Below are 60,951 nucleotides of genomic sequence, written 5' to 3' on the forward strand. Positions count from 1 at the left end.
GTGGGCAGAAAGACCACCAAAGTCTAAGTCTTAACCAGTCCGCTCTACTGCCTCCTCAGAGAAAGGACATGGCAAACAACCGACGTGCAGAAGCTGAGACAAACCGAGGCTCCGGCTTCCCGGCTCCTAAACTACCCCGCCACGACCCTACCGAAGCTGGGGATTCCCCGCCCCTAGCAACTCAGCCCCTAGTTCCCGTCATCCCCTGGGCTCTCCCCTTCCTCGCCCCAAATCCCCTGCGAGCTGTTCTCCTCTGCCCCGGTCGCTAGGTGATTCCCGAGGGCTGTCGGGAGTCTCGCGAGGGAGGGTGTGCCGTTGCCCTAGAAACGAGTAGGCGTCGCCTCTCGGGGAAGGGCGTGGCTGAGGCTGTTAACTACAGCGGCGTTCCTTGGAGCCGCTAGACTCTGGGTATCTCCGGTAGGACCGCGGCGGGGACGACCGGCCAGGCCAGAGGACTCCGGGCGGGGACGAGGGCCCGGCCGAGGCGGTGGAGAGGGAGAAGACATCGCACACCCGACGCCCCTTGCCCGAAGCGACCGCGCGTTCCAGAAAATGAGCTCCTCCCCATATTGCCGGCTCCAGAAGTGAGGGTGGGAGCAGCCCCTTACCGACTCGACTTGCGGCTTAAAAGTGCTCAGTCCTCCCCACCGAGAAAGTGACGGTGCGTGGCCGCAGGCCTGCCCCGCGCAGCTGGGCTTGGAAGCGTCTGCTTTTGCCTCTTCGGCCGCAGACGCGGAAGCTACCCGGGAAGCGCCCATTAGCCAATGTGTGTGTGCGGCTTTCCTGAAGCCCAGCTTCTCCATGACAGCAGGTCAGCGCGCTGCTGTGCCTCGGAAGGAAGCAGAATCAGGGTTTATGCCAAGTTTTCCAGACTTGGGGTTGTGGTGATCCCCGGGTTGAGACTGAAGTCTCTGAATACTGGAGGAGGTGTCTTCTCTGTTGCCTTAGTAGGTATTCGCTCTCTGTGGAGAGGAGCATAAACCGGTAGACTTGAAATTGGCAAGTTCCTTTGGTCTCTCAAAAAATAATAGAATCTTAGCAAGGAATTTCTGTTTCTCCATTGTCTTAATAACCACTTTGGAGGATGCTTGCCTAGGAGGAGTACTGGTCATGGCCAGTAGAACCTGATCGCTATTGAGATTAAAGTAAGAATAATGGAATAATAGAACAGAGAACATCTACAGAATATTAACTCAAATATAAAGAGAAAAGTGTATTGTGGTAATTTGACCTTTTGGTCCATTGAAAATTAAGCACAAAAAAAAGTAAATTATATTTCTTTTTTAAAATTGTTTATTATGTTAGTCATCCTTTAGTACATCATTAGTTTTTGATGTAGTGTTCCATGACTCCTTGTTTGCATATGATACCCAGTGCTCGGTGCAATATACCTGCCCTCCTTAATACCCATCACCGGGTCAACTCATTCCCCCACCCCCTCCGGTCTAAAACCCTCAGTTTGTTAAATGGAGTCCACAGTCTCTCATGGTTCATCTTCCCTTTGATTTCCCCCCCACCTTCATTTTTTCCTTCATTCACCTAATGTCCTCCATGCTGATACTTATGTTCCACAAATAAGTGAAACCATGATAATTGTCTTTCTGTGTCCCCTCCAGTTCCATCCATGTTGATGCAAATGGTGGGTATTTATCCTTTCTGATGGCTGAGTAATATTCCATTGTATGTATGGACCACATTTTTATCCATTCGTCTGTTGAAGGGCATCTCGGCCCTTTCCACAGTTTGGCTATTGTAAACATTTGCTGCTATGAACACTGGAATGGATGTGGCCCTTCTTTTCACTACAACTGTATCTTTGGGGTAAATACCCAGTAGTGCAATTGCTGGGTGGTAGGGTAGCTCTATTTTTAACTTTTTGAGGAACCTCCACACTGTTTTCCAAAATGGTTGCACCAGCTCGTATTCCCAACAACAGTGTAAGAGGGTTCCCCTTTCTCCACAGCCTCTCGAACATTTGCTGTTTCTTGCCTTGTCAATATTAAGCTGTTCTGAGTGGGGCAAGGTGGTATCTCAATGTGGTTTTGGTTTGAATTTCCATGATGGCTAATGATGTTGAACATTTTTCTTGTGTCTGTTAGCCATTTGTATGTATTCTTTGGAAAAGTGTCTGTTCATGTGTTCTGCCCATTTTTTGACTTGATTATTTGTTTTTTGGGTGTTAAATTTGAGAAGTTCTTTATAGGCCTTGGATACCAGCCTTTATCTATAATGTCATTTGCAATTATCTTCTAGTATTCTGAAGGTTGCCTTTTTGTTTCGTTGACTGTTTCCTTTGCTATATTGTTAGATTTCATTGCATGAGTAAGTAACTATAGATTTTCTGTGATTCATGATCTTTTTAAATGGCTTGGGATCATTCTTAACTTGCTATGCCCTGTGGCAGTGTAAATACAGGATGTAAATGATTTGGCTGTGTAGCCTGGATATTTCTTTTTTCAATTATTTATTTGATTAGTCTTTTATTGTGATTTTGTCTCTTTTTTATGGAAATGGAAAATTTCTTCAAATATTTGAAAATGAATGTTTAATTAGCTGTGTCCTAATTTAGCTTTTAGAGAAGCCTGTTGTCACTGTTAAATACAATTATATAGAGTGGGGGTTACTCATTTAATGTAATAAAAACCTTCAGGTTAAACAGAAAATAAGTTCCTTAGAAATTGTTTTACAGCCTACCTCCATAATAAAAGAAATTTCAAGTCAGACATTGGAAGAAATGTCAGAAGATTCAGAAAAGGAAGACTATTCAGACAGAACGATCAGTGATGATGAATCAGTAAGTTTTTCTCAATTTTATCCCACTTAATTTCAGATAAAACTTGTGTTACAAATTCCCAATAAAATCAGTTGGATGTAAAAATCAATTAGGTGTTTAAATCACTTGTCACTGAGGTTGGAAAATAATTTTAAGGCTAAGACATTACTATGTGTGGTATGCCTTATCTAGAAAGAGATATTGATCTCAAAATATTGATATTTTGTGGGAAATATTTTGGCTAAGGTTCTTCTGAGTTTTACTTACCTGTGTTTTAAATCATTACTAAGGTTTTTATAACTCATGTTCAGTTAGATGTATTAATTCTGTTACATCATAACAGGTATCATAATAGTGGATCCCCTATGTTCTAAACCTACTGTGTATCACCATAATAGGATTAATGTGGCTCTGATGTAAGAAAGGAAAGGACATGGAGGAAGAAAAAGGGCAAAGCAAAATGCAGTATTTCAAAATATATTTTTTTAAGATTTTATTTATTTATTTGACAGAGATCACAAGTAGCCAGGGAGAGAGAGAGGAGGAAGCAGGCTCCCTGCTGAGCAAAGAGCCCGACGCAGGGCTCCATTCCAGGACCCTGGGATCATGGCCTGAGCCGAAGGCAGAGGCTTTAACCCACTGAGCCACCCAGGCGCCCCTCAAAATAGTTTAGTTCTATTACATATTTATGAGAGATTTCCTTCAGATTTTTATAAAATATAAATTATCAGGTATATAACTTAAGGTCCCCAAATAAGCTCCTTCAAATAATGTATCACTCTTTAAGTCCATGGCTTTCTATGCTGCTTTTTTTTTTTCTTTTGGTTAACTTTATTCATAGTTTAAATTATTTTGCCAGGTTTACTGAGAATCTTTAAACTTTATTCCCTCTGTATAGTCATTAATATGACCTTACCCAATGAAAGAAGGGGGATGAAAGATGAAAACTTGAAGATTTCGGGGTATTTGAAGTATTGCACACTTCGAGACCAGTCGCCCATAATAGTCCTTTGATTTTTTTCATTCATTAAGGAATAGAAAGATGTGCTCAATTCTAAGTACTAAAATAGATGTAAAAAATTTCTGGAAACTGTTGGGGTTTTTTTTAAATATCTTAAAACTCTTAAAAATATCTTAAAACTCTCCTGTTTTAGGATGAGGATAACTTCATGAAATTCGTAAGCGAAGATATCCACCAGTGTGCACTTTTAACAGGTTTGAACTTATCCATATATTCTCCTTTCTCTTTAGGGTAAGACCTTGAGTGTTCACTCAAGGTCAGTGAAAAATAAGGAAATGAAGAAACTAGAAAAAATTCAGATTGAATAATACAGAAGTGTATTCTGATATTGGATAAGGAAAGAAAATGTATCCACTTTTATAAGACTCTTTGGAGCTCAAACTTTTGAGGTTTTAGGTAAACCTAATATATTTAATGAAACTAAATAAAAGTGGTCACTACTTTATAAAGGAATACACTTAACATAAGGATTTACACAGGCATTTCTTTAAATAACTAGCTCTTTAAATTTACCGTATGACTCGTTATAATGGGCACAGTGTTTTTGAAGTACAGTTTGTTTAAATGAAGTATGCCTGTTTAAAGAGTTTCCTTAATAAGTGGTTCATTTGCAAATGCACATATATGTGGACTCTTGCTGTATACTTGGTTTTTAAAATTTATACATTTAGAGTTGTATTTAGAGGTTTTTTTTAGTGTGTATCTAAAATATTTCTTCTCAATATTCACATATGTATCCCAAATAATCTGAAATTGGAGATAAGGCTTTAATTTTTCTTTTTTTCTTCTTTTTCTTTCCTTTTTCTCTTTCTGCCTTTGTTTGTGTGCTTGTTTGTTTCTTTCTTTCTTTTTAACCATCATCCTAAAACAAATCTTTTGAGATACCTACTATTCTCAGTTTGGTATGTATCCTTCTAGACCTTTTTCTTTGCATTTGTATGCATATCTATATCCATACTCAGAGAAAATTTTAGTACTAATTTATGAACTTCTTACCATCCATTTTTTTCTTTTTAAAATTTTGCCAGTCTGTTGGAAGAAATGAGGTAACTCACTGTTTTCAACTAGCGTTTCCTTTATTGCTGAAGAAATTGAGAACTATTTTATATGCTTGTCTATAGTCACTCTGTTTTTTTTAAGCTTTTATTTATTTATTTGACGGACAGAGATCACAAGTAGGCAGAGAGGCAGGCAGAGAGAGAGCAGAGAGCCTGATGCGGGGCTTAACCGTAGGACCCTGAGATCATGACCTGAGCCGAAGGCAGAGGCTTTAACCCACTGAGCCACCCAGGCGCCCCTATAGTCACTCTTACAATGAATTGCCTGTTCACAGTAATCCTTTTTTAATGTTGCTTCCATTATTTAGAATTATTTTGATGTTAAATTTATCATTTATTTATGGCTCTTTATTTTTAAATCTGTTAAGCTTCCCTACCCCAAAGTCATCAATAGATCATCTAAGTTTTCTCTAAATACATTGAGTTTTGGTATTTAATTTCCTTATAATTTACATTTATGAATAATAAGAGATATAGATCTAATTTTATTTCCTAACTCATAGCTGCCTTGCCATTTTTGAGTCATACCATAAATTAGACAGAATGTGGTCTGTTCACATATTGAAATAGTAGATGCTTAAAACTGTTGCATAAATGGATCTAAATAACAATTCTGAGGAATAGCAAGGGAAGGTGTTATTATTCCTTATTCACATATAGTAAAATTTATGTTCAGCAAGGCTGCATTAGCCAAGCAAAATTGTAAAGAAACAAAGTGATAGAACTCAGTTTGTCTGACTCCTAGTCCAACTTGCTCTATCTGCTATTATACAAAAATAGCTCAAAACTAAATCTAGGTAAAAAGCCATGTTTGGAGGTAGTAGAACAAGAGGAGTCAGTGAGACCAGTGGAAAACCAAGTATGTGAAAGCTAGGGAGAAAACCAGAAAGTGTAGCATCGTAAAAGACAAGGTATGTGAGCTTAGGGAGGGGAGGTTATCCACAACAATTTGATACCCCACAGCTATCCCATTGAAAGAGATAGGGCCTCTGCACTACCTACTCGGGGAGACCCCATTATATTATATGTGTGTTAATATCTTGGTGTTGTGTCACACAGTGACCCTAGAATGAGAACTGAGAGAAAGTTGTGACTGAGAATGCACAAGCAACCTTTGAGAATAAGAAATGGTGGTGAGGAATTATGGTCATGGGGTGTATTAACCTGTTGGACCGATGGTTGCCTCAGTATGATTAAGTTTAAGAAGACTACAGTAGGTGTGCCTCGGTGGCTCAGTCAGTTATGCGTCTGACTCCAGTTAGGTCATTATCTGGGGGGGTCCTGGGTCTCGGGGTCCTTGGGTCCAGCCCCACATCAGGCTACATGCTCAGTAGTGAGTTTGCTTGTCCAACTCCCTTTCCCTCTGCCCCTTCCCTAGCTTGTGCTCTTTCAGTCTCTATTTCAAATAAATAAAATATTTAAAAAAAAAAAAAAGACTCAACAGTAGACTGTTTGCTAGAAAAGCTACAAGAAATAAAATGGTTTTGGAGTAGCATCTAGAATTTAGCATAAATTAATAATATCTGAGATCAGCAACTACTTTTTAGCTCTTGTGAAGATCAACTGTTACAAAATTTTAGTAGTAATCTTTTTTAAGATTTTATTTATTTATTTATTTATTTGTCAGAGAGAAAGAGAGAGCGCGCGTGCACAAGCAGGCAGAGTGGCAGGCAGAGGCAGAGAGAGAAGCAGGCTTCCTGCCAAGCAAGGAGCCCGATGCGGGACTTGATCCTAGGACCCTGGCAGGATCATGACCCAAGCCAAAGGCAGCAGCTTAACCGACTGAGCCACCCAGGCGTCCCTTCAATAGTAATTTTATTTTTTTAAATGGCTTGACTTATAAAATGATATTCATAAATACTCACAAATTAATGGTATTGGAAGGGGAAAAGGAATATATTTAAAAATTAAAGGAATTGGGGCGCCTGGGTGGCTCAGTGGGTTAAGCCGCTGCCTTCGGCTCAGGTCATGATCTCAGAATCCTGGGATCGAGTCCCGCATCGGGCTCTCTGCTCAGCAGGGAGCCTGCTTCCCTCTCTCTCTCTCTCTCTGCCTGCCTCTCCATCTACTTGTGATTTCTCTCTGTCAAATAAATAAATAAAATCTTTAAAAAAAATAAAAAAAAATTAAAGGAATTGGCATTTTGCTTCTTATCTCTCATGATTGTGTTTGAATCTTTTTTCAGCTGACTCTATTAGTGACCCATTTTTCCCCCGAACTACTCAGATACTATTGGAATATCAACTAGGGAGATGGGTGCCACGTCTTCGGGAACCACGAGATTTATATGGTGTCTCTTCCTCTGGTCCGCTGAGCCCAACACGGTGGCCGTACCACTGTGAGGTCATTGATGAAAAGGTCCAGCATATCGGTATGTTCTTAGCAGTTTTTGGAATCCAAATATTAGCAAATGAACTTTCCAACCTTAATTTTAATGAGGAGACTCATGGTGTCAGAATAGTGCATTCTAAGAGGAATATAACATGAGCTATAAGTGTCATTGAAAATTTTCTAGTGGCCACACTTAAAAAAGGAAAAAGAAACACGTGAAATTGATTTCAAATACATATTTTATTTAACCCAAATTTATCCAAAATATTTTACATTCTTTTTTTTCATATGAAGTCTTTGAAATCTGGTGTGCATTTACACTTGCATTTTAGCTCAGATCAGCCACATTTCAAGTGTTCAGAAGCCACATGTGCTTAAAAGAGGGACTTAAAACATGTGCCAGAATTTTGTAATTCTAAACAATTCGAAATAGCGTGACTGTTCCGGTCACATCCAAAGTCCTGTATAAAGTGAGGTCACGGACAGAGCATGCCAGAGGCTGTGCAGTCTTGCTCCTGTTTTCTCCCTGTCTCTTGCTCCCCACTACCCCCACTGAGTATCTTTCTTCTCTTCTATTCATCTTTATCCTCTTTTGCCTTTCTTCCTCCCTTTTTTCCGCTTCTCTTCCTTTCTTATTTTTTATATCTTTATGTCCCTCTGTCTTTTTTTCTCTCCTTACCTTCTTTCTGCTTCTTTCCTTTAATGTATGTTTTATGGACCCAAAGAGGGCATATTTTAGTGACTATTTTTGTGTTTCGGTATATATGCAGTCCCAAATTTAGTTTTTCATTCAGTGTGTTTCAGCCTTGTCTTCCCAGTCCTCACACCCAAATAACAGAAACATTTCCATTGCCCATCACCTCCTCAGTGCCACTGTTTTTCACTTTGTGTTGATTGTAGCACATACATTATTGCTGGGTGGAGATCTTATTAGACATTCACTAGCGAATAAAATTTAAAAACAGCTATACTTGCTATAATTGTTTCTATTTACTATATTGCGTACTTAAATCAGATGCTACTTGGGCATTCTTATAAACTAAGTTATCTCTTTATATTACCTAGTAAACAGAGAAAGAGGGGAAAGGAGAAGTGCCTCTCTCCCCTCCCCTCTCCCCCTCTCCACATATATATGCTTCAGAAGACTTCAAGTCAAAAGTTCTCAGCTGGTTGTTTATGCCCCTCTGGCCATACGGTCAAGTCAGGCTGTCTGATTCTGCCAAATGAAAGCCAGCAGTAAACAAACTGCCCATGGTGGGTACCAGGGGACTTTCAGACTTTAAATAGCACATTATAAATCTTACTCTCCTTATCTTGGCCAACTGTCAAAGCTAGATATCCAGACTTTCCCAGCTATAAAAAGAACTTTTCCAGTTCAGCTACAAATGAACGCTGTCCTACACAATCATATATCTTGAAAGTCTTTCCATATTAGCTCATATAGACCAGTCTCCTTTTTTCATAAATTAGTTCATTATAAACAATACTTTTTTTAACTGGTCTCTTATCAGTGAGTTTTAGATGTTTCCAGTTTTTGGCTCTGACAAAGAGAACTTCATAAACATTCTTTTATATGTGTCCGTGTGTGTGTGTGTGTGTGTGTGTGTGTGTGTATGACAGTTGTAGAGTAAATTTCTGGAGTTTCTGGTTAAAAGGATACTACCAAATTACTCTTCAAAAGGAACTATAACAATGTACAGTCATAAAAAATTTGTATGAGTGTGGTTGGTGGTCTTCAAGATTACCCTCAGGTTCAATGATTATAGAAGGACTCCTAGAACTCAAAAAAAAAAAAAAAAGCTGTTAAACTCATGGTTTTGGTTTATTACATTGAAATGATACATATTAAAATCATCAAAGGTTAAAAAAAATCAGCAAATGCAAAAGGGACATAGACTAGAGTCTAGCAGAGATCAGGTACAAGTTTCCAGTTCTCCCCTCCAATGGAATCTTCTAGACAGTGTTTAATACTCCCAGCCATGATATGATAACACACATGAAGTTTTGCCAGTCAAGAAAGGTCATCCAAGCTTTGGTGTCTATGATGTCTTTTAGGGGCTAGTCCTATCCCCATGGAGTACCCATATGGCCGACCTTAGTTATTCAGTCTCTAGCCTTTCCTGTTAAGGTGGATAGCATATGGTGTAAGTCCCTTTACCATAAGTCACATTGTTAGCATAAATTATCTGGTATGACCCAAAGCCCCAGGTAGACAGATAAACTCTTATTAAGCAGGATATTCCAAAGTCTGAGAAGTTACCTTCTAGGAGTTTCACAAGGGTGAAACCTTTCTTTGGTGTATACAGAGTTTGGACAACCCAGGCCTGCTGAATTAATCCTTTACTACGCAATGAGAGGGCCTGTGTGCCCACAGACTCACAAACACTGTTTAGTTAAACCTGATTTGCAGCAGTCTGATACTGTTTCATATATGTTGTTTTTCAACATGTATATTCTTTATTTATGAGTGACATTGAACATCTTTACATATATGTATTGACTGTTTTAGTTTTTATATTTATTTTATTATGGTAAAAGCACTTAACATGAGGGCTACCCTCAGCAGATGTTTAAGTGTGCGATGCAGTACTGTCAGCTAGAGGCACAGAGTTGTTACAGAGTTTATTCATCCTGCATTTTTTTATAAGATTTTATTTATTTGACATAGAGACAGCAAGAGAGGGAACACAAGCAGGGGGTGGGGGAGAGGGAGAAGCAGGCTTCCTGCTAAGCAGGGGCCCTGATGCGGGGCTCGATCCCAGGACCCTGGGGTCATGACTTGGACTGACCACCCAGGCACCCCCATCCTGCATTACTGAAGCTTTGAATGTGTTGATTAGTAGCTCCTCATTTTCCCCTCCCACTTGGCTCCTGGCCCCGCGACCACCGTTGCGCTCTCTGATTCTGAGTTTGACTATTTTAGATATTTTATATAAAGTAGAATCGTGTGGTATTTGTCCTTCCATACAGACTAACTTCATTTAGCCACATGTCCTCAGGGTTCATCAATGTTGTTGCATATCGCAGGATTTCCTTTTTTAGGACTGAATAATCTCTCTCTCTCTCTTTCTCTCTCTCCCTGTGCCCTCCCTCTCTATGTCTTCTCTCCCTCCCTGCCTCCCTCTCCCTGTGTGTGTAGCACATTCTCTTTGTATCATTTATCCCTTGATGGACATTCAGATTGTCTCCACATCTTAGCTATTTTGCACAATACTGCAATGAATGTGGGAGTGCCAGTATCTAATATCTCTTCAAGATCCTAATTTCAGTTCTTTCGGGTAAATACCTAGTGGTTGGACTGCTGGATGATGTGGCCACCTGGGAAATGCAAATTAATACCACATCAAAATCCCACTTTACACATACTGGCATAACTGGGGTTGAAATCTGGTAACACATGTTGATGAGAAATTAAACATATACCCCCCAAAAACTTACATGTAAGTGTTAATATAGCAACATTATTCCAAATAGCCAAAAGACTACATTTTACATTTGAACTTAAACTAAGCACTAAGCAATGATGACAGCGTAGAGCATAAGCTACCGATGGATGTAATGTTGGTTCAGAGCTTTGCATTGTCAACTAAAACAGAAGCTATGTATGTCCGAAAATTTAGAATTCCTACCTCAGGATCTACAACCAAGGGGAATGTGGACACATGTGTTCCAAGGAACACGCATAAAACTTTTCACAGAACCATTGTTTGTAATGGCGTCAACCTGAAACGACCTGAATGTCCATTATAAGTAGAAGTGGATAAATAAGTTATAGCATTTTTTATGTAGTAACATATTGCATAGCAATGAAAAATGAACAAATTACAGCAACGCTTCACAAAATGGATTGATTTCACAAATATGTGAAAAAAGAGAAGAATGTGTATTATGGAATTCAACTTATGTAGGTATAAAAACAGGCAAAACAAAGCTATAGTTTCATATCAATATCATATCAATATATTTATGCATATATATGAATATGCAGATTATAAAAGTATAAAGGCAGATGAAGAAGCGATTATGTTATGATAAGGTTAATGGTTATAGTTCAAGGGGAAGGAGGAGCAAGTGATTAGAAGGGGGTATGAGTTGGGCTGGCAGTGTAATCTTGATCTAAGTGATAGATGCTTTGTGATAAAGCACAGAACTGTATTTCTTTGTTCTTCAGTTTTGTACTTCTCATAAGTATAATTCCTCATAAACATTTTGTTTAAACATTTGGTTTATTTCTGGGCATGTGAATTATGGGTAGAAGTATGTTTCAGTAGATTTTTAAAATGAGCACAAGTAATTGGCCAATTCAGAATAGAATCTGGAACTAGACAACACATTTAAGACCAAATTATTTTTGATACAGTCACCAAAGAAATCTGGTGGGATAAGTCTTTTTAATAATTGGTGCTATAACAACCTGGTGTCCATGTAGAAAAAATAAACCTCAGCACACAAAAAAATTAATTCAAGATAGGTCACAGGACTAAGCGTAAAAGTTAACATCATAATATTCCTTGAAGAAAACATAGGGCAGTATCTTCATAATCAGGAAAAGAACAGTTCTAGAGAGGACCCAGAAAGAAAAAAGAAATAATGAAAATAAGTTTGACTTCATCAAAATTTAAAATTTCTCATCAAAAGACATAATTAACAAAATGAAAAGGCAAACTACAGTCTAATATTCCCAGCACTTACCTGACAAAGAACTTGTATGCAAACTACATGAATAATTCCTCAAACCAATAATAAAAAGAAAACTAACTAGAAATGGGCAAAAGAGTTGAACAGACATTACATTGCTCAAAGGAAGACATATAATGGTTAATAAATGAGGAAAAGTGTTAAACATGGGAAATGAAAATAAAAAATCACAGTGAGATACCACTTGATACTAGAATGGCAAAATTTTTAAAAAATTTAAAGGCTGATAACTCCAAATATTAAAATGTGGAACAACTGGAACCCTAACACATTGTTGGCATGAGTATAAAACTGTAAAACCACTTCAAAAAAAGGTACAGCACTATGTTTTCTTTTTAATAAAAGAAAATATACATCTATGTATTTGTCAAAACTCATTGAATGTACAGTTAAGATCTGTACATTGCATTATATGTAATATGTAAATTTAACTAAATTTAAAAAAATAGCCACAGGGGTGCCTGGGTGGCTCAATGGGTTAAGCCTCTGCCTTTGGCTCAGGTCATGATTTCAGGGTCCTGGGATCGAGTCCCACATCGGGGTCTCTGCTCAATGGGGAGCATGTTTTCCCCTCTCTCTCTGCCTGCTGCTCTGCGTACTTGTGATCTGTCAAAGAAATAAATAGAATCTTAAAAAAAAGAAAATAGCCACAATTCTTCATCCATGTATCTTTTGTAATGTCATCTTGCATCTCCTGCTATCAAGAAGTGTCTTTTCGGGGCACCTGGGTGGCTCAGTGGGTTAAGTAAGCCACTGCCTTCAGCTCAGGTCATGATCTTGGGGTCCTGGGATCGAGCCCCACATCGGGCTCTCTGCTCAGTGGGGAGCCTGCTTCCCTCTCTCTCTCTCTCTGCCTGACTCTCTGCCTACTTGTGATCTCTACCTGTCAAATAAATAAATAAATAAAATCTTTAAAAAAAAAAAAAAAAAAAAGAAGTGTCTTTTCCCCAAACCTTGAAATGGGATGGCCTGTGATTTGCTTTAGCAAAACCAAGTTTGGCATAAGCAATAGCATGTCATTATTGACCTAGGTCTCAAAAGTCTATGTACTTCTGCTTTGTCTTAAACCCTGTCCAGCCACCATGGAACCATCCATAGCTAGCTTGGTGGATGGTTGAAAGAGAGAAAGCCTGGATAGGTAGGCCCTGTGTAAAACACTAAATATTAGCCTGGATATACTGATGGATAATTTGAAAACATGCAATAAAAAATTTCCTGTTTTAAGTAGTAGTATTCAAATCAAGTTTTCTCTTTGTTTTTCCAGATTGGACTCCTTCTTTTCCTGAGCCAGTGTATACCCCAACAGGCCTAGAGATGGAACCCCTTTATCCAAACTCCAAGGAAAACACTGTAGTTTATCTAGCTGAAGATGGTGGGTACATAATGAGACATGTTGTTCTAAAATATAATTTGGTGCCTAGATTCATCCCTTAATTATATTTGTTTTGCTGCTTATAATGGAAACTGCAGATTACCAGGAAGTCCCTTTCCCCATCACGATGTTTGGTTACAGACTGACTGAAATCTGGACTCAGTGCTGATTATATTCTTGACGGTGTACGGCAGTTTATGCAAAGTTACTTTATAGAACCTATTGTCCACTACAATGGAGAGTTATATTTAGAAGGAATTACGCTTCACATCAGTTTTCAAAGATAAACCCACTGGAGTGTTCAACAACTATTGTTGCTGTTCTATTTATAGGTCACATTCATGTAATCTGTCAGGTGACCTTCTTTTCATTTCATACCAGTTTGGTAGTTTCTTGAGGTTTCATCATTAAAAGGGAAGATACCCCACACTGCAAGTAACATCTAAGAAAAAAACTTTTCTTTTCTTTCCAGAAAGTTTTCTTTTTTTTTTTTAAAGATCTTATTTTTTTATTTGACAGATAGAGATCACAAGTAGGCAGAGAGGCAGGCAGAGAGAGAGGGGGAAGCAGGCTCCGTGCTGATCAGAGAGCCCGATGCGGGGCTCGATCCCGGAACCCTGAGATCATGGCCTGAGCTGAAAGCAGAGGCTTAACCCACTGAGCCACCCAGGCGCCCCACCGGAAAGTTTTCTTAACAGTCAGGATCAATATTTGTACTTGGAGAACCCTAGGAACGCGAAATCTCATATCCACTTTAGGATAGTATGCTAACAAACATAGATGTCTCAGCCTATAGCCTAACCTTTGTAAGGAAGTATGGGACTCCTGCACAGTTTCACCGTCAGAGTTCTAGATCTTAAGATAACTTCCAGGGAACATATGTATTTTATCTAAAGGGCTGGCAAAACAGAAGAATTTATAAGGATTGTTTCCTATATAGTAAACAATTCTAGAAATCCTATACTTAGTATTTTTTAACAACTAGGGTAAAGACACGCATCTCTGATTTTTTAAATTTAATTTCAAATATTTATGTGGCTAACCTGCCTTAGAACTTCCACACATTTCAATTCTATGTGTGTGTATGTATGTGTGTGTGTGTGCGTGTGTGTGTGTATACATATTTTTTATACATATATATACACATACACACACACACACACACACACACATATTTTTTCAAAGTCTCCTGTTAATCCCAACATCTGGGTTATCTTGGGGTTTGTTGAAAATGTGTGTGTGTGTGTGACTATAGATCACATTTTTCCTGCTTTTCTTCATGCTTCATAACTTTTCCTAATCCTATGCAGGACATTGTGAAAGATATGTAGTAGGAGTCTGTATTATGTTCTTTTAAAAAATTATGCCAAATTTTGTTCTGGTAGGCAGCTAAGTTGCTGGCAGATTATTTTGCTTCTTTCAGGTTTGGTTTTATTTTTTTAATTTACTTTTTTTAATTTTATTCATTTATTTATTTGAGAGAGAGAGAGAACATGGGGAGCAGCGGAGGGGGCAGGCTCCCTCCTGAGCAGGAAGCCTGATTGGGGCTCTGTCCTAGGACCCTGAGATCATGACCTGAGCTGAAAGCAGACGCTTAACCAACTGAGCCACCCACCCTGGTTTTATTTATTTTTTTTTTTAAATAAGGACAGATCTATTTTCATTTTGTCTTAGTCAATTGATCCTAGGTCATTGTCCTTGCCCCTGGATGTGGTACTTACACCTAACATGCAGCCTTTCTGGAGCCATGATTGAATGGCTGAGGTATTCAATGAATTCTTTCCATTCTGAATGGTTTAGAATTACAGTATATTCTAGAATGGTATATCTGATATCTCAGCCCCACAGTAACACTCTCTTACCTTGTTGAGTCTTATCCTGTGCTTCTCCAGCCAAGCCCCCAGCCAAGGACTGGGGAACCACCGTGTAGACTGTTGAGGCCCTTTGTCTATGTAGCTTTCTTCGCCCTGGTGTTCTGCCTTAGACATTTCAGCAGCCCCACACAACTTCCTTGCCTCCTCAGCTCAGTAAGACCGTTCCACGACTATCCATAAGTGCCACCTGCTTAAGATGTAGTCAGACGGTATTCCCAGGAAGAAAGCCAGGGTTAGACATGGCCTTACTTGATGTATTTTTTTTTCCCAAACCCTCTAGTATATATGTTATCCAGATGTGTGAAAATCGCTCATTTTCTTTGGCCCACCTTTATAGCTAGTTACAGTGGAAGGGCTAGTTCAGATCCAATTACTCCATAATAATCAAAAGCAGAATAAATATTTTTAATGTGAGAAAAATACATGAATTTATTTTGGGCATTGCTTTTCCAGTCTGAATGCACTTAGACTTTCTTATTTCAACAAATTTGTATGTTAGTGGCAAGTTACTTTAAAATTTAAAATCCTTAGTGACACTTCAGTTAGACCGTGTTTCCAAATTCTATGCAGAATAATCTGTATGCTTTAGACACGGCTTGACATTACGATCTTCTTCTGCCATCAGCTTACAAGGAGCCCTGTTTTGTGTACTCCCGAGTAGGGGGCAACCGAACACCCCTGAAGCAGCCTGCGGACGACTATAATGATACTTTGACGTTTGAAGCAAGGTTTGAGAGTGGAAATCTGCAGAAGGTAGTCAAAGTGTAGGTTTTAATTATTTTTATTTGAGAAGCTAGACTGTCAGCTGTTTATTATTTCCTGTATTAGGTACATTAAAGTTGTAGTAGTCCTAAATGAACTGCAGTTCCCTGAGGTATGATGCCAATTGGAGACGATTTCAAAGGAGGTACAAAAGGTTCACATTCTGGACTCACTCTGAACTTGAGTCAAACAGGTTTCTGTACTGTACATTTTTTTTTAAAGATTTTGTTTATTTATTTGACAGAGATCACAAGTAGGCAGAGAGGCAGGCAGAGAAAGGAGGAAGCAGGCTCCCTGCGGAGCAGAGAGCCTGATGCAGGGCTCGATCCCAGGACCCTGGGATCATGACCTGAGCTGAAGGCAGATGTTTTAACCCACTGAGCCAGCCAGGGTACTCCTATACTCCTATAGGAGTATAGTTCTCCTATACTGTACATTTTTAATACACCAGTATGAACTGCCCTAGAGACACATGCACACTGCTTCTCAAACTTTTTAATGGAATAATATTTGAGATGAATGTTCCATTAGATATGTTTGGGAACATTAATCTATTCCAAGGGCATTCTTTAAGAGATTTTTTTACTATAAAAAAACTTACGTACAGAGAATAATATAGTTCTCCATTAACCATCATCTACCCATCACCTAGATGCAACAACTATGGTTTTGCATCATTCATTTCACCTAGTCATAGGTCACTGTTGATAACACAAACATACACACAAAGGAAGTACTTAGTGCTGCTGGAATAGAAGGTTACTTGGTACAGAAAAAGTCACAATGACCCCAGTAAGATCGTATGTGTATATGTGTAGAAAACAAATGTACCAGTAAAATTATTTTTACCTTTAAGTAACCTCAGTGACTAAGTATGGGGAATGCAGATGGTTAGTAAAGACAGTCCTTGAAGAGTTTCAAATTTTTTAATGTATATGGTTGTATTAACTTATATGTTTTAAATCTTTCTCAGTGATAGTATCTCAGATCCCTAGAGTCTGAATCTAATAGAAAGCAGGAATATATATTTGAAGTTTAAAAAGGGACATTGGACTTTAATTAGTTTCAAGAGCACTTTAATCACTTCTTTTATAGGAAACATAATTGGGTTGAAATATAGACTTTTTTTATCAAATGCCCATTTTAATGTACTCTCTTGATTTACAAAAAAAAAAGGCTTTAGAGAATTAACACAGAAGCAGTGTCACATCCAATAAAAAAGAAAATTTCAAAACTTTTATCTTTTACAATTACTTGCTGTTGGATGCTGCCTAAATAAACAGCTTCAGGGGAAAAGGCTTTCTGTGAACAGGTAAAAGTAAAATAATTTTCCTTATTTAATTTAAACTTGAATGTCATTTTTATATTTTTATGTGTTTCTTTTCCTTCCTTATATTAGGGCACAATATGAGTACCAGTTGACCCTGCGCCCTGACCTCTTCACAAATAAACACACCCAGTGGTACTATTTCCAAGTCACTAATACCCAAGCAGGAATAGTCTACAGATTCACTATCATCAATTTCACTAAGCCTGCTAGTCTTTACAATCGGGGTATGCGCCCACTGTTTTACTCTGAAAAAGAAGCCAAGACTCATAATATTGGCTGGCAGAGAATAGGAGACCAAATCAAGTATTACAGGAACAACCAGGGACAAGAGGGGCGCCATTATTTCTCTCTCACATGGACATTTCAATTTCCACACAACAAAGACACCTGCTACTTTGCTCACTGCTATCCATATACTTACACCAACCTGCAAGAATACCTTTCTGCTATCAATCACGACTCCGTACGGTCCAAGTTTTGTAAAATACGTGTCTTGTGCCACACAATGGCTAGGAACATGGTGTATGTATTAACGATCACCACTCCCTTGAAGAATATGGACTCAAGAAAGCGAAAGGCTGTGATTCTGACTGCAAGGGTCCATCCAGGAGAAACCAACAGCTCTTGGATCATGAAAGGCTTCCTAGATTATATTTTAGGAAACTCGAGCGATGCGCAGTTGCTTCGGGACACTTTCATCTTCAAGGTGGTACCCATGCTGAATCCAGATGGTGTGATTGTGGGAAATTATCGTTGTTCCTTAGCTGGACGAGATTTAAACCGTAACTATACATCTGTCCTGAAGGAATCCTTTCCTTCTGTTTGGTATACCCGGAACATGATCCATAGGTAAAATAAGCCTCGAATTACCTCTCTGCTTATTTAGTAAACTTGGTAGTGAGATTTTCGCTCTTACCATCCCATTCCTTTTACTCTAGCTTTTAAGGTTGCTTAACTGATAGTTCAACTATAGCTACTTAATTTTTTCCCATTCTCTCCACTCTTCTCTCTGGCTTTATGCCACTGGATTCACTAGCCTTTTCTTAAATAATGAATAAACTTCTGGAACATTTTAATTGCTTTGTGAAACTAATAGTGAAATGTCCATTATCCCAAATCTGGTTTCTTGCTAAAGGTGACGCTGATACTTAGTTTGGGATGCTTGAATCTCTTACATGTGGAAATTAATTCTATCTCACAGGGCTTCCCGGCACTATGTTGATCATACATTGCTCTTTGATGAGACTTTTTTTATTGTTTTTATTTTAATTCCAGTATGGTTAGCATACGGTGTTAGTTTCAGATGTACAGTATAGTGATTCAACGATTCTGTACATTACGTAGTACTTATCATGATAAGTGTACTCTTTATCTTTATTAAGATAAGTCTTGGGGCGTCTGGGTGGCTCAGGGATTAAGCCTCTGCCTTCGGCTCAGGTCATGACCCCAGGGTCCTGGGTTCGAGCCCCACATCGGGCTCTCTGCTCAGTGGGGAGCCTGCTTCCTCCTCTCTCCTCCCTCTCTCTTTCTCTCTCTCTGTGACCTCTGTCAAATAAATAAACTTTAAAAATAAAAAGATAAGTCTTTTTGACTATCAGGTTACATAGTCATTAATACTTTGATAAATAATAGTCTTTTTTCCCCCAGAAAAAAATTAAATAGCTTTAAATTTTCCAAAGAACCCAGAACAGTAAATGTGCATAGTATTTAAATATTTGTTGAGTGGGTGAATTCTTTAATAGTTTCAGGTGATAACAGCCAGAAATAGGCATGTGCTAGAACAAAAAGATTTATTAGAATCACAGAACCCCATTCCACGTCCAAAGCCCCATAGCCTTTTTGGCTGAGAGAGAGGAATGGTGTTAAAATATCAGATTGGGATCCTACTATATCATTTACTAACAACCATTTTTTGCCTTCCCAGATATGTGACCTTGAGCAATTTAAAAACAAATCTAAACCTCAGTTTTCTCTTCTATAAAATGGTAATAATAATACTTAGAGGCAGGAGGATTAAATGAGAGAATCATTAATAAAATGCCCAGAATAAAATATGGGGCATTGAAAGCTCTAAATGTATTTAGTGTTTAGTGGTAAGTAAAAAGTTGTTAATGAGTCAGATACAGATGTAAAAACTCTTTGTAAACTCTTCTGGAGTACTATTCTACCGAGTGTTTATATCCTGATCCCAGGGATACCAGAACCCCAGTGTAGGTACAAGAACCCTGTTTCAGGGCTGAGGCCCTCAAGGATACCTCCAGTCCGTCAGAGTTGCTAACAGGCTTCAGAAGCACCTAGAAGCATGACCCCAGCTGTCTCAGTTCAGCCTCAACTTTCACTTCCACATTAATCCTTTTATCTGCTTACACAGGGAGGGCGTGAAATGCAGATCCCCACAGAAAGGACTGAAAACTCTTGTTTCCATACCCATCACAAACATGGACTCCAGGATTCCCCGCAATTATCTGAGAAATGTTAAGTGATAAAAACAAAAAAAAACACCCTTGACTTCCTTATGTAACCGAGGATGGCAAACAACAAAAAGACAGTGAAGTGCAATGTGGTATCCTAGATTGGATTCTGGGACAGAAAAGGTATTAGTGGCAAACTAGCGAAATCCAAGTAAGATTGGGAGGTTAGTTACTAGTGATGTACCAATGTTGGTTTCTTTGTTTTTGAACACTGTACCATGGTTATTGAATTTGTTAACATTAGGGAAAATGGGGTGAGGATATATGGAAACACTCTTACTATTTTTTGAAATTTTCTGTAATCTAAAATTATTCCAAAATTTTATATATATATATATATATATATATATATATATATATATATATATACCTTTCCATTGGAAAGGAAAATGGAATGGAATGGAAAGGAAATGGAATGGAAAGGAAAAATATATATATATATATATGTATATATGAATGAAAGGAAACTGATTAGATATATCTATATCTACTTAGTGCTCTTTGACTTTAAGTATCCCTGGTCCAACACAAGATGGATTATAGGCCAAGGCCCTTTGGCTTGTCTCTATGGAAAATACTTTAAATGTCTCCATTCTCAGATTGCCTTGTAAGAAGATTAAGGTAGGAATCCATTCAGTTAGTTTCAGAAAAACTTCCAAGAAAGAAAACTACCTTAATGCAATTAATCATAGTTAGGTAGGGGTGTCTGGGTGACTCAGTGGGTTGAAGCCTCTGCCTTCAGCTCAGGTCATGATCTCAGGGTCCTGGGATTGAGCCCCACATGGGGCTCTCTGCTTGGCAGGGGACCTTCCTCCTCTCTCTCTGCCTGCCTCTCTGCCTACTTATGATCTCTCTCTGTCAAATAAATAAAATCTTAAAAAAAAAAATCATAGGTAAGTAGAATAAAAAGTCACATGTGTTGGAAGGCAAACAGCTAAGATTTAGTATATTTAAATATGAGAATTTAAAAAAAGAATATGAGAATATAGAAAGAGTGGATTTTAGTATAGGATGCTTACTATAAGATACTTAGACTATCTTAACCTGTGGGTAAGAAAAAAGACCCAAGCCATTTCTCAGGCAGTTTAAATTCATGTAAAATTAGACCCTTTGGAAGTAATGAGATATCTTTGGGAATTACTGAGAAGTTTTTTCTGATTTACATGTAAGAAACTGAAAGATCATTAAAACTGGGGAAATGCCGGCTAAAAAATGTTCAGCATATTTCATATTTAAGGCCCTAACGTGATAATCTTGCTTTATAATCCACTTCTAAAAACTTAAAATGGTATTTTAGTGACTTTATGTCAGTCTTATGTTATCAATTAGAATTTATTGGGCACCAAATAAGAAAAGAGCAGTCAATTAATACATGTAGCAGACCTCACTTTGGGATTTCACTATAGTTTAAAGGAGTATTTTTCTGAATAGAAGCTATGCTTTGAATATTTTGGTTTTAGGTTTTAATGTTTTTGTTATGAAAGTAATACATTTCATATTACTACAAATACCATTGCTAACATTTTTTTATTTATCCTTCCAGATATAACAAATAGTGTATATAATATTGGAAAGAGAGAGAGAGAGCACAAGTAGGCAGAGTGGCAGGCAGAGGCAGAGAGAGAAGTAGGTTCCCCACTGAGCAAGGAGCCCAATGTAGGGCTCGATCCCAGGACCCTGGGATCATGACCTGAGCTGAAGGCAGCAGCTTAACCGACTGAGCCACCCAGGCATCCCTAGTTATTTTCACCAATCAGTTTGGGGACTTATTTTATTTTTTTTAAGATTTTATTTATTTATTTGTCAAAGAGAGAGGCTGGCAGGCAGAGGGAGAAGGAGAAGGCTCCCCACTGAGCAAGAGTGGATTATCTGAGATAGGGGATATGGGACTCAGTCCCAGGACATTGGGATCATGACCTGAGCCAAAGGCAGATGCTTAACTGTCTGGGGGCTTATTTTTTTGAATATTGATCATATGCCTAAGTTATAAAAGCTAAGAATTGTGCTCCTAAGAAATGTGTAATAATTTCCTTATTTATTAGAAATTTACCAGAAAAAATTTGAAATTTTGGTACCATTTTTCTCACTTTAATCAAGGGTCGTATAATAATTGGTTCAACACCAGGTTGTCAGGTTCTCAATTTTTAGCAAATATTTGGATACTTGTGTGCAAGTATTTGGATACTTGTGTTCTAGGTGATTTGAAGCATTTCTTACCCTTAACAAGATTAAGTATCAAAAATATGAAGACCTTCCAAGGCGAGTCTCAAGCAAATGGTACCAATATTATGTGCTATAGGACTTCAAAAAAAGAAAAACCTGTGGCCTTCACTAGTCAGGAAGTGAGACATGAAGTCAGCCTTGAGGGATGAGGGGCGGTATTTGCACTCATGGAAATGAAGAAAGAAGGTATTGGACTCAGAAAGAGTCTCTGTGAAATCTATTGGGCAAACTAGGAGTGAGCTGTTTCCTTTGTACGATGAAAAACCAGAATAATAAAGCAGAGGGATCCTATTGGAGAGTCTTGGGAGTAAGGCAAATTTTGTCCTTGTAATGGAAGGTAAGCATTCATATTTTATATATAGCTAATGGGAAATTATTATAGATGTCTTAAAATTGTTAAGAATATACAGTCAGGATTAGAGAAAGAAAGGATATAAGAAATTCTATTTATTTGGATAGTAGACTTGTAAATCCATAGAAAAATGCAGAGGTAAAATTTATTAACTCCTTGTAACTTACTCTTTTTTTTCTCGGTAGATTGATGGAGAAACGAGAGGTTATTTTATATTGTGACCTTCATGGCCATAGTAGAAAAGAGAACATCTTCATGTATGGCTGTGATGGGAGTGACAGGTGTAAGTCATTATACTTACAGCAACGGATCTTTCCACTTATGCTGAGCAAAAATTGTCCAGATAAAGTAAGACCATTTAAGATTTTTAACTTTTTCTTTATTACATGTTGCCCACCCGACACTGCAGAATAAATCACCTTATTCAGTAAATTGCTTTTTTATTGAGTTCTTTTGACTGGCTTATAGAAATGACCATAAAAAAGCAACTATGTGGAATGTTTAGAGACCAATAATTTGAAATGTGAAGAAAAAAATGTGCCTTATCCTACCACTATACCTAATGATAAAAGACTGTTTTCCTCCCAAGGTCAGGTACAAGGCCAGGATAGCCACCTTACGCCCTTCATATTCAGCCTTGTGCTGGAGGTTCTAAGTGCTGAAAGGCAAGAGAAAGAAAGAAAAGGCAGATACTTCGGAATAAAGGGGACATGACTGCCTTCATAGAAAACCCAAAGTAATGCACCAAAAACCCTCCTAGAACTAACAAGTGAGTTTAGCAATGTCCTACCTGACAAGGTCCCCCCTCAGAAATGAACTACATTTCTATATACTCACACTAACAGTTGGAAACCAAAACTGAAAACGGTACCATTTACCGTAGCTTCAAAATGAATACTTGTGACTGCAAAGAAATAAGGGAGTTTTTTTAGAGGTAATAGAATTGTCGTATATCCTGATTTGCGATAGTGGCTACACAAATCTATACATGTGTCAAAGTCCTAGAATTCAACACAGTTTGATTTTATTGTAAATTTTTAAAATTGCAAAAACTTTGAGACTAACATTATAACAATCTTTCAGGACAGCTTTCCAGTGATCGAGCTTGTGAAAATAAAGCATCTTTGTCTTATTCAAAGCATCTACATTAATTTTTATTCCTAAACATATTTAAGCCCTTTCCTATAAGTTTTTTAAAGTATAAGAGCTTATCCCAACAGTATCAAGAATTAATCAGTGGGTTTTGAATGCATATGTTACATATAAAAAGTAAAATTTATTGCCAGTGCTTTCAAATCTGTACTTCTGAGAAATGTAAATATGTCATCCTTAAAATGAGTTATTTCCTCTGGTTTGGAACTAAAAGCCCCTGAAGCTTTAGAGAGAATTACTGCATATGCACTGCTTTCTCATTTTCAACCCTACTTCCTGAGAAAGACATTGTACTCAGGAAAACACATTTTCTCATTTTTATTTGCTTCTTTTTAGTTTTCATTCTCAGCTTGCAAATTTAATGTTCAGAAGAGCAAAGAGGGCACAGGAAGGGTAGTAATGTGGAAAATGGGAATCAGGAACAGCTTTACCATGGAGGCTACTTTTTGTGGATCTACCCTGGGTAAGACCAAGTGTTCTCATTCACGGCTCTCAGAGCTTTAAGCCAAGGAAATTTTTTTTTTCAAGATTTTATTTATGTATTTGACAGAGACACAACAAGAGAGGGAACACAAGCAGGGTGAGTAGGGGAAGGAGAAGCAGGCTCCCTGCTGACCAGGGAGCCCTATGCGGGGCTCAATCCCAGGACCCTGGGAACATGACCTGAGCCAAAGGCAGACACTTAACAACTGAGCCACCCACGTGCCCCTAAAGAAACCTTTTTTAATGTGATATTAATAATGTGGATAATGTGATAGTGGGCACCTTCTTCCCACTTACACGCATGCTGGTTTCCAAGCGCTTCTATATATGGGATGAACAAACTATACTACTCTGTGTATCTCCATCTCACCTTTTCCCTTTGCTTAGGAAACAAAGTGTTAGACTGTAGCTAGAATACCGAATTGGTTATTTAATGATCTAATACTTAATTACTTTTGCTTTTAAGAAGAAGTCCTTACAGATGATTCAGGATTTCAAGAAAAAGCAATGCTCATGCTTAAAATACTAGAATAGAAATGTTTTTGGTGGATTTGCTATTTACAAGTCAAAGTAGACTGGGTGTGTTGGGCGTTCTTTGAGAGAGTAAATATATATTTTAATGCAAGTACTTGGTTCCTTTAATAAAAAATAAAAGCATGCTCTCTAGTCCCATTTAAGAAATCTTTTTTTTTAAGATTTTATTTATTTGTTTGACAGAGAGATCACAAGTAGGCAGAGAGGCAGGCAGAGAGAGAGCGGGAAGCAGGCTCCCTGCTGAGCAGAGAGCCCCGATGTGGGGCTCCATCCCAGGACCCTGAGATCATGACCTGAGCCGAAGGCAGAAGCTTAACCCACTGAGCCACCCAGGCGCCCCAAAGAGATCTTTTAGTCACATCTAGTTGACCCTTAGAATACTCCCTATTAAGAAAATTGTTACATTTTTAGAAAATTTATTGACTCAAAGGAAAGCGCTAGAAATCCACACATATATTTTCTGTCTTTTAAAGCACCTTGAAATTGATATAACACTATCTATGATGATGAAAACATTAAAATATGTACCCAAGTTTTTCGCTAAGTGATTATGAGTGTGTTTATAACTGGTAACCAAGTATTCCATAATTTCTTACTCAATTTTCTTCTGCCTTACAACATAGACCATTAAGTCAGTGTTATGTAAGTGTTAAGTCAGCTTTCATCCAGATGTGGAGAGAAGAGGGAAAGCAGTAAGCTGTTAATAAATGATCTTCCCCAGAGAAGAAAATCCAAAGGACAGGATATAGAATCATATCAGATGTTTTGTTTATTTATACTTTCTGTTTTACAATTTAGGCCCACCTGGTAAGGATAAATGATTAACTCATCCTCAATGGTGGATAAACTTATTAATGTTTTAGGTAATAAACGGGGCACTCATTTCAACACAAAAGACTTGGAGTCAATGGGATATCATTTTTGTGATTCTCTCTTGGACTATTGTGATCCAGACCGAACCAAGGTAAGCAAAGTCCATTTGGTAATGCATCAAACTCAGTTTATGAGATAACATAACCTAAGGGTCTATGGCAGTTTTTTGTTTTGTTTTGTTTTGTTTTGCTTTGTTTTAATATCCTAACAGTGTTTGAGGTTTCTGGTACTTGATGTCCCCATAGCTATTGTTCCAAGTGTCTATAAATATTCAATTCATTTAATTAGGAAATAGAGTTAATTTATAATTAATCATTTTCCCCTAGTATTATCAGTGCCTGAAAGAATTAGAAGAAATGGAAAAACATATAAACTTGGAAAAAATCCTTGAGGATTCAGATACTTCTCTGAAAGAAAGGACACTGGATCTAGACTCTAGGTAAGCCAAGATGGCGGATAGAACACAATTTGTTGTGCTGTGTTTCTGTGCTCTTTATAGTAACAGGAGAATATAAAATTCTTAGTCTCAACTGAAAATCCCAACTATAAGTGGAGGGAAATTTTTTCCACACATTTTACTTTGCTCCAACTTCATTAAGACTTCAGTTATTGACTTGAATAATATTAATTGAGCACCTATTATGTCCTGTACATAACAGACATACTCAAATTATTTTTAATGCTGACATTACCAGAATTGACGCATTTATAGAGATGCCACATACATACTCTAAATCAGCAAATAATAAATGCAAAATTTAATGCAAAGGAAATGTTGGAAGAATGAAGGTGCTAATTTTGTATAGTTTCCTATAGGAAAAACAGAACAAATGTTTGATTCCTTTCCTTTATTTACACGTTTTCAGGCTTTGACTAGTGCCCCTACACCTCCAGAGGTGACTAATAAGTTTGTTTGTGGCAGGAAAGTATCATTTTGAACTCATGGTTTTGTTTCTATTTGATGTGTTCCAATTTCAGTCGTTTTTCTTCTAATACTCTGAGATGCCTAGAACTATGACATCTACACTTCGTAATATTTACAAATTTACTTGTAATGTTTACCTTTGTAAACATTCTTCTTAAAATTAGAACATTTCTACCATTCCAATAATATCGTAAAAACAACAGCTAAAATTTTTAAATGCCGCCAAAATATTGTTTATTATTTTTAATACTCATAATATAGATCAAATTAAAAAATTGATCATTGTAAATTTGAATAAATATGAATAATAATGAAAATAACATAATAATTATTATATCAAAGTTATTTATTATTCTTTTTTGCAGTAGCCGAGGCTCTGACAGTTCAGAATCCAATGAGTCTCAGACTTATCTTCTCAAGTTGACTTCTCAGGTATGATTAAGAATCTCTGCCTATGGTATGGATATATTGAATAAGGTACTCTTATTGTGACTAACAATCAGACAAAAATATGCTTGCAGTTGCATAATTATTGTATAGCAGTAACTGTTACTTCCTGATTAGATGACATCATCTCTAAATCATGGAGTTTTCTATCCTTAGGATTGGTAAACCCTTACTCTAAAGATCCAGAGAAGGACCTTCTCAAAAGCCACATCACCTGTAAATGAGAGTTAACATAAGTAGCATAACATAACATACATCACCTGACTACAAATTCAGTGTCCATTTATTCTTTTATTTAACAACTATATATTGAGCTTCAGCTATGTGTTGGGCATAGAGCAGTGGGAAAAAAAATGAGACAAAAGTCTTCTTTCATTGCTTTTATTCTAGTTGGTGGAAATAAATGATGAGAAATAAGTAAAATATTTTCTGTATCAGGTCATAGTAAGTGCCTAAGAAGGAAATTAGAAGAGAAGGAGGAGGGAGTTCAAGTGGTGGTACATACTGAATGTTTATGCCCCCACCAAATACACAGGTTGAAACCCTGACCCTCAATGTGATGATATTAGGAGGTGACTAAGACAAATGACCAAGACAAACTAAGACACTACTCTCTTAGGACCAAGTGTGGGATGCTGCTGTAACAAATATCTAAAAATGTGGTGCTGGCTTTGGAACTGGATAATGGGTAGAGGCTGGTAGAGTTTTGAAGTGCATGTTACAAAATGCTGATATTGCCATGAGGAACTTCCAAAGGTGACTCTGGTAAGGGCTCAGAAAGGAAAGTAAGGGAACAAGTTTCCATCTTCTTAAGGAATACACAAATAATCATGTACAGAAACTTGGTAAAAATGTGAATATTAAGGGCACCTGGGTGGCTCAGGGGGTTAAAGCCTCTGCCTTTGGCTCGGGTCATGATCTCAGAGTCCTGGGATCGAGCCCTGCATCGGGCTCTCTGCTCAGTGGGGAGCCTGCTTCCTCCTCTCTCTCTGCCTGACTACTTGTGATCTCTATCAAGTAAATAAATAAAATCTTTTAAAAAATGTGAATATTAAAGGTAATTTTCTTGAAGTCTCAGAAACAAACATGTTATTGCCTGATGGAGAAAATTTTAATCCTGACTATAAAATGGTAAAAAATTTGGTTGAATTGTGTTTATGTTCTATTGTTTGGAAGATAGAACTTGTGAGTGATAAAATTGGATATTTAGCTGAAAAGATTTCTTTGTAAAGTGTTGAAGAGCAGCTTGATTCCTTCCGACTGCTTATAGTGAAATACAAGGAGAGATAAGAAGGAATTGTTAAGCCAAGAGGAACCAGAGGGTGAAGATTTAAGAAATTCTCAGCCTGCAGTATTACAAAAAATAGGAACGTGTGTTCAGAAGAGAAGAGTAAGAGTGTGGAGATCAAATAACTGTTAAGCAGGTTAGTGTGAGTGTGTGAACCACGGAACTAATCTAATCAGCCACCCCATCCGGGAAACTGCCAGTTTGAGCTAAAGCAGTGAGAGAGAGGACAGAATGAAGGCAGGGTTTACAGTATGGTACCACAGGTCTATTTGCAAAAGCGCAATGTTCTGCAAGACAAGAAAAAAAAAGGCCTCATAGGTAACTAAGAGATCACTCAGGCCACCACCACCTAGATTTCAACAAGCTAGAGGATGAATGGCCTTTAATAGAGGCCATGGAGGCAGGCTGCCTGGAGCCGTGGGCTGCATCATGGGCAGTGGCCTGGCAGAGAGCCACACAGGAGCAGCGCCCTGCCGAGCTGCAGGACCATGTCGCCACCCCCGTGGGTCCAGACGACAGAGCATTGAGCCGGAGAGGATGAGTGTTGAGCCCGAAGATCCTGTTGCGTTTGCCTTGCCAGATTTTGAGTTTATTTGGGATCCATCGCCCTCTCTTTCTTTTCTGACTCCCCCTTTGGGAATGTCTGTCCTGTGCTATCCCACCGCTGTATTTTGGAAACACATAACTTGGAGTGGAATGGGATAGGATGGAATGAATGTATTTTTCAGGAGAGAAGGACTTGAATTTGGTGAGCCCAGGGACAGAATGCTATACCTGAATATTTCTATTCATATGCTGAAATTATAATGCCCAGTATGATGCTGCTAGAAGGCGGGCCTTTTGGGAGGTGATTAGGCCATGAGGGCAGAGCTCTCTGGGTGATTTAGTGCCTTATAAAAGAGGCTCCAGAGAGATCCCTAACCCCTTCTACCACGTAAGGATACACTAGGAGGTCTGTGGCCCAAAAGAATGCACTCACCTGACCATATTGCCACAATGGTCTCAACCTTTCCCCTGGAGAACTATGAGAAATAAATTTCCTTTATTTGAAGCCAACCACTCTGTGGTATTTTGTTATAGCAACTGAATGGAATAAGACACATGTATTAGTTCTCTATTCCTGAGTAACAAATTACCACAAGCAGCAGCTTAAAACTTTGCAGACACTTATCATCACACTGTTTCCGTGAGGCAGGGCTTCGGGAGTGGCTTCGCTGGATGCTTCTGTCTAAGGTCTCTCAAAAGAGTGTAGTGAAGGTGTTGTTGTATTTCAAGCTATGGTCTCACCTGAAGGCCTGACTGAGGAAGGATACGCTTTTAATCAACACTTACATAATTGTTGACAAAATTCATTTCGGAGGCTGTTGGGCTAACGACCTCAGTCCCTTATTGGCTGTTGACCTTCAGTGTCACGTCCAATAAATCATGGCCAAATTCAGTGTTGTTAAGTTTCGTCCTTTTTTTTTTTTTTTCCTAAGACTTTTATCCTTTAAGGTCTTACATTTATGTTCTTAATCTATTTTGAGTTAATTTTTTATTTGGTATTTGGTTAAGGGTCCAATTTCATTCTTTTGCAAGTGGATATCCAGTTTTCTGAGCACCATCTGTTGAAAAGACTGTCTTTCCCCCCATTGAGTGGTCCTGGAGCCCTTCTCAAAAACCATCTGATCATTTCTGCAATGATTTATTTATGGACTCTTTATTCTTTCTCTCTGATCTATATGTCTGTCTTTATGCCAATACCACACAGTTTTGATTACTGTAGGATTGTGGTAAATTTTGAAATCAGAGAGTACAAGCCTTCCAGTTTTGTTCCTATTTGGAGTCCCTTGAGGATCCATATGAATATTAGGATGGATTTTTCTATTTCTGCAAAAAAAAAAAAGTCATTGGGATTTTAGTAAGGATTGGATTAAATCCATAGCCTGCTTTGGGTAGTACTGATATTTTAATAATATTAAGGCTTCCGCTTCATGAACAAGAGATACAATTTAATCAATTTTATCTTCTTTAATTTCTTTCAGCAGTGTATTTTAATTTTCATTATATAGTTCTTTCACCTCCTTGATTAATTCCTAAGTATTTTATTCTTTTTGATGCTATTATTGTACATGGAATTTTTGTAATTTTCTTTTCAAATTATTCTTTGTGTATAAAAATGCAATTGATTTCTCTGTGTTGACTTTGTATCCTCCTCCATTGCTGGTTTATTAGTTCAAATAGGTTTTTTATGGATTCTTTAGGGTTTTTAAAATATAAGATCATGTCATCTACAGAGATCATTTTCTTATTTTCCCATTGCAGTACCTTTTCTTCAGTTTTCATGCTTAATTGCTCTGGCTAGAACTTCCAGTATTGTGCTGAATAGAAGTGATAAAAACAAACATCCTTTTAGGAAATTCTTTTTTTTTTTTTTAAAGATTTTATTTATTTATTTGACAGACAGAGATCACAAGTAGGCAGAGAGGAGAGAGGCAGGCAGAGGGAGAGGAAGAAGCAGGCTCCCCACTGAGCAGAGAGCCCGATGCAGGGCTCAATCCCAGGACCCTGGGATCACGACCTGAGCCGAAGGCAGAGGCTCTAACCCACTGAGCCACCCAGGCGCCCCCCTTTTAGGAAATTCTTTAAGTCTTCACCATTGAACACAATGTTAGCTGTAGGTTTTTCGTACATGGCTTTTATTGTGTTGAGGCCTTGGATGCCTTGTTTATTGGGATTTTTTTTTGTAATGGTGAAAGGGTGTTGAATTTTGTCAATTGCCTTTTCTGCATCAATTGAGATAATCATGTGGTGTTTTACATTGATCGACTTGGTATGTTGAGCCATCCTTACATTCAGGAATAATTCCTATTTGGTCACTGTGTACAATCCTTTTAATATGCTGCCAAATTTAATTTGCTAGTCTTTTGTTGAGGATTTTTTGTATTAATTTTCATGAGATGCTGGTCTTTGATTTTTCTTGAAGTGTCTGTCTGGCTTTAGTAGTAGAATAATACTGGCCTCATAGTCTGAATTAGTAGAGTTCCCTCCTCTTCAGTTTTTTAGAAAAGTTTGAGAAGGACTGGTACTAGTTCCTCTTTAAATGTTTGCTAGAATCCTCCCATGAAGGTATCAGGTCTAGGGTTTGTTCTTGCTGGGGGATTTTTGATTACTGATGCAATCTACTTATAGTTATTCATCTGTTCATATTTTCTATCTCTTTGTAATATAGTCTTGCTAGGTTTTGTGTTTCTAGGAATTTGTTCTTTCATCTAGGTTATCTCATTTGTTGGTATATAACTTAGTAAGTCTTAATAGATTTTAAAAGATAGCTGTCTTACAGAGTATCTTCTCTGATCACAACAGGATGAAACTTCATTAATAACTTTTTTCTTTAAATGTACTAATCTCTTAAATTATATGGGGAAAAAGTGCTCTTTAAAACCATTGTTACAAAAATAAACTAGCTTTTATAATTCCTCATATTGTTACCTTGAGATCTTTATTTCTCTCTACAGATTCAAGTTAGTATCCAGTGTGTTTTCATTTCACCTTGCAGGATGCCCTTGAACTTTTCTTGCAGGATGTGTCTAGTGGTCACAAAGAAAAGCTGAGAGAGTTCATCTGGGAATATCTTAATTTTTTCCTAGCTTTTGAAGGACAATTATGCCATTTTTTAAGCACTTTGAATATGTTGGTGCACTATCTTTTGGCCTCCAAAGTTTCTGATGAGAAATCTAATAAACTTTTTTTTTAAAAGACTTATTTATCTTAGAAAGACAGAGCATGCAAGAGGAGGGGCAGAGGGAAAGAATCTTCAAGCAGTCTCTGTGCTGAGCACGGAGTCTGACACGGAGCTCAATCTCATGACCCTAAGATCATGACTTGAGCTGAAACCAAGTGTCTGAGGCTTAACCAACTGAGCCACCCTGGTGCCCTGAGAAATCTAATAATCTTTTTGCAGATTCTTGTATGTAATAATTTGCTTTTCCATTGCTACTTTCAAGATTCTCTTTATCTTTGAAAGTTTGATTATAATGTATCTCATTATAGGTTTTTGAGTTCATCTTGGAGTTCATTGACCTTGGATATTTACATTCATGTCTTTCATCAAATTTAGGAAATTTTCAGACATTATCTCTTCACTTACTGGCATTTCTGGGTTGCTGGTTTCTCCAGCTCTAAAGCTGAGATGTCTGAAGCAAAAACAAAACAGAGGATCTACTCACCATCCTGCTACTCCTCTGCTCCTGAGGTCCCTAACCAGTCTGCCGCCTTCGTTCCACTTTTTAGAGCCTCTTATGTTTAATTTTTCTATAATACCCAGGGTTTTTAGCTGTACTTAGAGGAATAGGACTGGAAGTCTCAAGATAGTTTTATATTTGCATATATATGGTCTTTGATGTGTTAAATATTAATTTTAAATAGGACTCTTTTATTTAGATAAAAAACAAGAAAAAACACCTGAAAACAAAGAAGGAAAGAAATTCTACCATAGCAAGTCATCAGAACACCAGAGAAGAGCAAGAGGTACGTACCGATCTGGTTATTAACAGTTTTTGAAAAAATGGTTGCAGGAGAATGGCAAGTCATTTCTTGTTACACTTCCTGTACCCTAATTCTCCCCCTCCACAGGAAAAGTCAATGATTAAAACTTCGCTCATATTATTTGCTCTTTATAAAAACACAAAAGAATTTTGACAGATAAGAGATGGGTTTTATTAAGGTACTATATTTAAATCACTTAGTTTACTCTGAGAAGTATTTGAGGCATCTTACAAAGATACATCTAGGATAGAAATTAAAACTAAGAAAGCTAATTGAAATGAAGAAAAATTAAATGGCAGTACAAAGGTGTAGGAATAAACGATGTTGCAATATCGATTTCCTTCATGACAGTATAAGGAGCTCTGCAGATCCATTCATCCAGCAAAAATTGGTGATACTAACCTACACACACACACCATTTAAAGTTTCTGGAAGGTGCCCTAAGGCAAACAGCAAATGAAAAAACACCTATTTGTGAAAATCTACTAAAACTTGATAAAAAGAAAACATCAAGAGCCTGTGGTATTTGAATCAAGATCTTCCTACCCCCCAGTGCGGCCAAGAACACAGGGCCCCCTCTCTCCACAGATGCCAGTCCGAGGGCTATCTTCCCAAGGAGGGCAGGGCATCAGTATTTCATATCCTGCCTCCAGCTCCCTGTTGTTGAGGTGAAGTTCCAGGTGCGTGCAGCCAACCCGGGAGGGGGGGGGGCTCCCTTCTACCCAGGCCCCATTCATGAGACAGAGATTCTGCTGGGAGAGCCACATTACATATTTTGGTCCCAACTGCCCTTGCCTTGGCTTATAAAATGGGGATTCCACCCCAGAAGAGGCCAATACAGAAGAACTGAGACTACTGCCCTCTTTCCACCTGCAGCTCAGCAACTAAAGTGGGTGTCACTGAGAGAAGAGTGCCATTGTCCCCACCCCCAGCTCCAGAGACACTCAGGTCAGAAATTTTGCCTTTGGGGAGAACCAGACAAAAACACATAGCCTTTTTTTTTTTTTTTAAGATTTTATTTATTTATTGGACAGAGATCACAAGTAGGCAGAGAGAGAGAGCGAGAGCGAGAGAGAGAGAGAGAGAGAGAGGAGGAAGCAGGCTCCCCGCAGAGCAGAGAGCCCAATGTGGGGCTTGATCCCAGGATCCTGGGATCATGACCTGAGCCAAAGGCAGAGGCTTTAACCCACTGAGCCACCCAGGTGCCCCACAAATAGCGTTTTTTAAGAACTTTTTATTTTGAAAGAATTACATAGTCACAGGAAGTTGCAAAGAAATGTATGTACAGGAGCTCTGCTGCAGCCTTTACTTCTCCTCCAGGGTTAACATCCTGCAGACATACCATATCGATGCCGTGAGCCTGACGCTGAAGCACTCCACAGTGTGCACGCACATGTTTGCGTGCAGTAGTCCTCATAAATTCTTAATTCTAGTCTCGCACACTGTTAAGAGTAATAGTGCATATTTTTACCATGATACCTTATTTTTGTTTGTAAATTTTGCAGTCTAAGCAACATGAGTATGCTTGGGAGAAGGCCAAGATTATAAAAAAATTTCAGTAAACAAACTCTCTAATCAATATCAGTGTGTTAATTCATTTGCAGAACTCAATAACCAAAGTTAGATTTTGTTTGTGGGATTGTTTCTTATTGTTTTCTATGTAGATTTTGTGAGACGCATATATATTTACTTCTCTATGGGGCTCGATGTGGAGCACAATGTGGGACTCAATCCCAGGACCCTGGGATCATGACCTCAGCCAAAGGCAGAAACTTAACAAATGGCCACCCAGGAGCCCCTATTTTTAAGTTATTTTAAAGTATCCTAGTTAACTCTATTTCCTATCAGGTCATTCTCAATAATTGATGTGGAAGACTTTCTGCAAAACAATTATGGATTATCATGGTTAGAATTAGGAGATCATGGTCATAAGGACACTGGCCTGGTGATTTTCTGTAGAATGAATGTGGTAGTTTATTGCTTACATCATCATTTCAATCAAGGAAAGAGGGCTAAAAATGACAGAGTTCATCAAATCAAGTCTTATCACAAGAGAATTTTTCCAGCCTAATTTTACCTCTTATCTCTCCAAATTCTTGTGATTATATAATATTGCTGTTTTTAACTTTGTATTTTTTTCTAGAATATTTCCTTTCTCTGTGCCTTTAATAATCAAGTTTTGATTTTTATACTTTCATTTTCATAACGATCATGTCAAATCTTTTGCTGCCAATTTTATCTACAAAGAAGTTTAGTTTTTAACTCTCTTTCATTGTCCACTTTTCAACATGAAGTTGATATGCATAGCGTGTTGGCAAAAAAATGTTGATGTTTTCAATATTTTTTTCCTTTCCGTTGCCCTTTTGGAAAATGTTTCATAATATCCACATAGCATAGATGCAGAAAAAAAGTTTGGAAAAAAAACTTTTTGAACAAAGTTTGGTCACATGATTTATAGACTATTCAGCATTTGTTGTCATAATTCTATGGTGTTTTATGTCTCATTTAGTCTAGCTGGGTCATTACAACTTTTTCAAGGTAGAAAACAATGTCATGTGTATGCTCTTACTACTCTGGACTTTGACAAGCTATGAACAAGTATTTTTTATCTTTTTTAAACAAGGATAGTTTTGTAATCAATTATACACTTTCACACAATTTTATATATTTTTACTCATTTCATATTCTTAACCTTCATATTTATTCTCATTTAAACGAGATTATAAGCATACATTTTTTGTCTCTTTCTCATTGTAAATAAATTCTATACGAAGTAAAAAAGATTTTTAACTCCCTTTAGTAGTGCCAAAATATCAGTATTTTCTTCTCATTGCTGTAGGAGAAAAGTGGTGTTATGAAAGGTATTAAGAGGTTCTGATTTAAGAGGCATTTTGTCTACCTCTAAACCTATGATAAAATGAGAAATGTTGAAAACTGCTATACCAAGGATGATACAGGAAATATACTGCATCTTCATATTTATAACATAGTATTGTTTTCCTTTTGGTGCTGCGTTCCATTAGGTGTGTGATAAAGGACATTTAGTGCAAAGACACAGAGAATCAAATTCTGAAATGAAAGGTAATGTTTTGCTTCTAAACCATTCATTCATTCAACGAACGCTTTTTTGTGCCACCTCTTTGAGGTTGTCGTTGTGCTTGGTGCTAGGGATATGAAGTAAGCTACACCATTTCTTACTCCCAGCAGCTCATTTTTAAAAGGGGGAGAAAAACAAGTAAACAAATGGACTGCAGTGTTACAGGTACAGTGCCAGTATTCCACACTGGGCTCTGAGAGAGCACAGAGAAAGGAGTGGTCAACTACACCAGAGGGTTGGAGTGAGTGGCCATGAACTTGATGGATATCTCTGATTTGAGAGGTTTTTCCCTAAACAGAATATAGGAATTTTAGGTTTTAAAAAACCCCTAATTTCTTAACTTAATAGAGGATGAGCTCAGGAGAGAAAATTATGGACTATTCATTTACTTCTACTGGAATCTGCTAAGTTGGATATGAATTTGACTCTCTATCTGCATTACTATTCATTTATACCACACTTATTTCCAAAAAAGGATTTGAGAGAACCTAATTAAAAATATATGTACATATATATAGATATATATATATATCCATTTAGTTTATGATCTAGCAGGCTAACTAGAAATAGAAATGGGAATAATAACCACACCAAGGAAAGGGGAAAATTCTATTATAACTAATATGGTTTATTGACTTGAAATTTAACTACTCTTTCTCATAGTGATCATACAAGAAAATCACTTTTAATATATAACTTTAATATAGTCTTCTGTTGAAAGGGGAACCCTCCTACACTCTTGGTGGGAATGCAAGCTGGTGCAACCACTCTGGAAAACAGCATAGAGGTTCCTCAAAATGTTGAAAATAGAACTACCCTATGACCCAGCAATTGCACTACTGGGTATTTACCCTAAAGATACAAACGTAGTGATCTGAAGGGGCACGTGCACCCGAATGTTTATAGCAGCAATGTCTACAGTAGACAAACTATGGAAAGAACCTAGATGTCCATCAACAGATGAATGGATAAAGAAGATGTGGTATATATACACAATGGAATTCTATGCAGCCATCAAAAGAAATGAAATCTTGCCATTTGCGACGACGTGGATGGAACTATCATGCTTAGTGAAATAAGTCAGTCAGAGAAAGACAACTATCATATGATCTCCCTGATATGAGGAAATGGAGATGCAACATGAGGGGTTAAGGGGGTAGGAGAAGACTGAATGAAACAAGATGGGACTGGGAGGGAGACAAACCATAAGTGACTCTTAATCTTACAAAACAAACTGAGGGTGGCTTGGGGGAGGGGGGTTGGAAGAAGGGGGGTGGGATTATGGACATTGGGGAGGGTATGTGCTATGGTGAGTGCTGTGAAGTCTGTAAACCTGGCGATTCACAGACCTGTACCCCTGGAGATAAAAATATATGTTTATTTAAAAAAAAGATATGGAAAAAATATATAGTCTTCTGTTGAAAATTTAGTATCAAAAATTAGAACTGAAAAGCGCATTTTAAACTTTTTCTATGTCTGAGCACATATACTCCACGTTAATTAACTACAGAATGTTCATGTTGTTTTCCAACCTACATTTTCATTTAAAATTACAGTGTATTATAAACTTCTATGTTATTAAATGGCGGCAAAGTATTCCATTGTATTAGTGAACCTTAAATTTACCTACCTCCCTTATTAAACTTTTCTTTTGCTTCTTTTCTGTTATGATAATGAAGACCTTATAACTCTACTTGTGTACATTCTTATTTATGATAGACTCCTAGAAAGGAATTGCTGACCCAAAGGGTATGAACATTTTTTAGACTTTAACAGTAAAGATCAAAAATGCAACAAAAATTCATATGTGAGAACTGTTTGCATTAGTTTATTGAGCTAAACTATTTCCATGTTCTAGCCTTTTTGTTTAAAAAAAGAAAAAATATGAAGTGTAAAAGATTCAAATTATTTTCATGCTACTAATGATCTTTTGTCATCTTTTCTAGATATAAAGCCAAATGTATCAGATGATTGTATATTTCATTATTTCAGAAGATCATATCCTAATCAAGGTTTGGGTGAGTAAACTAGGAATATAGACAGTAATTCCTAGTTTCCTAGCCATGGTTGAAGTTGGCAGAGTTCTTTTTTTTTTTTTTTTTTTTTAGATTTTATTTATTTATTTGACAGAGAGAGATACAGGGAGACAGAGAACACAAGCAAGGGCAGAGGGAGAGGGAGAAGCAGGCTCCCCACTGAGCAGGGAGCTCAATGCGGGGCTTGATCCCAGGACCCTGGGATCATGACCTGAGCAGAAGCCAGATGTTTAATGACTGAGCCACCCAGGCGCCCCACAGTCCCAGGACTTCCATTAGCACCCCAAAAATCACATTTAAATGCCACATCCCTTTATTCTCTTTCAATATGGAATAGCCACTTAGCCTTTCTTTGTCATGCACAGCCCTGGCATTTTTGAAGGTCATGGGCCTGTTGTCTTATACAATGTTTGGTTTTAAAGTTTTAATGCCCTCAAGAGTTACCTGGGAAGTTTATGGAAACCCCAGCTTCTGAGTCTGAGCTGGTCTTTGTTGTTAGCCCCTGAATCACATTTTTATAAGATACTTGATAATTCTGATGTTGGCAATTTGCAGGCCAAATTAGTGACTTGCCACTTTAGGAGCTATCTTGAGAGATGGTGGAAGGCCAGACGGTTAGGACCTAGCCCCTCAAACCCTTCTTCATTCTGCATAGCTTTCTTTCAATACTGTTCTGTTCAAAAGAAAAAGATTTTCTGACAATCACTTGCTACAGCATAGAAACCAAGTTCTATAACATGACGTACTAGACTTCCAGTGAACTGGTTCCTGACTGCCTCTCCAGTTTTACCTCTTGCCATCCTCGGCCTTTCACTTTTAGACCTCAGCAAAGATGATCTTCTTGTAGCCTCAGAATAGATCCGTCTTACCACTGTGCTTTTCCTCCTGTTGTCTTCTCTGCCTGAAACATATTAAATTTTAGTAAGGTATCAAATTCTAGTAAGGCTCATAGAGTTCATTTTAAGAAGAGTTAGATGGAGTGATACTGATGTACACACACGGCTCTGCTTGTTCAGAAAACAGGATCAAATCCCGCCTGGAAATCTCGGGGAATGTTTTCTTGAGAGAATTGATCCTTAAATTATGATGCAGTCTTAAATGACAAAGTTGGGCATTTAGCAGAGGGCAGAGAGTGACTTCCTTGAATTCTTAAAAAAAAAAATTGGGGGGGCGGGGGTCCATGGTTTTGTGATCTTGTATGTGAATTCTTTCCTTACTTGAGATATAATATGTCTGGGACAAGAAATAACTCACTCAGAGCCTTTTGACTTCTGTCATCTCTTACCAATATTTATTCTCCCCTTTCTAGAGAGAATAAAACTCTATTTGATAGAAAGACAGAAGCAACTTAGCTGAGGGATTCTGCTTTGTCATCCATCAGGATGATGATTATTAAAATAATCCCAGCAGAACAGACTTAAACATTCTGTGATATATAAGTAAAATTTACACCTTGTCAATATCTATTCATGTCTTAACTCAATATTTTAACCTTCCTTACACTGTTCTTCTATGTCTCAACCACTCTCTTATCAGTCCTTGTTATGTAATCTCCTTGTCATGTTTCTTCATGTTCTTTTAAAAATCTGATGGTCATCTGCTTCCCAGAAGTCTCATGTTATACTGTCAAGTATTGTGCTAGATACTAGGATAAAGTAGAAATACAGTCTATTCTCAGTAAGTAGAGTGACAAGAGGCAACAGAAATATAATGTGATCAATGCTACATGCTGTGTTATGGGATTATATAGGAGTTGTTTGGGGAAAGGGGAATACCAGAGAAATTATCTCAAGAAAGACAACTGTTAGAATTCCAGAGTCCAAATGAATATATATATATATATATATATATATATATATATATATATATATTTTGCCAAGATATGAATTAAGAATTAAGAATTATTAAGAATTCTTGGGGCGCCTGGGTGGCTCAGGGGGTTAAAGCCTCTGCCTCCTGCTCTGGTCATGATCTCAGGGTCCTGGGATCGAGCCCCACATCGGGCTCTCTGCTCAGCGGGGAGCCTGCTTACCCCTCTCTCTCTGCCTGCCTCTCTGCCTACTTGTGATCTCTCCCTGTCTATCAAAAAAATAGATAAAATCTTAAAAAAAAAGAATTATTAAGAATTATTAAGACAAGGGGCACCTGGGTGGCTCAGTGGGTTAAGCCTCTGCCTTCGGCTCAGGTCATTATCTCAGGGTCCTAGGATCGAGCCCCGCATCAGGCGCTCTGCTCAGCAGGGGGCCTGCTCTGTCCTCTCTCTCTGCCTGCTTCTTCTCTGCCTACTTGTGATCTCTATCTGTCAAATAAATAAATAAAATTTTAAAAAAAAGAATTAAGACAAAAAGACAAAATACAGCAAACTGAATCCCATATTAAAAGGATTATACACAGGGCACCTGGGTGGCTCGGTCAGTTAGGCCTCTGCCTTCGGCTCAGGTCATGATCCCAGGGTTCTGGGGTCGAGCCCCACATCCAGCTCCCTGCTCAGCAGGGAGTCTGCTTCTCCTTCTCCTTCTACCTCTCTCCCTGCTTGTGCTCTCTTTCTCTCGCATGCTCTCTCTCAAATAAATAAATAAAATCTTTTTTTAAAAAAAAAAAAGGATTATACACAATGACCAAACAGAATTTACCTCAGAAATGTGTGACTGATTTAACATATGAGAAAATTAAACAATGTAGACTTCCAGGGAAGATGGTGGAGTACGAGGATCCTATGATCACCTCATCCCAAAGACAGAGCTAGATAACACCTGCATCAGTGTAAATAACCCAGAAAGTGACCCAAAGACTGCAGAACAGACTCATCATAGCTAAGTGTAGAGAAGAGGACACATCCTTGTCCTACCCCACGAGAGGAGGGTAGGAAGGGCAGAGATGAGGTCAGGAGCTAAATGGACTGCTGGGACTATTAGCTATAGGGAGGAATGCCACAAAGATGGAAAGGAAAGAGTACCAGACCCGCACAGCAAGAACCCCAGGCCTGGAGAACCTGCAAGAAAACAAGAGGGGCATAATTTTGAGAGATCTTAGAATCGGAGGAGCTTAATACCTGGAAATTTAAAAATCAGTGGGCTCAACTCTTGGGAGAGCCAGGAGGGCAACAGGAAACTTCATCTCCCCCCCCTTAAAGAAACAGCACAACACACAGCCCCACTGAGATACAGCATGAACACAGCAGTTTGAAAAACACATGGGATATATAGGAGGGAGACTTGTTTACTCATCTCCAAGTGTGTTCTAGAGGGGCAGGGATCTTTGGGAGACTTCTCCAGAAATAAAAGAACTAGCAGGTGCCATTTCCCTACCCCACCCACCAGCCTAGATACATGGACACCTGTGGGACACAATACAGTGCCAACACTCGTGACCTAACTTGCTAACAGTGTGCCCCACCCCCACATTCTCTTTCAGACGCACCCCTCCAAGCAGTCCTCAGCTCCAGGTTGTCTCCCACAGCAGACCTGCACAAACCTCCTAACTCCACGTGAACTGCCCCTCCAATATACCACTGGCAGGAACCCACCTAAGGCAGTTCCACAGGCCTGGAAGGGTGCATGCAGCTATGAGAGACCAGCACCATTCCAAAGTGACTCCCGCACACACCAGTCCACCTGCAGCCCTCGCAGTAGGCTGGGGCAGACATGTAGTCTGACAGCAGGTCACACCCACCAACCAAAGCTTCTCAGACAACACAGGGAAAGTGCCCAGCAGGTTGGTGCTACCGTATCTCTGGCAAATGCTTCGTTTGACTCCAACTCAAGCCCAAAGCAGTCCCTGATTAGCACACTGACAACACGGGATCAAAATGCTACCCACATTAGGCAAAGAGAGCCAATACTGATGACTGGACTGGAGGCAAAAGTGACTCAACCATAATAGTAAGGTGCACAAAATACAAAAGATGAGATGCCCTTTAAGCACCAGGTTCTGGTGAGCAGGGGACATTGCATTATAGGGCACCACAGAACCTCTTCTTCACAGGCCACTACTTTGGAAAACAGGAGACGTAGCTGACTTTCCTAACACCTAGAAACAGACACTGAGAATTATGTTCCAAATGAAAGAAAAGGACAGAATCACAGCAAGAGAACTAAACAAAATGGAGATGAGTAAATGCTTGATAGAAAATTTAAAGTAATGGTCACAAAGATACTCACTGGACTTATGAAAAGAGTGGAGGACCCCAGTGATACGCAAAACAAAGAGATAGAAAGCCAATCAGAGATGAAGAACTCAATAACTGAAATTAAAAATATGTTAGTTGGAAAAAACAGTAGACTGGATGAGACAGAAGAATGGATTAGCATCCTGGAGAACAGTAACGAAAAGCAATCAAGCTGAATGAGAGAAAAACATAATAAAAATTGAAATCAGACTAAGAGAACTCAGTGACACCATCAGGTCTAATAATATTTGCATTATAGGAATCCATAAGGAGAAGAGTGAGAAATGGGAGCAGAAAATATATTTGAAGAAATATCTGAAAACTTCCCAAATCTGGGAAAGGAAACAAAAATCCAGGTCCAGCAGGCTCAGAAAGACCCCAACAAAATCAACCCAAGGTGGTCCACACCAAGAGACATAGTAATAAAATAGGAAAAAGTTGTGACAACAAGAGAATTTTAAAAGTAGCAAGAGAAAAAAATAATTACATACAAAGGAAACCCCAGAAGGCTACTAGCTGATTTTTCAGCAGAAACTTTGCAGGCCAGAAGAGATTGTCATACTATATTCAAAGTGCTAAGAGGACAAAATAATACTCTAGCAGCCAATAATAGTCTACCCAGCAAGGCCATCATTCACAATAAAAGGAGAGATAAAGAGTTTCCCAAATAAAAGTTAAAGGAATACATGATCCCAAAGCCAGCCTTACAAGAAATGCTAGAGGGGAGTCTATGAGGGAAAGGAAAGACCATAATCAGGAGTAAGAAAGTAGGAAGCACAAAAGCAATAAAATTATATCTATAAAAAATCAGTCAAGGATTTCACTAAATGAAAGAATGTAAAACATGACACCATATACCTAGAATGGAAGGAGAGGAGTAAAGAATGAGTTCAAAACTAAGCAACTATCAATTTAATATAGACTGCCATATATCTAAGATGTTATATAGAAAACTGACAGTAACCACAAATCAAAAATGAGTGATACAAAAAAATAAAGAGAAAGGAATCCAGGTATATCACTAAAGAAAGTCAGCAAATCATGTGAGAAGAGAGCAAAAGAAGAAAGGAATGGAGAACTACAAAATCAACCAAAAAACAAGTAACAAAATGGCAATAAGTACATACCTATCAATAATCACTTTGAATGTAAATGGACTATATGTGCCAATCAAAAGACATAGGGTGACAGAATGAATAAAAAGCAAGACCCATCTATATGCTGCCTACAAGAGATTTGTTTAGACCTAAACATACATGCACATTGAAAGCGACGGAATGGAAAAATATTTATCATGCAAATGGAAGTGAAAAGAAAGCTGAGGTAGCAATATTTACATCAGAAAAAATATACTTCAAAGTGAAACAAACAAAATATACTTCAAAACAAGAGACAAAGAAGGACATTACATAATCATCAAGGAAACATCCAACAAGAAGTTATAACATTTATAAATATTTATACACACAACAGATACACAAAGCAGCTAGTAACAAACATAAAGGAAGTAATCAATAGTAATATAATAATAGTAGGGGACTTGAACCACCCCACTTATATCAATAGATAGATCATCCAAACAAACAGAAAATCAACAAAAACATTGATATGTTTTTGAATGACACATTGGACCAGATGGATCTAACAGATATATGCAGAACATTCTATCCTGAAACAGCAAAGTACACATTTGACAAAGTCCAACATTAATTCATGATAAAAGCCTTCCACAAAGTAGGTTGAGAAGGAACATACCTCAGAATAATAAAGGCCATATATTTAAAAACCCACAGCTAACATCATACGCAATGGTTAAAAACTGAGGACTTTCCCCCTAAGATCAGGAACAAGGATGTCCACTCTTACCACTGTTATTCAACATAGTACAGGAAGTCCTAGCAATCAAGACAACAAAAAGAAGAAGCATCCAGATTTGTAAGGAAGAAGTAAAACTTTCACTATTTGCAAATGACATGATACTACATAGAGAAAACCCTAAAGACTCCACCAAAAAACTTCAAAAACTGATGAGTGAATTCAGCAAGGTCGCAGGATACAAAATCAATATACAGAAATTTGCTGCATTTCTATACACTAATAATAAAGCAATAGAAAGAAAAATTAAAACAATCCCACTTACAATTTCACCAAAAATAATAGAAAAACCAGGAATAAACTTAACCAAGGAGGTAAAAGACCTATATTCTGAAAACTATAAAACACTGATGAAAGAAACTGAAGATAACACAAATGGAAAAATTTTCCATGCTCATGGATTGGGAGAGAAAATACGGTTAAAATGTCCATACTACCCAAAGCAATCTACAGATTTGATGCAATCCCTATCAAAATACTAACGGCATTTTAATAGAATTCGATCAAATAACACTAACATCTGTGCAGAACCACGGAAGACCCTGAATAGCCAAAGTCATCTTGAAAAAGAACAAGAGTAGAGGTATCACAATCCCAGATTTCAAGATATGCTACAAAACGAGAAATCAAAACAGTATGATAGCACAAAAATAGATCAGAATAGAGAGCCCTAAAAAAAAACAAACAAACAAAAACAAAAACAATTATTTGGTCAATTAATATTCAACAAAGGAGGCAAGAATATGCAATGAGAAAATGGCAGTCTCTTTAACCACTGTTGTTGGGAAAAGTGGACAGCCACATGCAAAAGAATGAACCTGGACCGCTTTCTTACACATACAGAAAAATAAACTCAAAATGGAGTAAGGTCTTAAATGTGAGATCTGAAACCATAAAAAGCCTACACTAAGAGAGCATAGGCAGTAATTTCTTTGACATTGGCTATGGCAACATTTTGCTACATATGTCTCCTAAGGCAAAAGAAACAAAAGCAAAAATAAACTATTGAGACTACATGAAAATAAAAAGCTTTTGTACAGCAAAGGAAACAATCCAGAAAACTGAAGGGCAACCTACCAAATGGGAGAAAATATCTGCAAATGGCATAGCTGATAAACAGTATCTAGAATATATAAAGAACTAATACAACTCAACACCCAAAAAAACCAAAGAATCCAATTAAAAATGGGCCAAAGACATGAACAGACATTTCTCCAAGGAAGATGTACAGATGGTCAATAAACACATGGAAAGATATTCAGCATCACTCATCAGCAGCGAAATGCAACTTAAAACCACAATGAGATATCCCCTCATACCTATCAGAATTGCTAAAATCAAGAACATAAGAAACAACAGGTGTTTGTAAGGATGCAGAGAATCGGGAAACTTTTTGCACTGTCGGTGGGAATGCAAGCTGGTATGGCCACTGTGGAAAACAGTATGGAGAGCCTCAAAAAATTAAAAAGAGAATTACCATATGTTCTAGTAACTCCACTACTAGTATTTACCCAAAGAATACAAGAACACTAATTCAAAAAGATCTGTGCACCCCAATGTTTACTGCAGCATTATTTACAATAGACTTGGACCTACAAGATGCCTATCATTGTTGCCAGCCATAGAAAAGCCATCAAAATGTTGGGTCTGCCATTAGATCACATTTTCAACATGTGGGACAAGAAGAACATCCTCTAATTTGGAAATAGTTTGAAGATGAGAATACAGGAAAACACTACAGTAAAATCATTTATATGCTGTTTCTCTAAAACTGTTCGAAGATCTTTGAAGAAGCACCATGGACTGTACAAAAGGATTCACTGCACCTGAACTATTTGTATTGTGTCTAGGTTATGACAAAAACTCATACACTGGGGGGAAATATGACATTTAGGGGGAAAAAAAAGAATGCCTCAAAACCCAAAGATAAGTTACCTAAAGGGACAGCCAAATGAAACCGCCAGAAAAAACTGTAATTTATTTGAAATCCACCTTCAGATTTACCTCCGTGCTTTATAAACATTTTCCCTGAGAAAGAAGTTTAACATATGGTGACAGGGTGTTTCAGAGGGTCTAAAAACAATGGACATTTCAGACATGCAGCGCCTACATGATAAATTTAAAGATGCAGATGGCCTGAATGCCAGAACATATTTTTAGAAAGATGGAAACTAATTCCTTACAAGTCCAAAAACCTGCTGCTGCCAATAAGTAAAATCATACTCCATACTCAGGTTTGTCTGTTGATGGGGTCTCTAACTTGATGTCATTGCAAGGGACCGCCACCAGGGGCCAGTGTAAAAGTGGGCCCGGTAAGAGGAGGCGTCAAGTCCGGTCTCTGAATGTGCTCAGTGTTAACACTACATAAAGGAGGAACATCCTAAAGGTACAGGCAATTCAAAGAAGTATTATCAGAAAAGGAAACACAAAGTGCAAAAAGATCCTACTTTATCATGGGACATAAACCTGTTATTTTCATTTTTATTAAATATAGGAAGTATCTGTTAGCTCGATTATATTTACATTCAGCTTTTAAAATCTTATATTTATGTGTCTTAAAAATGTACAATATGGCTTATAAAATTAAAATATCCAATAAAAAATTAAAATCTATCAGAGGAGAGAAACAAAAATATTGTTCTATTATTCTCACACATACTGCTTAATGTGTTCTATAAATTACTGCTAAACGCCACTGTTAACTGGTCCTATTGTTTTGCTTAAATAATAGTGTTTATGTAGAAAAAATAATGAATACTGTTTTTCTGAAAATAAATAAATTGGAAAATAGTGTTTATGTAACAGAAAAGCAAATAAAGAATACCTATTTTCAACACTATTTTATAATTTAATGTTAAAATAATACGTATGACGTATAGCTAGCTACCTGTTACATATTATACTACTTTTTTGGTCTGTCATAGCTGTGTCCTAGGCAGGCTCTCTAAACAGTTAGTCACCTGACTGTACATGTATATATCCTTCATAGATCTAACATATGTATTTTCAGTTCTGAATTGTTTGACAGTTATTGGTTAGGCATTTCTACTGTTTGCTATTCTCTTGAAACAGTTTAACTAAAAAGCCTCTAGGGGAAATATGTACTAATAAACTTCATGTCTGACTAAAACAATGGCAGATTAATTGAAGATAAACTCAGTTAAAGTAGCCATTAAATGTATGAATGAGGCAACTGTCAAGAAGTAAAAGTATTGAATTTCATTAATCTTTTTAAAAAATCTCCATTCAGATATTTTATGGCTTATTCTCTTTTTAGTGAAAATACCGGGACGAGCTCCTGCTTGGTTTCTAAAAAGATATTTGAGGTAGGAGAACTAGATTTCTTCTACCCGACTACCTTATTCCTTTTCCTCTGGCTTCTGTGATTTTGATTTTGAATTAAAGCAACAGGTAAAAGTAGCTTTTTTTTATAACAATTCTTAATTGATGTCTCTTTATATTCTCCATAGTATCTGTAGGCTGATGTTAATACATAGCAGTGCTTATCTGATACCATTTGAAGGATATTGAGATTTCAGTATTCCCAAACTATCCCCCATGGATGCCTTAAAGTCTACAATTAGACATTTATTTCTATGCATTTGTCATGGCATTATCTGAGTTTCTCTTTTTTCAAAAAAAAATAAGCATATTGCTGGTGTAAGATAATTACTTCGCTCTTTGGGATGATGACTAGCCCATCACCACCTAGAAGAGCGATTGGAGCGTCTGTCAGGCAGGGCTAATCCTACTACCTGGAAACCGGAGGAAGCATAGAAAGTGAATTCAGGAATAACCTAGATAAACCTGGTAGTTTCTCTAAACCAGTAATTATTATATCACTAGCTCCCTTGGCAAGTTTTCCTGTGCTAGGAATAATGACATGAGCAACCATCAGAACTATGGAATAGTAAGTATCTGAAGGTAGACTGAATGTGTCCAACGGAGGAAACATGGTCTGTGCTTTCTTCCTCCCATGGCTCTTCTAAGAACATGGTTTCTATTCAATATAATGGGTTCTGGGGAAATATGTAGACTCTCCTGTCCCCCAAAACCTACAAAATGGGTAAGAAACCATCTTTGGGGGACGCCTGGGTGGCGCAGTTGGTTGGACGACTGCCTTCGGCTCAGGGCGTGATCCTGGAGTCCCAGGATCGAGTCCCACATCAGGCTCCCAGCTCCATGTGGAGTCTGCTTCGCTCTCTGACCTTCTCCTCGCTCGTGCTCTCTCTCACTGTCTCTCTCTCTCAAATAAATAAATAAAATCTTTAAAAAAAAAAAAAAAAAGAAACCATCTTTGGGCATGCCTGTACTTAGCTCTAGAACTGAACAAACTAAGACAATTTTTAAAAAAATCTATCTATAGAAAGATATCAAACGATACAGGAAAATAAGAGAAAGTAGAAAAAGTATTGGAGTTACAAGCTGTCAATTCTGGACCCGTCCCTCCCTCTTATTAGCTGCATGATGTTGAGCAAGTAAGCTTAACCAGTCTGATTCCTTAACACTCCCTCTCTGATGTAAGATGGGGATGACACCGGCCATCCTGCCTAGACCATAGGACTGCCTGGTCATACAGTATCTGTAAGTCTCCTTTACACTCTACAAGTGTAACATGGCACTACATTACTCTTGCTTAGATAGGTCACCGGTGACACTGAAATCAGAGTACGCAATTTCTTTCAGTTCCCAAAATAGGATTCAGAGGCTCAGCAAAGACCAACAAAGACAGTTGTTAGAAACTGGTGAGAAGACAATCCACGAAATAATTCAGCCCAAGAGCACTAATTTGTATGGAAACTGTTTCAAAGTAAAATCCTTCAAGTGTCCTATGAGCACGCAAACTCCCAGCTGGGCTGAGAAGACAAGGATACCAGCAGAAGGTGGTTTGTTTGTTTGTTTGCTTGTTTAGGATTTTAATAAAGATAAAGGTTACTTTCACTGTATCATCATTAATAAATCCTATGAAATTTGGAACTGTTTATAATCAGAAAGGATTAATAGCCATTTTATTCCTGATTCTGAAAAGTGCTTGCCTTATTTAACTTCTATATAAGTTTGATATAGAAAAAAAATTTTAATATAGCTTTGGAAAAAATTTATTTAATTGCCTTATTCCCAATACCTCATCATTGCTGCGTTCTCCATACTATAGTATAAAAAAGGAATGAACTAATACACATGATATGAATGAATCTCAAAATCATTGTGCTGAGTACAAGAAGTCAGACTTATGAAATGCTTTATAAATCTCATGTAAAGGGAAAAAAAATCTCATGTATAGGAAATGCAAACTAATTTATAGAGAAAAAAAACTAGATAAAGTTTTCCTGGAGGAAGATGGCATAGAGCAGGCGATGAAGGGAAGAATGGACTAGAAAAGAACACAAGGAATCTCTTATGGATGTGTTTTTCTAGATCCCGAATGTGGTGATGGTTTCACAATTGTTTACAGCTGTTGAACTGCCAGTTTCAGTTTCCAGAGCAACTAAGTGAAGTGGAATTCTCTTCTGCTGAGATGGTAAAGACTGAGGGCAGATGAGCACATCGGTTTAGGCTTGTTTTTGAAATGCCTTTCAGACACTGAAGCAGAAGTACTGAGTTAGCAGCTGGGTATGAGTCTGGAGTTCTAGGAAGAGGTCTGGGCTGGATACACATGTAGAAATTTTCAGATAAAGACCGCATTCCAGGGCGTGAACCTGGATGAGACTCTTAAGTGAGGACGGATATAGAAGAGGGTTACGGAGCAGATCCATGGGTATTCCAGTACTGATGGATCAGAAGAAGAATAAGAACCAACAAAGATATATCTCTAACCTTTTTACAAAGCATAATGTATTTCATGCTTTTATTTTAAGTGTATTCTACTTTTTCTTACATTGTCCTCACACCATCTTGGGCATTATAATTGTACGTAATCTTGCCGCATCCTTTAAAATGTCTACTAGTCTTCCTTCAGGCTTTACTCAGGGTTTGTTTTTATCCTTCAGCTCTCTTGCTGAGTATATAGAATTTTTAAGAATTGTGTCAAAATACACATGAAATAAAATTACCATCTTAACTATTTTTAAGCCTAAAGTTCAGGTATTGTTAAGTACATTCACCTTGTCATGCACACAGTCTCCAAAATTCTTCTCATCTTACTAACCTGAAACTCTGGACCCATTTCACAACTCCCCCTCCTCTCTCCGCCCTGCTCCTGGCAACTCTCCTACTTTGAATCTTTGACTATTTCTTACATAAGTAGAATCAAATATTTGGAAGACAAATACATTATTTGTCTTCTTGTGACCAGTCTGTTTCACTGAGCATCATGTCTTCAAGTTTCATCCGGGGTGTAGAGGGTGTCAGAATTTCCTTCCTTGTCAAGGGCTGAGTGGTACTCCATTGTACATATGGACCACGTGCTGTCTGTCCATGCATCCGTCACTAGGCACCTGGGTTCCTTCCACCTTTTTGGCTACTGTGAATTGAATAATGCTGCTTCTATGATCATATACAAATACCTCTTTGAGACTCTGCTTTCAACTCTTCAGGGCATAGACCCGGACATAGAATTGCTGGATCATATAGTAATTCTATTTTCAATTTTTTGAGGAACCACCATACTTTTCTTCACTGTGACTGTACCATTTTCCATTCCCAGCAACAGTGCACCAGGGTTCCAATTTCCCCACATCCTTACCAACACTTGTTATTTTCTAAGGTTTTTTTATAGTAGTCTTACCTAATGCAAGGGGGAAGTAAACACTTTTTAATGTTATTATAATGACCACAATTAACAAAATAAATAATTGCTGCACATCCTGTAGTTAAGAAGGGATTTCCGGCATGCCCTTCTCATGGTCGTTCCCATATCTCCATCCTTCTGTTTCTCAAGATCAGAAGCTTTGCGGTCACCACTGATTCCTCTCTTCTCTCATCACACGTTAATTCACTAGTAAAATCTCAAAATATAGGATTATATAACAGCAGGGTCCTGCTAAAACAAACCTCAGATGGTAACACTCCTCTGCTCAAAACCTTTCAGTAGGTCCCCATTTCTCACTCAGTAAAGTCGGTCTTTACAATGGCCTGTACGGCCCCATATGAACGCTGTCCAAGCCACCTAGCCGAGCTGCTGTCTTAGCTCTTTCCCCATAATTCAGTCTACTTTAGCTACTTGTGCCATCTTGGTGATCAACAAACTAACATGCTCCTCACTCAGGGCCTTTGCACCTACTATTTTTCTTGCCTAGAATGCTCTTTTACTCTGGTATCTGCTTGACTCATTCCCTAATTCCTTCGACATTCCTCAACTTCACAGGGAGGTCTTCCCTGAACGCCTTGTAAAAAACAGAAGTCAACCTCTCCCCCAAGAATTCTTTATTTCCCTCCCCCACGCTATTTTATCCTGTAAACTTCAGCATTATCTGACATACTATATATATTACTTATTTGCTCTTTTCTGACCCTGTAATTACAATATAATGGATAAGAATTTTTAGACAGATCCTTGGCACATAATGTTCAATAAGTAATTGTTGAGTTGATTTAGTTCATGTATCTGTGCGTGTATTTGTGGTTGCTCCCCAGATCTGCGTCGCAACTTTAAAAGCAAAATGAAAGAATGTACTTCTTTCCAGAGCAAGAAGACTGGCATAAATTGGACAGATGATGAAAAGAGAATCTACAGGGATAAAAGAATAGCTCAAACTCAAGAGATTCTGCAGTATTTGCTCCCTATCATGGAAAGCACTAAAAATGTACAAACCCCTCAGAAGAAACAAATACTCAACCCAAGAACCAACTTCCAAATTCAACATCAGTAAGTCGATACAATTTTGTCATTCTCAGATATTGACTACATTTTTATAAGGAAGCAAAGTTTAGTAATTCATTATCCTAAGAAACAAACATACGCTCTTAAAAATGGTGGCAGCTACACCCCATTTAACAAAGGGACAAAAACCCAAAGCCATCAGAAAACAACAGATAGGTGACAGGAATAGGTTATCGGGTCTTATTTGATCATTTGCATGAAATCACTCATTAATTTGGATCTCTGAGTAAGTATACGTGCATAACTTATGACGGTAGCCTGACTTCAGATTTCTCCAATGTGTTTAAGGCTTATAATCCTAGGGTGCAACCAGAATAAGAAATAATTACCTTGAATTACTTAAGCGTATTGATAGTCAGAGGAAAGCATAAAGAATAAGACCAGATTTCTTTTAAAGATAAAAAAAAAATAGAACCATCACTAAGACTAAAAGGAAACACATATACCTAAGAGACAACAGCAAGCTGAAAACATTATTAACAAATCTTAATGAGGTATCTTTGTACTAGACATGATTCTGTGTTTGCACACACACCATGTGTATTTTACACTCTGCACCTAAGGAAATTGAGGTGCAAAGAGTTTAAGTGATTTGTCCAAGGTCACACAGCCAACAGACAATCTGTTTTCAGAGTCTGTTATATTCCCTTGAAAATACAAATGAAAAACAGAAGACCAATAAACTAAATATTCACAGATGACCTACACATCAATGACAAAATTTTGAATATTTTAGTAGGAAAATGAGCAAAGGCTATGAACCAGAAATTCACAAAAGAAAAAAATTGGTCAATAAATATTTTAAATGTTTAATTTCACTTAAAGGAGTGCAAATTAAAGCAATAATGAAATACTATTCATTTTTGCCTCTCAACGGAAGAATTAACTCACTGATGGTTGGAATATGAATTCATACAGAGTTGTGTTTCTTTTGGCTTTGGATGGGTTTTTTGATGCAGAGTTTTGAAAGGCAATCCAACAATGTAAATGAAAAATTCTCAATATTATATATTCATTTTGACTAAAAAAATTCCACTTTTAGAAATTAAACCTAGGGATAGGGCACCTGGGTGGCTTAGTCTGTTAAGTTTCTGACTCTTGATTTTAGCTCACGTCATGATCTCAGGGTTGTGAGATCGAGCCCCTCTTCAAGCTCTGTCCTGAGCATGGGAGCCTACTTAAGTTTCACTCTCTCTCCTCCTCCCTCTGCCCCTCCCCCACCACTTTCTTTCTCTCAAAAAATGTGCTTACTTCGGCAGCACGTATACTCAAAAAAAGGAAATTAAACTTCCGGAAGTGGGGGGTGGAACATCTAGGTAAGAGGTTTCTGTAGTGATGTTCACTTATTTATTTATTTATTTCAGAGAGAGAATGAGTGAGGGTGGGCAGGGAGAAAATCTGAAGATTCAGATGCTTAACCGACTGAGCCACCCAGGCACCTTGATGTTCATTTCAGTATCGTTTAAAAGCGTCAAAGAAAAAGGAAACAAAAATGAACCTAAATGTTCAACAACAGAAAAAGTGCTTAAATATAGTATATACATAGGATGAAGTATTATGTAGCTATGAAATGTTGTAAGTACAGATTAATTAACATGTGATAATGTTCGCAATGCATAAGTGAATAAAAACTACAAATCAACTTTGTTATGTTGCATTTACAGACTATGCAAGTCTATTTAAAGTGTGCCTATTATACACACACACATACACACCTAGAAAGATCTCCAGTAGCACATAGCCCCAACAATGGTTCTCTCTGGATGAAGCCCTGACAGAGGGTGATATTCCTCTTTATGCTTCCCCCACAACTTTTTTTTTTTTTAAGATGTTACTTATTTGACACAGAGAGAGAGATCACAAGTAGGCAGAGAGGCAAGCAGAGAGAGAGGGGGAAGCAGCCTCCCCTGCTGAGCAGAGAGCCCGATGCGGGGCTCAATCCCAAAGACCCTGAGATCATGACCTGAGCCAAAGGCAGAGGCTTAACCCACGGAGTCCCCCAGTGCCCCCCAACTCTTGATTAATGCCTATTTCTTAATAGTATAACCAGCAAAGTCCATAAAACTATAAGGATAGGCAACTGGTGACAGTTTCTAATCTGAAGGGATAGCTATCGTGCTGGGGAAGGCAGGGCCTAATAGAAATTGTGTCTAATATGTCAGCTAATATGGGCGAGACAGATAGCACAGGCCCGGGCAAACAAGGGACCAGTCACATTATGATAACACAAGCGGACTCAATGATCCAGAAACTAATAACAAAATAACAATGGACCTAGGCAAAGATGACAGTTAAGAGATAGCTGGATTTTTTATTTTTAATTCTTTTTTTTAATAAATATGAGAGTTTTTTTAAGATTATTTATTTATTTATTTGACAGACAGAGATCACAAGTAGGCAGAGAGGCAGGCGGAGGGCGGGGAGCAGGCTCCCCGCTGAGCAGAGAGCCCAATGCGGGGCTCGATCCCAAGAACTGGGATCATGACTTGAGCTGAAGGCAGAGGCTTTAACCCACTGAGCCACCCAGGCGCCCCTTGATTTTTAATTCTTATATTCATGAGTGATCTCTTACACACTTTGAACCCAGAAGTGTACTCAGTGTGGACTGGCCTGAGTCTGGAAGGGCAGACAGCTAATAGATTTTATTAATTAAGAGCCCTTTGGGTGCAAATAACAGAAACCAATTTAAGCTACTTTAATCAGAAAGTACAAGGTCGGGTAGGAGGGAAGAAGTATAAGAAAATCTAAGACAATTTATGGCAATAAAGGGTAGAGAGAATTCAGTCAGGTCTCAGAAAAGGGCTGAAACTAGGGAACGGAAAGCCGCCTGAACTCTGTCCCTCTTCAGTCTCCGCTTGTCTCTCTCTGCAGAAAACTCTTCATACCTCACACCCGCACAAATTTGCAACCCCCAACACTTGCGCTTTCAAGACTCTCTCTTCTTCCCAATTCAAAGTTACAGGGAAAGAGAATCTGGTTGGCAACCATGCCAGTGGGTAGAGAACAGATCGTTACGAATGGCAGACGACCCTTGTGGGTCAAGAGGTAGTCCCCAGAGAAGGGCACCTTGTGCCTGGGGTAGGCCCTTCCCCAAATGATCTACCATAGGTATACATGGAAACAAGAAAAAAATAGGAAAATAGCAAGCAAGACCATTCTTTTTTTTTTTTAAGATTTTATTTATTTATTTGTCAGACAGAGATCACAAGTAGGCAGTGAGAGATGGAGAGGCAGGCTTCCTGCTAAGCAGAAAGCCCGATGCAGGACTTGATCCCAGGACCATGGGATCATGACCTGAGCCGAAGGCAGAGATTTTAAACCACTGAGCCACCCAGGCGCCCAAGCAAGACCATTCTTAACAGATTCATTCACTATATACTTCAATACAATCAAGTGGATATTTTTGGCTCTTTGAACTTATTTCTTTATGACTTTATATATTTTGTCTGACTGGCTCGGCACACGTAATGTCACCCATAGGAAGTGATTACAGAGTAAAGTGAGACTAACCCCCCAAATGAGAAAATCATACTTTTGTCAAACCATTTTAGACTTCTTTCCAAGTTTGGACTAGGAAGAGAATACTTAATGTACTTTAACGGCCGGCAGAATTATTATACTGAAGAATGTAACATTTGAACATAATGATGGGGCTGGAACTTCAATTGTCTGTTCTGTTCTTAACCAAAATGAATAGAGACTAGGTGGATGCTAATCAGTATCCTATTACCAAGAGCCCTGACACCTCTTCCTCCCTGTCAAACACTGGTCAGAAATCAGGTATTAAGGATTAAATCTCATATTCAGCATTCCATCTATTAATGATAAAAATCTTTTTTTTTTAATGATAAAAATTCTTGAGAAAGACTATGCATATCAAAATGTGACTGGAGAGATTTTTCACTTCAAGGAAAAAGAAACAGATGCACTTTCCATCTTTTGGGCTCATATCGATCTTTTACTGACTATAGAAAAAAATGTGTAGCGTGTAACAGTATATTCTAATAGAGTAAACAAGTAGATTTTTAGAGAAAGTAGAATTTTAGAGAACATTTACTAGATGTATATAGGTTAGGCGCTGAGGCCCAGAGTGGAAGTCAGGACGCTTGGGTCAGAGCAGGTATCTCAACAAACATACCCTCTTGGCATTCACAAGTATAGGATTGGAGTAGTTCCAAGAAATCATGACCAGAAACTGAAAACCTAGATCATTCTCACAAAAACAATGGTAAAAATCCTAAGGGAAGATGAATTCACCACAAGATTTAAAAATAAGACTTAAACTGTGACAAATACCTAAAGACTACAAATACCTAGGGTACATGACGAGAGAAAAACTCATGTATTTCATTTCTTTCCTAGACTAAAGCCAGCGACTTACATAAATGTAAAGAGATTCAGCACATCTTGGACACCACCCAGAAATCACCCTCTTATAAGCCAACGGAATCTGACGGTCAGCTCTCTAGAGTGGCTCCAGTCCGTGTCCCAGAGACCACTTGAAAACCTGTCACCTCTCAAAGTGCCCAAGAAAAAGAAAAAACACTCTGGAATCAAGGCCACAAAGACTAAAGACGTAAAACCTGTCAGCAGCAAATGGGAGACTTCTCCCCCAAGTTTCGAAAAGGACGCGGATATTAGCAAAGGAAAGAGTCTTCAAGCTGAAGAATGCAACGAGCAAAACTCTATGCAAATAGCTCCACATCCAGCTAAAAATCAGGATGAGCAACCAAGTAAGAAGTACGGACAACCTGCCTTCTATTTGAACCTCCAGAGAGACAAATAATTCAGCTTTATGCTACTCTGAAAACCTTGGATGAAAATACCATATGCTTACTTAGTAAAAAGGAAAAGAAAGAAAAAAGCCCTCCCTACCCTCTCTCTCCCCGCTTACAGATACATATGCATATCCCAACTACAAGGTCCAGATAACCCATCTTCATTAGTGGCAACATCTTTCAGAGATTTAGAAAGAAATCCAGAGAAAATACAGAAAATTTAAAATCACTTATTTATATTTAATTTTTGTCAGGATGGAAAAAAAAATCTATGAACTTCTGAATTCTCCCAAAACAACGTGTGCATTAGAACACCAAAAAACTAAGAACTCAAGGACGGAATGACATCTACTATCAATGACTCTAACATTCCTAGTAGACACCTTAATAAATCAATCAGCAAACATCTTTTCTTGAATTTCTTTTAGTGTGCTAGAAACCATCAGTGGTATAAAAGACATTTCTCCCCACTAGATTACTGTATAATTGTACATGTAAAACATACAAGACTAACATAATTACAGAGTAAGATGGTACCTAGGAATATGCTAAGTTGTACACATGTGACAGTTAAAGAAAATACTATGTATTAAAGGGTGTTAATTGCACAAAGCAAGTGTGTCACAAAATAGCACCGAAATGCATAGTTGATGGTTTACAGTGTAAATGTAACAATGTAAAAGATGAGATGTGCTGTTTGCTTTAGAGCTAATGAATGTCCATTTCCAGCCATTTATTCATGTGAAAGCAAGTGAAACATCTCACAGTTTGTCATTCATAAGACGGCAGTGGAGGGATTCCTCAAGGACACTACAGAGAAATAGGTACGTCAGGCAAATAAGTCAAGAAGGATGTGATGAGTGAGAAAACGAGAGTCACAGGTCACCAGTGGTGTCCATTGTGGGGTAAGGCTAAGCAGAATGAGAATCAGGTAGATGAGGCACATGAAAGATACAGGCTACAAGCTAATTAGGTTATGGTAGCAAGATGGAACTAAGAAAACCCAAGGTTGGGGAGTCTACTCCCAACAATCCCAAAAGCCAGAGGGTTTGAGAACTCACTGGGATAGTAAAAGAGTAACTATGTTTCTGTTTTGGTTTTATTTTCTGTAATAGAGTTTATTTTTTAGAAGAAGTTCACAGCAATACTGAGCAGAAAGTATTTCCCATAAACCCCTGGACACCCACACCTACATAGCCTCCCCATTATCACCATCGCCCACCATCTGTTAGAACTAAGGACCCTATACTGATACATCATGACGATCCAAAGCCCATAGTTTACATTAGGTTTTACTCAGGATGTTGTGCTTTCTGTTGGTTTGGACAAATGTCTACTGAGATAGATCTACCATTACAGTACCATACAGATTAGTTTCACTGGGGCCCCTGGGCTCGCTCAGTTAAGCAGAGTCCTGGGATCAAGTCCTGCATCTGGCTCCCTGCTCAGCAGGAGTCTGCTTCTCCCTCTCCCTCCACCCCTCCCCCACTGCTCATGCTCTCATGCTTTCTCAATCTCTCTCAAATAAAATTAAAAAAAAAAAGAGTAGTTTCACTGCCCTAAATATTCTCTCTGCATATTCATCTTTCTCTCCCCATTAAACCCTGGCAACCTCTCATCTTTTTGCTGTCTGTATAGTTGAATCTTTTCCAGAATATCAGATAGCTGGAATCATATAGTATTTAGCCTTTTCAGATTGACTTATTTCACTTAGTAATATGCATATAAACATCATGTCTTTTCATGCCTTAATAGCTAATTTGTTTATAATGTTGAATAATATTCCATTGTCAGTAACATTTATAAGCTTCTGGCAATATTAACTAAGAAAAAAAGACAAATTATTAATATCAGAAAGGAGAAGCCATTAGTACTAATACCACAGACATTAAAAGGTTAATAAAAGAATATTCCAAACAACTCTCTACCCACAAATTGGTTAACCTATATGAAATGGACCAATTCCCTGAAACACACAATCTGCCAAAATTCACACAGGAAGAAATAGACTAGCTGAATAAGCCTATATCAATTAAGCTGAACCAATAAGTTGTCAAAAGAGAAATCACCAGGCCCAGATGGGTTGACTGAATTCTATAAAAAATTTAAGAAATTATACCAAATCTCTACAATCTCTAACAGAGAACAGAAGCAGAAAAAATACTAACAGAGTACAGATTAAAAAATGGTATGGCCAGGGGGCATGGGTGGCTCAGTGGGTTGAGCCTCTGCCTTCTGCTCAGGTCATGATCCCAGGGTCCTGGGATCGAGCCCCACATTGGGCTCTCTGCTCGGCGGGGAGTCTGTTCCCCCTCTCTCTCTGCCTGCCTCTCTGACTACTTGTAATGTCTGTCAAATAAGTAAATCTTTAAAAATTGGTATTACCACTTTGAAAGATAAAACCAAAACATAGTCTTACTATATGAGCCACATCACAGTCCTTGGTATTCACATAAAGGAGTTGAAACTTCTGTCCACACAGATATTAACAGCAGGTTTATTCATAAGTGCCAAAACTTGAAAGAAACCAAGATGCCTTGCAGTAGTGGAATGGTAAATAAACTGTGGTACATCCAGAGACAATGGATTATTTAGCACTAAAAAGAAATGAGCTATCAAGCCACGAAAAGACATGGAGGAAACTTAAGTTTGTATGTATGTATTTATTTAAAGATTTTTATTTATTAGAGAGAGAGATCACAAGTAAGAGAGAGGCAGACAGAGGGGAGGGGAAAGCAGACTCCCCGCCAAACAGAGAGCCGGATGTGGGGCTTGATCCCAGGACCCTGAGATCATGACCTGAGCCGAAGGCAGAGGCTCAACCCACTGAGCCACCCAGGCATCCCGGAACCTTAAGTATTTAAATATTTATATTGCTATCCATTTATAAAAATGAACGAGGGTGTCCATTTCTAACCATTACAGAAAAGCTGGTAATGGACTAACCCGTCCTCTATAAACTAAAACCAAATCATCTACATGACATAAGTGACTTCAGGCAACAGATCGTTATTAGCACAGGACTGTGGTGCTTAACCCATTCATTCAGTCCCATGTTTCATCCTAGAGGCATTTTCCAAACCATGGTTCAGAGAAGTGGAACCCCACAATCTTACTGGCCAGACAAAATAGAGATCAGAGTTTGCGTCTCCTCTGAGAGCTGAAATTTAAAGGCAGCATACTGAAAAAGAAGGAACCACAGAAAAATATCCCCCAAAATCTATGTAGAAAATTACTCTCAGGTCCTTGACCATATCCTAAAGATGTTTATGTAAAGGCAAGTATAGTAAACAGAGTAAAAAAAGAGTCCTGGGAAGATACTGAGGTTCCAACTCAACCAGAATAGAGAGACCTTGGTGAAAATCCCCAACATTGAATTGAAACCTCAGGGAAAAAAACATGTCCTGTGAATAAAGACCATGCATAAGAGCAAGGGCTCCAGCCTAGGACTAAGGACAAAACTGGAATGGAACATTCAAACAAGATTAAAATAAAACCCCAACTAGACAGAAATAATCTGCTAGTAATACAAATTCTCCCAAAACAAAACTAAGTATTCTTTAGAAGAAGATATCATAATCCAAACCTTCTATAAGGTATTAACACCTGTCTAGCATGTAATTAAAAACTAGGAGATAAGAAATAAAAAGTGGGGCACCTGGGTGGCTCAGTGTGTTGAAGTCTCTGCCTTCGGCTCAGGTCATGATCCCAGGGTCCTGAGATCTAGCCCTGCATCATTGGCTCTCTGCTCAGCAGGGAGCCTGCTTCCCCCTCTCTCTCTGCCTGCCTCTCTGCCTGCTTGTGATCTCTGTCAAATAAATAAATAAAATCTTAAAAAAAAGAAAAAAGAAAAAGTTACCAATAGTCAAGAGAGAAAGCAGATAACAGAAGAAGGTCCAGAGATAATCCAGTAAATGGAGTTAACAAAAAAGACTTCAAAATGACCATTATATTAAAAGTTATACAGGAAAAGGTGAAAATCAATGCAATCATGGAGAATTTCAACACAATTAGGCTTTAAGAATCAAGCTGACATTCTAGAGCTGAAAAATACAGTATCTGAACTTCATCATTAATTACATGGGTTTATAGCAGGCTAGATACAGCAAAAGGCCAAATCAGTTTTAAGACTGGCCAACAAGAGCTATCCAGAATAAAATTTAGAGGATTGGAAAAAAAAAAAAAAAAAAAGGCCAGAATAGAGGGTAAGAGAGATGTAGGACATACAGTCTCTAAGTTTTAATGTCTAACTGAGTTCCAGAAGGAGACGAGGAAGAGAATGAAAGAAGCAATATTTGAAAAACCTGCAGAAGTGAAGGGCAGCAGAACTCAAGCAGGATAAACATGAGGAAAACCACAAACACACCATAGTCAAACAGGTAAAAACCAAAGGTAAAAGACAAATTGTGACAGCAGTCAGAAGGTGAGCGGAAGCCACATTTCCTTCAATTGAAAAACTATGAGAATTCAATCTGATCCCTTTACAGAAACTATGGAAGCCAGAAGAAAACGGAATTGCAATTTTAAAGAACTGAAAGAAAACGGACAACCTGAAATTCTAGGTTAAAAAAAAAAATCCTTTAAAAAATTGAGGCCACTACAAAAGAAGAAGGCTGAGTATCTACTATGACACCATCCTCTCGGCAAACATGACGCAGATTCTGTATCATCTTTGGCTCCC

At 38.0% G+C, this 60,951-nt stretch overlaps 1 protein-coding gene across 8 annotated transcripts; it reads left to right on the plus strand.

Annotated features, from left to right (window-relative positions):
* The first annotated feature begins 418 nt into the window (after positions 1–418).
* AGBL3 (AGBL carboxypeptidase 3) lies at positions 419–56,657 on the plus strand. 8 transcript variants are annotated; one of them, XM_044246606.1, is made up of 19 exons: positions 419–947; positions 2,690–2,794; positions 3,928–3,988; positions 7,038–7,223; positions 13,146–13,253; positions 15,753–15,891; positions 17,289–18,068; positions 22,451–22,613; positions 23,754–23,880; positions 25,298–25,398; positions 25,634–25,746; positions 26,598–26,664; positions 32,390–32,476; positions 35,518–35,575; positions 37,538–37,609; positions 46,948–46,996; positions 48,357–48,553; positions 51,246–51,477; positions 55,855–56,657. In XM_044246606.1, the coding sequence occupies exons 1-19, from the start codon at positions 765–767 to the stop codon at positions 56,276–56,278; spliced, it is 3,252 nt and encodes a 1,083-aa protein (XP_044102541.1). In that variant the 5' UTR covers positions 419–764; the 3' UTR covers positions 56,279–56,657. The 8 variants fall into 8 exon arrangements, with proteins under 8 accessions (XP_044102541.1, XP_044102543.1, XP_044102542.1 ...); XM_044246608.1 differs by lacking the exon at positions 17,289–18,068; XM_044246607.1 differs by lacking the exons at positions 46,948–46,996; positions 48,357–48,553.
* Positions 56,658–60,951: the final 4,294 nt, after the last annotated feature.

Source organism: Neovison vison, chromosome 4 (genome assembly GCF_020171115.1).
Source record: "Neovison vison isolate M4711 chromosome 4, ASM_NN_V1, whole genome shotgun sequence".
In the NCBI taxonomy this organism is placed as follows: domain Eukaryota; kingdom Metazoa; phylum Chordata; class Mammalia; order Carnivora; family Mustelidae; genus Neogale; species Neogale vison.

What these genes read in the sequence shown, in the direction of transcription:
- AGBL3 (XM_044246606.1), top strand. Translation starts at nt 765, where the DNA reads ATGTGTGTGTGCGGCTTTCCTGAAGCCCAGCTTCTCCATGACAGCAGG. An exon ending in CCAGTGTGCACTTTTAACAG is followed by an intron (nt 3,989 to 7,037) that starts GTTTGAACTTAT and finishes ATCTTTTTTCAG; the next exon opens with CTGACTCTATTAGTGACCCA. An exon ending in ACACCAGAGAAGAGCAAGAG is followed by an intron (nt 32,477 to 35,517) that starts GTACGTACCGAT and finishes GCGTTCCATTAG; the next exon opens with GTGTGTGATAAAGGACATTT.